Source organism: Salvelinus namaycush, unplaced genomic scaffold, assembly GCF_016432855.1.
Source record: "Salvelinus namaycush isolate Seneca unplaced genomic scaffold, SaNama_1.0 Scaffold463, whole genome shotgun sequence".
Taxonomy (NCBI): Eukaryota; Metazoa; Chordata; class Actinopteri; order Salmoniformes; family Salmonidae; genus Salvelinus; species Salvelinus namaycush.
Genome location: NW_024061157.1, coordinates 107,933 through 180,021, shown reverse-complemented (window position 1 = coordinate 180,021; position 72,089 = coordinate 107,933). Strand labels below are relative to the sequence as shown.

The 72,089-nt window shown below is 44.4% G+C and overlaps 1 protein-coding gene across 2 annotated transcripts; it reads right to left on the bottom strand.

Moving 5' to 3' along the window:
• Positions 1-36,978: 36,978 nt before the first annotated feature.
• LOC120041417 (gastrula zinc finger protein XlCGF17.1-like) lies at positions 36,979-39,777 on the bottom strand. 2 transcript variants are annotated; one of them, XR_005475888.1, is made up of 3 exons: positions 39,284-39,777; positions 38,734-38,838; positions 36,979-38,587 (listed from the first exon to the last, which is right to left on the bottom strand). XR_005475888.1 is itself a non-coding variant. In XM_038986365.1 (2 exons), exons 1-2 carry the CDS (start codon positions 39,579-39,581, stop codon positions 37,630-37,632), a joined length of 882 nt encoding a protein of 293 aa, XP_038842293.1. In that variant the 5' UTR covers positions 39,582-39,777; the 3' UTR covers positions 36,979-37,629. The 2 variants fall into 2 exon arrangements, 1 of the variants encoding a protein (XP_038842293.1); XM_038986365.1 differs by lacking the exon at positions 38,734-38,838 and having other exon boundaries at positions 36,979-38,213.
• Positions 39,778-72,089: the final 32,312 nt, after the last annotated feature.

Here is a 72,089-nt window from a genome sequence, read left to right as displayed (position 1 = left end):
CAGACATGCTGGCTTGTCAATCTCACATCAGCAAGTTTTCACGTGAGGTCTTGTCACTGCCTATCAGAATTGTTTCACCCGTGCGTGCTTTGTCATCTCATAGTATCCAGAAGGTGTTTTCACCCGTTGCTGGCGTTGGCTCTCATTAGTCGAAAGGTGTTTCATCCCCGTGCTGGCTGTCATCTCATCAGTGCAGAAGCTGTTTTCACCCGTGCTGGCTTGTCCATCTCATCTGTCAGAAGTGTGTTCACCCGTGCTGGCTTGTCATTCATTGTTTTCCACCCGCTGCATCTCGCTAGTCAGAAGTGTTTCACCGTGCTGGCTTGTCATCTCGCTGTCAGAAGGTGTTTCACCCCGGCTGGCTTGTCATCTCGCTAGTCGAAGTGTTTCACCGTGCTGCTTGTCATCTCGCTAGTCAAAGTTGTTTTCACCGTGCTGGCTTGTCATCTCGCTAGTCAGAAGGTGTTTCACCCGTGCTGGCTTGTCATCTCGCTAGTCGAAGGTGTTTCACATGCTGGCTTTGTCATCTCGCTAGTCAAAGTGTTTCACCCGTTCTGCTTGTCTCTCGCTAGTCAGAAGGTGTTTCACCAGTCTGGTTGTCATCTCGCTAGTCAGAAGGTGTTTTCACCGTGCTGGCTTGTCATCTCGCTAGTCAGAAGGTGTTTCACCTGCTGGCTTGTTATCTCGCTAGTCAGAAGAGTTTCACCCGTGCTGGCTTGTCATCTCGCTAGTCCAGAAGGTGTTTCACACCCGGGCTGGCTTGTCATCTCGCTAGTCGAAGTGTTTCACCGCCTTGTCATCTCATTAGTCAGAAGGTGTTTCACCGTGCTGGCTTGTCATCTCGACTAGTCGAAGGTGTTTCACCCATGCTGGCTTGTCATCTCACTAGTCAGAAGGGGTTTCACCGTGCTGGCTTGTATCTCGCTTAGCAGAATGAGTTTCACCCGTGCTGGCTTGTCATCTCGCTAGTCAGAAGGTGTTTCCCGTGCTGGCTTGTCATCTCACTAGTCAGAAGGTGTTTCACCGTGCTGGCTTGTCATCTCACTAGTCAGAAGTTGTTTCACCCGTGCTGGCTGTCATCTCATTAGTCAAGGTGTTTCCCCTGTGCTGCTGTCATCTCATTAGTCAGAAGGTGTTTCACCCGTGCTGGCTTGTCATCTCACTAGTCAGAAGGTGTTCACCGTGGCTGGTTGTCTCTCATTAGTCAGAAGGTGTTTTCACCCGTGCTGGCTTGTCATCTCGCTAGTCAGAAGGTGTTTCACCGTGCTGGCTTTTCATCTCGCTAGTCAGAAGGTGTTTTACCCGTGCTGGCGTTGTCATCTCGATAGTCAGAAGGTGTTTTCACCCGTGCTCTGCTTGTCACTCGCTAGTCAGAAGTGTGTTCACCCGTGCTGGCTTGTCATCTCGCTAGTCAGAAGGTGTTTCACCGTGCTGGCCTTGTCATCTCCTAGTCAAAGGTGTTTCACCCGTGCTGGCTTGTCATCTCACTGTCAGAAGGTGTTTCACCCGTGCGTCTTGTCATCTCACTAGTCCAGAAAGGTCGTTTCACCCTTGCTGGCTGTCATCTCACTAGTCAGAAGGTGTTTCACCCGTGCTGGCTTGTCATCTCACTAGTCAGAAGGTGGTTTTCACCCGTGCTGGCTTGTCATCTCACTAGTCAAAGTGTTTCACCCGTCTGCTGTCCTCATTAGTCAGAAGTGTTTTTCACCCTGCTGGCTTGTCATCTCATTAGTCAGAAGTGTTTTCACCCGTGCTGGCTTGTCATCTCATTAGTCAGAAGGTGTTTCACCCGTGCTGGCTTGTCATCTCATTAGTCAGAAGGTGTTTTTCACCCGTGCTGGGCTTGTCATCTCACTAGTCAGATGTTTTTTCACCCCGTGCTGGCTTGTCATCTCTTAGTCAGAAGGTGTTTCACCAGTGCTGGCTTGTCCTCTCGCTAGTCCGAAGTGGTTTCACCCCGTGCTGGCTTGTCATCTTCGCTAGTCAGAAGGTGTTTCACCCGTGCTGGCTTGTCTCTCCTAGTCAGAAGTGTTTCACCCATGCTGGCTTGTCATCTTACTAGTCAGAAGGTGGTTTCACCGTGCTGGCTTGTCATCTTACTAGTCAGAAGGTGTTTCACCGTGCTGGCTTGTCATCTCGCTGATCAGAAGTTGTTTCACCCGTGCTGGCTTGTCATCTCACTAGTCAGAAGTGTTTCACCGTGCTCGGCTTGTCATCCTCGCTATGTCAGCTCGGTGTTCCACTGTGCGGCTTGTCCATCTCGCTAGTCAGAAGTTGTTTCACCCTGTGGCTTGTCATCTCGCTAGTCAGAAGGTTTTTCACACCCGTGCTGGCTTGTCATCTCACTAGTCAGAAGTTTTCACCGTGCTGGCTTGTCATCTCACTAGTCAGAAGTGTTTTCACACGCCTGCTGCTTTCATCTCACTAGTCAGAAGGTGTTTCACCCTTGCTGTGCTTGTCATCTCATAGTCAGAAGGTGTTTCACCGTGCTGGCTTGTCATCTCCTAGTCCGAAGGTGTTTCCACCCGTGCTGGCTTGTCCATCTTACTAGTCAGAAGGTGTTTCACCGTGCTGGCTTGTCATCTACTTAGTCAGAAGTGTTTCACCTGTGCTGGCTGTCATCTTGCTAGTCAGAAGTTGTTTCACCCGTGCTGGCTTGTCATCTCGCTAGTCCAAGGGTTTCACCTGCTGGCTTGTCATCTCACTAGTCAGAGGTGTTCACTGTTTGCTTGTCATCTCACTAGTCAGAAGGTGTTTCACCGGCTGGCTTGTCATCTCACTAGTCAGAAGGTGTTTCACCTGTGCTGGCTTGTCATCTCGCTAGTCAGAAGTGTGTTTCACCCGTGCTGGCTTGTCATCCGCTAGCATAAGGTGTTTCACCCGTGCTGGCTTGTCATCTCACTAGTCAGAAGGTGTTTCACCTGTGTTGGCTTGTCATCTCACTAGTCCAGAAGTGTTTCACCCGTGGGCTGCTTGTCATCTCAACTAGTCAGAAGGTGTTTCACCGTGCTGCGTGTCATCTCGCTGTCAAGGTGTCACCGGCTGGCTTGTTTCCTCCGCTAGTCAGAGGGTGTTTCACCGTGCTGGCTTGTCATCTCACTAGTCAAAGGTGTTTTCACAATGCTGGCTTGTCCATCTCCTAGTCAGGTGTTTCACCCGTGCTGGCTTGTCATCTCACTAGTCAGAAGGTTGTTTCATCACCGTGCTGGCTTGTCATCGCCACAGTCAGAAGGCGTTTCACCCGTGCTGGCTTGTCCTCTCACTAGTCGAAGGTGTTTCACCACCGTGCTGGCTTGTCATCTCACTAGTCGAAGGTGTTTCACCCGTGCTGGCTTGTCATCTCACTAGTCAGAAGGTGTTTCACCCGTGCTGGCTTGTCATCTCACTAGTCAGAAGGTGTTTCACCGTGCTGGCTTGTCATCTCGCTAGTCAGAAGGTGTTTTCACCCATGCTGGCTTGTCATCTTACTAGTCCAGAAGGTGTTCACCGTGCTGCTGCATCTTACTAGTCAGAAGGTGTTTCACCTGTGCTGGCTTGTCATCTCGCTAGTCAAAAGTTGTTCATTCACCCGTGCTGGCTTGTCATCTCACTAGTCAGAAGGTGTTTCACCCGTGCTAGGCTTGTCATCTCGCTAGTCAGAAGGTGTTTCACCTGTGCTGGGCTTGTCATCTCGCTAGTCAGAAGTTGTTTCACCCCCGTGCCTGCTTGTCATCTCGCTAGTCAGAAGTGTTTTCACCCGTGCTGGCTTGTCATCTCACGAGTCGAAGGTGTTTCACCTCGTGTTGGCTGTCATCTCACTAGTCAGAAGTGTTTTCACCGTGCTGGCTTGTCATCTCACTAGTCAGAAGGTGTTTCAACCGTGCTGGCTTTGTCATCATCGCTAGTCAGAAGGTGTTTTCACCGTGCGGCTTGTCATCTCGCTATTCAGAAGTGTTTCACCGTGCACCTGGCTTGTCACTCTCACTAGTCAGAAGGTTTTCACCGTGCTGGCTTGTCATCTCACTAGTCAGGCTGTTTCACCCGTGCTGGCTTGTCATCGACTATTCAGAAGGCGTTTCACCCTTGCTGGCCTTGTCATCTCACTAAGTCAAAGGCGTTTCACCCATGCTGGTTGTCATCTCACTAGTCAGAAGAGTTCACCCATGCTGGCTTGTCATCTCACTAGTCAGAAGGTGTTTCACCCGTGCTGGCTTGTCATCTCAACTAGTCGGAGGTGTTTCCCCCGTGCTGGCTTGTCATCTCACTAGTCAGAAGGTGTTTTCACCTGTGCTGGCTTGTCATCCTCACTAGTCAGAAGGTGTTTCACCGTCTGGGCTTGTTCTCGCGCTGCAAAGGTTTTCACCGTGCTGGCTTGTCATCTCGCTAGTCAGAAGGTGTTGTCACCGTGCTGGCTTGTCATCTCGCTAGTCAGAAGTGTTTCACGCCGTGCTGGCTTGTCATCTTAACCTAGCAGAAAGGTGTTTCCACCGTGCTGGCTTGTCATCTCGCTAGTCAGAAGTGTTTCACCATGCTGGCTTGTCATCTCACTAGTCCGGTGTTTCACCCGTGCTGGCTTGTCATCTCATCTATCAGAGGTGTTTCACCGGGCTGGCTTGTCATCGCACTAGTCAGACAGTTGCGTTTTCACCCGTGCTGGCTTGTCATCTCACCTAGTCAGAAAGGCGTTTCACTCCATGCTGGCTTGTCATCTCACTAGTCAAGAAGAGTTTCACCCATGCTGGCTTGTCATCTCACTAGTCAGAAGGTTTTTCACCGTGCTGGCTTGTCATCTCGCTAGTCAAAGGTGTTCACCCTGCTGGCTTGTCATCTCGCTAGTCAGCAAGTGTTTCTTCACCGGGCTGGCTTGTCATCTCGCTATCAAAGTGTTTCACCCGTGTGGCTTGTCATCTCGCTAGTCCAGAAGGTGTTTCACCGCTGCTGGCTTGTCATCTCGCTAGTCAGAAGGTGTTGTTTCCCCGTCTGTGCTCCGTCATCTCGCTAGTCCAGAAGTTGTTCTCACGCCGTGCTGGCTGTCATCTCGCCTAGTCAGAAGGTGTTTCACCCGTGTACTGCTTGTCAATCTCGCTAAGTCAAAGTTTGTTTTACAACCCGTTGCTGGCTTGTCACTCTACATAGTCAGAAGGCGTTGCTCACCTGTGCTGGCTTGTCATCTCGCTAGTCAGAAGGCTTTCCACGCAGTGCTGGTTGCATCTCGCTAGTCAAAGGTGTTTCACCCGTGTGGCTTGTCATCTCACTAGTCGAGGTGTTTCACCGTGCTGGCTTGTCATCTCACTAGTCAGAAAGTGTTTCACACCGTGCTGGCTTGTTCATCTCGCTATGTCAGAAGTGTTTCACCCGTGCTGGCTGTTCATCCTCGCTAGTCAGAGGTGTTCACACGCCAGTCGTGCTTGTCATCTCGCTAGTCAAAGGTGTTTCACCATGCTGGCTTGTCATCTCGCTAGTCAGAAGGTGTTCACCCATGTAGCTTGTCATCTCGCTAGGTCATGAAGGCGTTTCACCCGTGCTGGCTTGTCTCTCGCTAGTTCAGAAAGGTGTTCACGCCGTGCTAACTTGTATCTCTCGCTATAGAAGGCGTTTCACCCTTGCTAAGCTTGTCATTCGTAGTCAGAACGGCGTTTCACCCGGTGCTGGCTTGTCATCTCCTAGTCAGAAGTTGTTTTCACCCGTGCCTGCTTGTCATCTCACTATCAGAAGGTGTTTCACCCGTTGCTGGCTGTCAATCTCACTAGTCAGAAGGTGTTTCACCCGTGCTGGCTTGTCATTCATTATGCAGAAGGTGTTTTCACCGTGCCTGGCTTGTCATCTCATTAGTCAAGAAGGTGTTTCACTCCGTGCTGGCTTGTCTCTCTCTAGTCAGAAGGTTGTTCAACCGTCTGGCTTGTCATCTCATTAGTCAGAAGGTTGTTTCACCCGTGCTGGCTTGTCATCTCGCTAGTCAGAAGGTGTTTCACCCGTGATGGCTTGTATCATTCGCTAGTCAAAGGTGTTCACCCGTGCTGGCTTGTTCATCCTCGCTAGTCAGAAGGTGTTTTTCACCGATGCTGGCCTTAGTCATCTCGCTAGTCAGAAGGGTGTTTCACCCGTGCGTGGCTTGTCATCTCGCTAGTCAGAAGTGTTCACGTGCTGGCTTGTCATCTCCGTAGTCAGAAGGTGTTTCACCATGCTGGCTTGTCATCTCGCTAGTCAGAAGGTGTTTCAAACCCGTTGCTGGATCTTGTCATCTCGCTAGGTCAGGAGTGTTCACCCATGCTGGCTTGTCATCTCGCTAGTCAGAAGGTGTTTCACGTGCTGGCTTGTCATCTCGCTAGTTCAGTAAGGAGTTCACCCGTGCTGGCTTGTCATCTCACTAGTCAGAAAGGTGTTTCACCGTGCTGGCTTGTCATCTCGCTAAGTCAAGGTGTTTCACCCCTGTGGTTGTCCATCGCGCTAGTCGAAGTTGTTTCACCCGTGCTGGTCTTGTCCATCTCACTAGTCAGAAGGGTTTCCCCTGTGCTGGCTTGTCATTCCTCGCTATTCAGAAGCGTTTCAACCCGTGCTGGCTTGTCATCCTCGCTAGTCAGAAGGTGTTCACCCGTGCTTGGTTGTCATCTCACTATCGAAGGTGTTTCACCCGTGGCTGGCTGTCATGCACTAAGTCAGAGGGTGTTTCACCCGTGGCTGCGTGTCATCTCGCTAGTCAGAAGGTGTTCAACCCGTGCTGGCTTGCATCTCGCTAGTCAGAAGGTGTTTCACCCATGCTGGCTTTCTGTTCATCTCGCTAGTCAGAAGGTGTTTCAACCATGCTGGCTTGTCATCTCGCTAGTCCCAGAGGTGTTTCACCCATGCTGGCTTGTCATCTCGCTAGTCAGAAGGGTTTCACCCGTGCTGGCTGTCATCTCGTATGTCAGAAGGTGTTTCCTCGGAGCTCCTCGCTGCAAGCGTTTAGGCTAGTGTTCCATCTCGCTAGTCAGAAGGCCGTTTCACCCTGCTGCTTGTCATCTCGCTAGTCAAAGGCGTTTCCAACGCTGCTGAGCTTTGTCATCATCGCTAGTCAAGAAGGTTTGTCTCACCGTGCTGGCTTGTCATCCCAGTCCAAAGGTGTTCACCCGGTGCTGGCTTGTCACCTCTCAGCAGTCGAAGGTGTTTCACCCTGCTGGCTTGTCATCCATTAGTCAGAAGGTGTTCACACCGTGCTGGCTTGTCATCTCATCTAGCTCAAAGGTGTTTCACCGTGCTGGCTTGTCATCTCATAGTCGAGGTGTTTCACTCCGTGCTGGCTTGTCATCTATCATAGTCAGAGAGGTGTTTTCTACCGTGCTTGGCTTGTCAATCTCGCTAGTCAAGAAGTGTTTTCACCAACCGTGCTGTTGTCATCTCGCTAGTCAGAAGGTGTTTCACCCGTGTCTGGCTTGTCATCTCGCTAGTCTCGATAAGGTGTTTTCACCCGTGCTGGCTTGTATCTCGCTAGTTCAGAAGGTGTTTCACCCGTGCTGGCTTGTCATCTCGCTAGTCAGAAGGTGTTTCATCCGTGCTTGGCTTGTCATCTCGCTAGTCAGAAGGTGTTTCACCCGATGCTGGTTGGTCATCTCGTAGTCAGGAAGGTTCCTGCTGGTTGTCCATCTCTAGGTTTTACGCGGCTTGTATCCTCGCTAGTCAGAAAGGTGTTTCACCCGTGCTGGCTTGTCATCTCGCTAGTCAGAAGGTGTTTCACCCAGCTGGCTTGTCATCTCGCTAGCAAGAAAGGTGTTTCCCCGTGCGGCTTGTCATCTCGCTAGTCAGAAGGAGTTTCACCCGTGCTGGCTGTATCTCACTAGTCAGAAGGTGTTTCACCGTGCTGGCTTGTCATCTCGCTAGTCAGAAGGTGTTTCACCCATGCTGGCTTGTCATCTCGCTAGTCAGTAAGGTGTTTCACCATGCTCGCTTCATCCTCGCTAGTCAGGAAGGCGTTTCACGTAGCTGGCTTGTCATCTCGCAGTCAGAGGATGTTCACCCATCTGGTGTATCTCGCTAGTCCGAGAAGGCGTTTCATCACCGTGCTAGTTGTCATCTCGCTAGTCAGAAGGCGTTTCACCCGTGCTGGCTTGTCATCTCGCTAGTCAGAAGGTGTTTCACCCGTGGCTTGTCATCTCGCTAGTCAGAAGGTGTTTCACCGTGCTGGCTTGTCATCTCACTAGTCAGAAGACGTTTCACCTGTGCTGCCCCAGGTGATACTTAAGACCTGCTGGTCCAGGTGATACATAAGACCTGCTGGCCTGTGCTGGGCCAGGTGATACGTAAGACCTGCTGGCCTGTTCATCAGTTGGCATGAGAGATGTTGAGAGAGTAATGACTTTTGTTGGCTCTCCCTGTTTAAGTTGTGAAACCAGGCCTTTTATCCGGTGTCTTCCCTGTTTAAGTTGTGAAACCAGGCCTTTTATCCGGTGTCTTCCCTGTTTAAGTTGTGAAACCAGGCCTTTTATCTGGTGTCTTCCCTGTTTAAGTTGTGAAACCAGGCCTTTTATCCGGTGTCTTCCCTGTTTAAGTTGTGAAACCAGGCCTTTTATCCGGTGTCTTCCCTGTTTAAGTTGTGAAACCAGGCCTTTTATCCGGTGTCTTCCCTGTTTAAGTTGTGAAACCAGGCCTTTTATCCGGTGTCTTCCCTGTTTAAGTTGTGAAACCAGGCCTTTTATCCGGTGTCTTCCCTGTTTAAGTTGTGAAACCAGGCCTTTTATCCGGTGTCTTCCCTGTTTAAGTTGTGAAACCAGGCCTTTTATCCGGTGTCTTCCCTGTTTAAGTTGTGAAACCAGGCCTTTTATCCGGTGTCTTCCCTGTTTAAGTTGTGAAACCAGGCCTTTTATCCGGTGTCTTCCCTGTTTAAGTTGTGAAACCAGGCCTTTTATCCGGTGTCTTCCCTGTTTAAGTTGTGAAACCAGGCCTTTTATCCGGTGTCTTCCCTGTTTAAGTTGTGAAACCAGGCCTTTTATCCGGTGTCTTCCCTGTTTAAGTTGTGAAACCAGGCCTTTTATCCGGTGTCTTCCCTGTTTCGTAGAGCTCTGCTTTCTGTTTACTCCCTATCTTCAGTTGGTGTGGGCTTGTCTTTTCGTTTGGCTCTCCTTAGTGGGCATCCATGGTGGGAATCGTTTAGGGCACATTTCCTAGTTGCATGTCAACTTTAAAGGATGTCTTTCAGAACCCCTTCCTGCCCCACCTGTTTGGTTTTGGTTGTCCCAGTTTCTTTGTTAGTTCCGTTGTTTGTGAGAGACATTTTCAGTTTGTCTTGTGGGAAGGTAACAATGTCTATACCACATGTGGATAAGAATCAATTAAAAAATTATAATTATAACCAGAAATACTTATTTCAAATCAGGGAACTTTAAAATGGGAATTAGGATAATTAACGTGGCAGGTTAGTAGAATTAGGTTAAGGTTAGGATAATTAACGTGGCAGGTTAGGATAATTAACATGGCAGGTTAGGATAATTAACGTGGCAGGTTAGGATAATTAACGTGGCAGGTTAGGATAATTAACGTGGCAGGTTAGGGTAAATAACGTGGCAGGTTAGGATAATTACCGTGGCAGGTTAGGATAATTAACGTGGCAGGTTAGGGTAATTAACGTGGCAGGTTAGGATAAATTCCGTGGCAGGTTAGGATGATTAACGTGGCAGGTTAGGATAATTAACGTGGCAGGTTAGGATAATTAACGTGGCAGGTTAGGATAATTACCGTGGCAAGGTTAGGATAATTAACGTGGCAGGTTAGGATAATTACCGTGGCAGGTTAGGATAATTACCGTGGCAAGGTTAGGATAATTAACGTGGCAGGTTAGGATAATTACCGTGGCAGGTTAGGATAATTAACGTGGCAAGGTTAGGATAATTACCGTGGCAGGTTAGGATAATTAACGTGGCAGGTTAGGATAATTACCGTGGCAGGTTAGGATAATTAACGTGGCAAGGTTAGGATAATTACCGTGGCAGGTTAGGATAATTACCGTGGCAAGGTTAGGATAATTACCGTGGCAAGGTTAGGATAATTAACGTGGCAAGGTTAGGATAATTAACGTGGCAAGGTTAGGATAATTACCGTGGCAAGGTTAGGATAATTACCGTGGCAAGGTTAGGATAATTACCGTGGCAAGGTTAGGATAATTACCGTGGCAGGTTAGGATAATTAACGTGGCAGGTTAGGATAATTAACGTGGCAGGTTAGTAGAATTAGGTTACAGTTAGCTAAAATGCTAAAGCTGTCCCGATGAGACTCGGACAAATCTAGCTAAAAGTTTTAAAAAACAAAGTCTATTTACCACCACAGACCGATGCTGGAACTAAGACTGCACTCAACAAACTGTATAGGGTCATAAGAAAACAGGAAAAAGCTCATTCAGAGGCGGCGCTCCTAGTGGCCGGTGACTTTAATGCAGGCAAACTTAAATCTTTTTTACCTCATTTCTACCAGCATGTTAAATGTGCAACCAGAGGGGAAAAAACTCTAGACCACCTTTACTCCACACAGAACGCATGGTGACTGGTGGTGCAGTTGAGTGAGATGCCTACCTCTCCCAACAGACAGGGAATGTCCCTGCTGTCGACAATGGGACCAGTTTATTCTGATAATGGAGGAGGTAGAACATCAGACTGACGATGCAGCAGAACATCTAGATCAAGGCCAACGACGGGTCCGAACCCTGGAGTGGATGCTGAGGGGAGAACATCTAGGTCAAGGCCAACGACGGGTCCTCACCCTGGAGTGGATGCTGAGGGGAGAACATCTAGGTCAAGGCCAACAACGGGTCCTCAGCCTGGAGTGGATGCTGAGGGGAGAACATCTAGATCAAGGCCATGACGGGTCCTCACCCTGGAGTGGATGCTGAGAGGAGAACATCTAGGTCAAGGCCAACGACGGGTCATCACCCTGGAGTGGATGCTGAGGGGAGAACATCTAGATCAAGGCCAACGACGGGTCCTCACCCTGGAGTGGATGCTGAGGGGAGAACATCTAGGTCAAGGCCAACGACGGGTCCTCACCCTGGAGTGGATGCTGAGGGGAGAACATCTAGGTCAAGGCCAACGACGGGTCCTCACCCTGGAGTGGATGCTGAGGGAGAACATCTAGGTCAAGGCCAACGACGGGTCCTCACCCTGGAGTGGATGCTGAGGGGAGAACATCTAGGTCAAGGCCAACGACGGGTCTCACCCTGGAGTGGATGCTGAGGGAGAACATCTAGGTCAAGGCCAACGACGGGTCTCACCCTGGAGTGGATGCTGAGGGGAGAACATCTAGGTCAAGGCCAACGACGGGTCCTCACCCTGGAGTGGATGCTGAGGGAGAACATCTAGGTCAAGGCCAACGACGGGTCCTCACCCTGGAGTGGATGCTGAGGGGAGAACATCTAGGTCAAGGCCAACGACAGGTCCTCACCCTGGAGTGGATGCTGAGAGCAGAACATCTAGATCAAGGCCAACGACGGGTCCTCACCCTGGAGTGGATGCTGATGGGAGAACATCTAGGTCAAGGCCAACGACAGGTCCTCACCCTGGAGTGGATGCTGAGAGCAGAACATCTAGGTCAAGGCCAACGACAGGTCCTCACCCTGGAGTGGATGCTGAGAGCAGAACATCTAGATCAAGGCCAACGACGGGTCCTCACCCTGGAGTGGATGTTGAGGGAGAACATCTAGGTCAAGGCCAACGACGGGTCCTCACCCTGGAGTGGATGCTGAGAGCAGAACATCTAGGTCAAGGCCAACGACAGGTCCTCACCCTGGAGTGGATGCTGAGAGCAGAACATCTAGATCAAGGCCAACGACGGGTCTCACCCTGGAGTGGATGCTGAGAGGAGAACATCTAGGTCAAGGCCAACGACGGGTCCTCACCCTGGAGTGGATGCTGAGAGCAGAACATCTAGGTCAAGGCCAACGACAGGTCCTCACCCTGGAGTGGATGCTGAGAGGAGAACATCTAGGTCAAGGCCAACGACGGGTCCTCACCCTGGAGTGGATGCTGAGAGCAGAACATCTAGGTCAAGGCCAACGATGGGTCTCACCCTGGAGTGGATGCTGAGGGGAGAACATCTAGGTCAAGGCCAACGACAGGTCCTCACCCTGGAGTGGATGCTGAGAGCAGAACATCTAGATCAAGGCCAACGACGGGTCCTCACCCTGGAGTGGATGTTGAGGGAGAACATCTAGGTCAAGGCCAACGACAGGTCCTCACCCTGGAGTGGATGCTGAGAGCAGAACATCTAGGTCAAGGCCAACGACAGGTCCTCACCCTGGAGTGGATGCTGAGAGCAGAACATCTAGGTCAAGGCCAACGACAGGTCCTCACCCTGGAGTGGATGCTGAGAGCAGAACATCTAGATCAAGGCCAACGACGGGTCCTCAGCCTGGAGTGGATGCTGAGGGGAGAACATCTAGATCAAGGCCAACGACGGGTCCTCACCCTGGAGTGGATGCTGATGGGAGAACATCTAGGTCAAGGCCAACGACGGGTCCTCACCCTGGAGTGGATGCTGATGGGAGAACATCTAGATCAAGGCCAACGACGGGTCCTCACCCTGGAGTGGATGCTGATGGGAGAACATCTAGATCAAGGCCAACGACGGGTCCTCACCCTGGAGTGGATGCTGATGGGAGAACATCTAGATCAAGGCCAACGACGGGTCCTCACCCTGGAGTGGATGCTGATGGGAGAACATCTAGATCAAGGCCAACGACGGGTCCTCACCCTGGAGTGGATGCTGATGGGAGAACATCTAGATCAAGGCCAACGACGGGTCCTCACCCTGGAGTGGATGCTGATGGGAGAACATCTAGGTCAAGGCCAACGACGGGTCCTCACCCTGGAGTGGATGCTGATGGGAGAACATCTAGGTCAAGGCCAACGACGGGTCCTCACCCTGGAGTGGATGCTGATGGGAGAACATCTAGATCAAGGCCAACGACGGGTCCTCACCCTGGAGTGGATGCTGATGGGAGAACATCTAGATCAAGGCCAACGACGGGTCCTCACCCTGGAGTGGATGCTGATGGGAGAACATCTAGGTCAAGGCCAACGACGGGTCCTCACCCTGGAGTGGATGCTGATGGGAGAACATCTAGGTCAAGGCCAACGACAGGTCCTCACCCTGGAGTGGATGCTGAGAGCAAAACACCATTGCGAGTGTACCCATTGGAGCAAAGCAGTAACTAAAAGCAGGAAGTGTTCCCATCAGTCTGTGCTGTGATTTGTTGCATCAACTCAACTGACATTACAAAAAATACATTCCATTGCAAGAGCCACATCCGTTAGAATCATTTGAATGAACATTCTACATTACCATGGAAATGATTGTATCACGTACGGCAAGAGGTACCGATGTGCGAAGTCTGGAACCAATAGGACCCTGAACAGCTTCTACCCCACCAAGCCATAAGACCGCTAAATAGTTCACCGAATGGCTACCTGGATTATCTGCAGTAACTTTGACTCACATCACATACGCTGCTGCTATTGTTTATTACCTGTCACTTTTTTCCTAGTTACAGTTGAGGTCGGAAGTTTACATACACCTTCGCCAAATACATTTAAACTCAGTTTTACACAATTCCTGACATTTAATCCTAGTAAGAATTCCCTGTCTTAGGTCAGTTAGGATAACCACTTTATTTTAAGAATGTGAAATGTCAGAAAAGTAGTAGAGAATGATTTATTTCAGCTTTTATTTATTTCATCACATTCCCAGTGGGTCAGGAGTTTATATACACTCAATTAGTATTTGGTAGCATTGCCTTTAAATTGTTTAACTTGGGTCAAACGTTTCGGGTAGCCTTTTACAAGCTTCCTACAATAAGTTGGGTGAATTTTTGGCCCATTCCTCCTGACAGAGCTGGTGTAACTGAGTCAGGTTTGGTGTAACTGGTGTAACTGAGTCAGGCCTCCTTGCTCGCACAAGTTTTTTTTAGTTTTGCCCACATTTTCTATAGGCTTGAGGTCAGGGCTTTATGATGGCCACCCCAATACCTTGACTCTGTTGTCCTTAAGCCATTTTGCCCCAACTTTGGAAGTATGCTTGGGGACATTGTCCATTTGGAAGACCCATTTGCGACCAAGCTTTAACTTCCTGACTGATGTCTAGAGATGTTGCTTCAATATATCCACATAATTTTCCTGCCTCATGATGCCATCTATTTTGTGAAGTGCACCAGTCCTGCAGCAAAGCATCCCCACAACATGATGCTGCCACCTCTGTGCTTCACGGTTGGGATGGTGTTCTTCGGCCTGCAAGCCTCCCCCTTTTTCCTCCAAACATAATAATGGTCATTATGGCCAAACAGTTCTATTTTTGTTTCATCAGACCAGAGGACATTTCTCCAAGAAGTATGATCTTCGTCCCCATGTGCAGATGCAAACCGTAGTCTGGCTTTTTTATGGCGGTTTTGGAGCAGTGGCTTCTTCCTTGATGAGCGGCCTTTCAGGTTATGTCGATATAGGACTCGTTTTACTGTGGATGTAGATATTTTTGTACCTGTTTCCTCCAGCATCTTCACAAGGTCCTTTGCTGCTGTTCTGGGATTGATTTGCACTTTTCGCACCAAAGTACGTTCATCTCTAGGAGACAGAACACGTCTCCTTCCTGAGCAGTATGACGGCTGCATGGTCCCATGGTGTTTATACTTGCGTACTATTGTTTGTACGGATGAACGCGGCACCTTCAGGCGTTTGGAAATCGCTCCCAAGGATGAACCAGACTTGTGGTGGTTTATTTCTTCTTCTTATTATTATTTTTTATTTCGCTATAAATTATCGTTCAGTTTGGTCCCTAAGACGAGGTTCTAATTTCGCACCTGTTACTTCATAGCACAAAAACACCAACTCATCCAATGGCATAAATCAATTGTCTACTCTAGACACTACCACACACATCCCCCAAGGCCAAAGGAGGGAGTGACTGGCGCACAGACATTGTGGAAACCAGTAATTGGTTCCCCATTTAATCACACCATCACACCTTCACATGGTTTAACAGATACATTCACATATGAAGACAATGTTCCCTCCTGTCCTCTTCCCTTCCTGATATTCTGCATAGCACCAGGGACATGTGAAAGACAAGCCTGACCTCTCCCCTCTCTGGGCCCCAGGTGACTGAGCCCCAGCTGAGGGAAGAAGTACAACTGCCAACACCAGAGTCCAAAGGGATACATTCTAATAACAAGTATATCACATCAGCATATTATGCAGATAAGACATCTTAATTATCTATGTTACCCAACTAATTCTGATTCATCCGCCACAAGGTCTACCATTTTTCTTTCTGAGGTCTTGGCTGATTTCTTTTGATTTTCCCATGATGTCAAGCAAAGAGGCACTGAGTTTGAAGGTAGGCCATGAAATGCATCCACGGGTACACCTCCAATTGACTCCAATGATGTCAATTAGCCTATCAGAAGCTTCTAAAGCCATGACCATAATTTTCTGGAATTTTCCAAGCTGTTTAAAGGCACAGTCAACTTAGTGTATGTAAACTTCTGACCCACTGGAATTGTGATACAGTGAATGATAAGTGAAATAATTTTGTCTATAAACAATTGTTGGAACAATGACATGTGTCATGCACAAAGTCGATGTCCTAACCGACTTGACAAAACTATAGTTTTTTAACAAGAAATTTGTGGAGTGGTTGAAAAACTAGTTTTAATGACTCCAACCTAAGTGTATGTAAAGTTGTATGTACATATCTACCTCCATTACCTCGTACCACTACGCATCAACTCGGTACTGTGTGTGTATACAGCCATGTTATTACCTAGTACCCCTACACATCAACTCAGTACTGGTACTCTGTGTATACAGACATGTTATTACCTAGTACCCCTACACATCAACTCAGTACTGGTACTCTGTGTATACAGACATGTTATTACCTAGTACCCCTACACATCAACTCAGTACTGGTACTCTGTACCACAAATATTTGAGTGTGTGGGTTAACTGCCTTGTTCAGGGGCAGAACGACAGATTTTTACCTTGTCAGCTTGGGAATTCGATCTTGCAACCTTTCAGTTACTGTCCCAACGCTCTAACCACTAGGCTACCTGCCGCCCCAAAATGTTCTGTTCATGTGGTGAACTTGATAAGGAAGCTCAAGCTGAAAATAGGTTTTTATTACCGGCATAAGGCTGGTTTTTCTCTGGAGGCCAGGAAGGAGCTGGTACCATGTACATTACTGGCGGTTTTAGATTTTAGTGATGTTATATATATGCAGGCCTCAGCCACTACCCTGAGAGCACTTGATTCAGAGTATCATGCAGGCCTCAGCCACTACCCTGAGAGCACTTGATTCAGCGTATCATGCAGGCCTCAGGATCATTACAAATCAGAAACGTCTAACACATCATTGTGATCTCTACAGCGCTGTTGGCTGGTCGTCATTGACCTTGCGTAGGCTTAAACACTGGTATACACTGATTTATAAGGCCATACGGGGTAAAAGGCCATTTTAACACTGTTCTTTTTTTAATCAGGCTAGTAATTAAATATCAATTACGGCCCCATTCTCATTCTCAGTACCAATAATTAGAACAGGTCATGGGAGAACTAGTTTGTTGCTCAGCTCCGTGGTCCTGGAATTCTCTCCTGAACATTTTAAAATGTAATGATCTAGTCACGTTGGTGGAGTTTAAACACTTGATTGATGTAAATATCATAGAAAAGTGTAAACGTTTACTGTATGTGTGTCTATAGTTTTGTTTAATGTTGTGTTAGTGTATGTAAGTTGTTTTGTCTGAAACTTAGTTCCCCTTGCAGCTATTGGACCTGGTCTCTCTTGAAAAAGAGGTTATGTCAATGAGAAAAACCTGTATAAATAAAGGTTAAATAAAAAATATATCAAACAATTCAAAACAATACACACATCTAAAGTACAAAAATGGAATTAAGAGATCTACATACTCAAACAATGTACATAAAAACTGTCTGGCATCCTGACAAACAGCCAGCCACGTGTTGTAAAGGACCCAGAAGTGTTTGTGGGTCAACTTCCCCTTTAAGCAGGATTAATCAGAAATATTTGCAGAATCCATGCAAAAAACAAATGCAGTATTTATAATCTATCTTAGTTTTTTTTTTTAATCAAAAACAACAAACCGAGTAGCCAAGTGTTTCCAGCATTCAGAAAATATACACTGGAGTTGCTTACCAAGACGACATTGAATCTTCCTGAGTGGCGTAGTTACAGTTTTGACTTAAATCGGATTGAAAATCTGTTGTAAGACTTTAAAATGGCTGTCTAGCAATGATCACCAACCAACTTGACAGACTTACCCAGAAAGACTCACAGCTGTAATCGCTGCCAAAGGTGATTCTAATATGTATTGACTCAGGGGTGGGAAAACATATAAAATTAGATATTTCTGTATTTCATTATCAATCAATGTGCAAAAATGTCTAAAAACATGTTTTCACTTTGTCATTATGGGGTATTGTGATGTTATTATGGGGTATTGTGATGTCGTTATTGGATATTGTGATGTCGTTATGGGGTATTGTGATGTCATTATGGGGTATTGTGTGTAGATGAATTAGAATGTTTTATTTAATCAATTTTGTATTCAGGCTGTAACACAATTTTTTTTGGAATAAGTCAAGGGGTATGAATACTTTCTTTAGGCACTGTACATACATATCCAGCGTCAGATGAACTCGTGGATACAATTTGTATGTCTCTGTCGTGCCGTATGAAGGAAGTTAGAGATAGTTTCACTAGCCAATGCTAACTAGCATCCGCTAGCATACCTGTAGACTTCCAGTCATTGTGCTAACACGAGTTGCCAGAATCTCACAGTGTCCCTTTAAAGCTACAATGTAAGATGTGTTTACCATCAAAGAGTGGGTCACCAACAAAACAGTATTACCAATGGATCAAATGCAGCTTATGACATTGATTTTAAATACTGTAGTCCTCAATATCTACGATTATAGTGCTCTGCTATAAGACTTTTTATTAATGGATGTGATTAGGATTCAACCTTATAGGAAGACAGTATCATGTGGAGGTTTCATTCAGGTCTCTCTTTTAAATACACATTCTATTTTCCTTTGGCAGGTGAAAGACGAGACTCAGAGGAACCAGAGCCAGAGACATCCAAACCAGGAAGACAACACCACTGCTCCCAGTGTGGAAAGAGTTTTACCCGGTTAGGGTCCTTGAAAAGGCATGAAGGAATACATGCAGGAGAGGAGACTTACCACTGCTCCCAGTGTGGAAAGAGTTTTACCAGGTTATTTAGCCTGAAAAGACATGAGATGATACACACAGGAGAAAAGCCTTTCCACTGCTCCCAGTGTGGAAAGAGTTTTACCCGGTTATGGCACCTGCAAATGGATGAGAGAAGGCACAGAGGAGAGAAACCTTTCTGCTGCTTCGATTGTGGAAAGAGTTTTACACAATTAGGGAGCCTGAAAGAACATGAGAGAATGCACACAGGAGAAAAGCCCTTCAACTGTTCACTTTGTGGAAAGCGTTTTACCCATTTAGGGAGCCTGAAAGGACATGAGAGCATGCACAGAGGAGAAAAGCCCTTCCACTGCTCCCATTGTGGAAAGAGTTTTACCCGTTTGGGGCACCTGAAAACACATGAGAGAATTCACACAGGAGAAAAGCCCTTCCACTGCTCCCTGTGTGGAAAGAGTTTTACTCAGTTAGGGGGCCTGACAAAACATAAGATATTACACAAAGGAGAGAAGCATTTCCACTGCTCCCTGTGTGGAAAGAGTTTTATCCAGTTATGGGGCCTGAAAACACATGAGTGGACGCACATAAAAGAGAAGCCTCACCCCTGTTCCCAGTGTGGAAAGAGTTTCACACAGTCAAGATACCTGAAAAAACATGAGCTGACACACTCCGCGGAGAAGCCTTGAAAGAATTCACATTGCAGAGAAATATATCTTGGAAAGATATTTACCTAGTTAGGGAACCTGAAAGACCATGAGGTAACAGACACAGGGGAAATGCCTTACCACTGCTCTCAGTGTGGAAAGAGAGATTTAACATAACTCATTAATTAACTGATGTATTTAACACAGAGTGCTCACACACTTGTCTCATATTTTTGACTGACTGTTTATTTGTGTATGCCACATGAAATCAAATTGTACAAAGTGAACTCAATGTTTTTTAACATGAATTGAGTATATCTGTTTCAATATAGAGTAGGTCAGTTGTAATGCTTTTTAATTAAATTATAACGTTTTAGAACTCTGGCTTTGTGTATTTTCTCTGTGTATTAATCAAGTGCTATTTACATGTGATATATTTCCTCTTGTGTTTGCATTGTGTATGAATGTGAAAAAATAAACAAATGTACAGACTGAGAAAAACGTACAATTCTTATTCCAACAGTATTTATCCATAATGTACATCTTCATATTGAGAGGGGTGTACTGCAAGGCAGGATCAATAAGGTAGACATCTACATTTTTATAAAGAACCAGAAATAACTATGGATTTTCTGGTTCATTCAAAAATCTCAACTTAGATATGCGTTTTTGAGACCATGCCCATTTCAAAGGTAGCTGGCTAACTCATCGATCCTGCTGTTGTTGTATATCCCTCTGGTGTAAGTCTGCTTAGAGGAAAACAGGCCAGGTCCTGGCGTTCCACCACCCTAGGAGAGACAATAAATACTACCCCCCCACCCCGTTACACAAATTACTTATTTGTCTCAATATTTTTGGTATTTCTAATGAACTAGTTTTTAGAGCACAGCATGTGCTTCAGAAGTAGCTAGACTTCATATAAGCTATATCTCAATCGATATATATATTTTTTTAATCTGTAAAACATGCAGTTAGATTGGCGTTATTAGTTCTGAACCCTGTACTATGAATTAGGTTTGAGGAGTTAGAGAGGTAACTTAGTGGTTAACTCTGAGTTCAACTCGGGATGACCAGTCACACGAATACCTGGTCTAGGGCAGGCTAACTCAGGACTAATCTGGTCTGGGGCAGGCTAACTCAGGATTAACCTGGTCTGGGGCAGGCTAACTCAGGACTAACCTGGTCTGGGGCAGGCTAACTCAGGACTAACCTGGTCTGGGGCAGGCTAACTCAGAACTAACCTGGTCTGGGGCAGGCTAACTCAGGACTAACCTGGTCTAGGGCAGGCTAACTCAGGACTAACCTGGTCTGGGGCAGGCTACTTCAGGATTAACCTGGTCTGGGGCAGGCTAACTCAGGACTAACCTGGTCTGGGGCACGCTAACTCAGGATTAACCTGGTCTGGGGCAGGCTAACTCAGGACTAACCTGGTCTGGGGCAGGCTAACTCAGGACTAACTCCACTTATCCTGAATCAAGTGTCTGAGCTGCGAGTTGAGGACCAATGAAAATCAGATTTCCTCCCTCTCGCAAAGATTGCGTCATTGTCCCATTTATTTTGAGGAAGACTGATTTAAATATTTGATGAATCCAATGTGTTAATTTTTAAAATATTAAAATACTGATCACATTACATGTTTTCACACACAGTAAAACTTTAGTATGAATGGTATGGTGAAAAATGTGCTTGTGCATTGATAAGCAAACCAAAGATCACATTAATGACAAGTAATAATGTAATAAAATAGAGATGCCTACTTCACACCAGCCTGCTGGGTTTGCAAGATAACTATTCCTTCATTTGGATTTCGGCACAAATTAATATGTGGTACTGCCCTGACAAAGGTTGCAGTTTGGAAACTGCAGTAATTCCAGTGTGTTAGTTTGGATGCATTATTTGCTGCATACTGCAGTTATTCTGCACTCATACTGCAATAGTGTTTCGTAAGGGTGACTCCATCTTGGATTGATGGTTCGGCATTGTCTGTCGGTGTTCCACTGACCATGTGCGACATAAACACTTACAAGCCTAGCTAGAACAGGCTTGAATAAGCAGTGGGTGCACTATCACTTAAAAGATACAACAGGCTTCATCAGGAATCAAGGTGAGACCCCGATGCAGACTGTCAATGTAACAATGTTTACTATCACTTACAAGATACAACAGGCTTTATCAGGAATCAAGGTGAGACCCCGATGCAGACTGTCAATGTAACAATGTTTATTGTAGCAACAGGGGCAGGCAAAGACAGGTCAAGGCAGGCAGGGGTCGATAATCCAGGGTAAGGCAAATGTACAGGATGGCAGGCAGACTCAGGTTCAGGGACAGGCAGAGTTCAGTAATCCAGAGGTGGAGCAAAGGTACAGGACGGCAGGCAGACTCAGGGTCTGGCAGAGAGGTCAGGCGGGCGGGTACAGGGTCAGGACAGGCAAAGGTCAAAAACCAGGAGGACGAGGAAAGAGAGGCTGGGAAACGATAGGAGATGACAGGAAAAATGCTGGTAAACTTGAACGAACAAGACAAACTGGCAACAAACAGACAGAACACAGGGAATACCCAGGGAATAATTGGGAAGATGGGTGACACCTGGAGGGGGGGGGGTGGAGACAAGCACAAGGACAGGTGAAACAGAGCAGGGAATGACCCCCCCCCCTCTTAGGGACGCCACCTGGCGTTCCACCTGGGCGGATACCTGGTTGACTGGGGTGACGGCGGTGAAAGTTGGCGATGAGGGCCGGGTCCAAGATGTCTTTAGCGGGAACCCAGCACCTCTCCTCCTCTAACCCTCCCAGTAAACCAGGTACTGGAAACCCCTGCCCCATGGTCGAACCCTCAGGAGGCGCCTCACGGTGTATGCTGGCTGGCCACCGATGACACAGGCTTCCGGGGGTGTAGCTGCGGCCCTATAGCAACGTGCCAATGCCTCAGGCTTGACCTTCTTGGATACCGGTCGGTGCTGCAGAAGCGAAGTGGCCCGGGCCTTACTGAACCCCTCCCGGAGGTCCTGGTAGTCTGCAGAGCTGGCGGAGAGGTCCCGGGGCAATTTCCAAGCCCCCAGGAAGACGTCCCGGCAATGAGTGTGGCATGACGGGCTCCAGCCCACAATGGCACCAGTAGCCCAGTCAATGGAGGGATTGTGTCGCTGGAGCCAAGAGAATCCCAATACCACGGGAACCTGCGGAGACTCAACCAGCAGGAATTGGATAGCCTTGCTGTGGATCCCCGACACTCGTAGGTTGACCCGGCCTATAGAGCGCCCGTCCAGCGTTCTACCACCCATGGGAATGGAGAGGGGTTGAGTGGGGATGCCCAGCTTGGACGCCAGGGTAAAGTCCATGAGACTCACATCGGCCCCCGAGTCGATGAGTACCTAGAGAGACTTGGACTGGTCGCCCCACAGCAGGGTGGCATAGAGAGGGGGGTGAGTAAGGGGAGAAGAACAATTATCTTTAAGACCCACCAGTGTAATCACTCCTACAGATGAGCTAGGTCACTTGAAGGGACAGGTAGACACAAAATGACCGGCAGTGTCGCAATACAGACAACTCTGGGTTTCAAATCTGCGTACGCTTTTGGCTGGAGACAGCCTAGCCCTGCTGAGCTGCATCGGCTCGGGAAGAGGTGAATCGGTAGAATCCGGAGGCTCTTGGAGGGACTCGGGTAAGCTCGTATCCTCTCGTGGACGTAGACGCCGGGGACCTCCGGAGTTTATCAGCTGCAAGGTGGGATCCTTGAGTGAGCGATTGGGACCGCAATCAGACCTCTTCTCCCTCCTACGTTCCCGTAGCCGACCATCGATCCGGAGGGTTAAAGCGATGAGTGAGTCGAGATCCGTCTGTAGTTCTCGGGCTGCCAGCTCATCCTTTACCTCCTCCGTTAATCCATGCAGGAATGTGTCGAACATCGCTTCCGGGTTCCAGGTACCCTCCGCTGCTAGCGTGCAGAACTCCACCGCATAGTCTGCCACACTGAGGTTGTCCTGCCAAAGCTGGAGTAACATCCGGGCAGCCTCTCTCCCGGACACCGGAGCCTTAAACACCTTTCTCACCTCCGCCACGAATACCTCCAGCCTGAGGCAGACGGCGTATTGTTGCTCCCACATCGCCGTGGCCCAGGCGAGTGTCCTCCCGGACATCCGCATAATAATATACGCTATCGTCGAGCAGTCTGAGGGGAACGAAGAAGGCTGCAGCTCAAAAACGAGGGAGCACTGAGAGAGAAAGGCCCAGCAGGTTCTGAAATCTCCATCATAGCACTCCGGGGGAGGTAAGCGGGGTTCCCGGGAAACCGGGGTGACGGCGCTGCTACCAGCCAGGTTACAGAGAGGCTGGGAGGTTACCGTTGTGGTTGGCTGCCTAGTAGGCAACCCACGGACTTGCTCCCGCAAAATATCCAATGCTTGGTCGTGACGTTGGGCCGTGGCCTGGAACCCCTCTATCACAACGCAAAGCAACTCCTCATGCCTACCAATGGTGGCTCCTTAGGAGGAGATGGCGTAGCGGAGCTGGTCCAAGTCTGCTGGGTCAGTCATGGACAGTTCGTACTATCAGGAATCAAGGTAAGACCCAGATGCAGACTGTCAAATTAACAGTGTTTACTGTAGCAACAGGGGCAGGCAAAGACAGGTCAAGGCAGGCAGGGGTCAATAATCCAAGGTAAGGCAAAGGTACAGAACGGCAGGCACGCTCAGGGTCAGGCAGAGAGGTCAGGCGGGTGGGTACAGGGTCAAGACAGGCAAATGTCAAAAACCAGGAGGACGAGGAAAGAGAGGCTGGGAAACGATAGGAGCTGACAGGAAAAATGCTGGTAAGCTTGAACGAACAAGAAGAACTGGCAACAAACAGACAGAGAACACAGGTATAAATACCCATGGGATAATTGGGAAGATGGGTGACACCTGGAGGGGGGGGGGGGGTGGAGACAAGCACACGGACAGGTGAAACAGATCAGGACGTGACAGGCTTGAGTAAGCAGTGGATGCACTATCAATATCCACCTTCATAATACGGATATAGCCTGAGCTAGAACGTGAAGCTAACTGAAAGCAGGCTAGCTTTATACAGTAAGCCTAAGTAGATCTAGCTTGCTTCATAGTATACCCCTTAGATCCTGACAAATGCTTAAGACGGTTTTTGGGGGGGTATTTAAGCTCTGAAGATCAATTCCCCAAGTTCATCAGTAGTTATCTTGAACCTGTTCGCAAAAAAAAGAAAAAACATAGTGGGAAATACAGAAATACTTCCTTCTACTTCGCTGGGATCAGCTCATCCAAAATGTAGGAATACAAACTTGAAAACACTGATTATCATGACAATTTAGTTCACGGAGTGAAACTACCGAACAGGATGTAGCCTTCATTCCATATTGTCCATTTTACTTTGACCTGTCCTGTTTTTGGTATATAGTGTCATACATCAAAGCACATATTTATTTGATTGGGTGCTATTTAGGCCAATGGATCGGAGACATGTTATATACATACATATACTAGCCGGCAACCACCTGGTTACTCAATCCTGCACCTTAGAGGTTGCTGCCCTAACTATATACATAGACATGGAATCACCGGTCACATTAATAATGTTAAATACAGTGCCTTCGAAAAGTATTCAGACCCTTTGACTTTTTCCAGATTTTGTTAGGTTTATTCAGCCTTATTCAAAAATGTATTCAATTGTTTTTTTTACCCCTCATCAATCTACACTCCATACCATAATGACAAAGCAAAAACAGGTTTTTTGAAATGTTTTCTAATTTATTAAAAATAAAAAACATATTACATTTACATAAGTATTCAGACCTTTTACTCAGTACTTTCAAATCAAATCCAATTTAATTGGTCACATACACGTGTTTAGCAGATGTTATTGCGGGTGTAGCGAAGTCTGAGGTCCTGATAGCTCTGGAGCAGGTTTTCATCAAGGATCTCTCTGTACTTTGCTCCGTTCATCTTTACCTCGATCCTGACTAGTCTCCCATTATCTGCTGCTGAAAAACACTGGACCAAACGTTTATAAAGGTAGACCAAGGTAATATGATGCTGCTACCACCATGCTTCCCCGTAGGGATGGTGCCAGGGTTTCCTCCAGATGTGACGCTTGACCTAGGTAATGTTATCTGACATGTTGCAGGTACAGTAGACCAAAAGTTTATAAAGGTAGACCTAGGTAATATGATATGACATACTGTATGTTATAGATATACTGGACCAAACGTAAGGTAGACCAAGGTAATATGATATGACATACTGTATGTTATAGATACACTGGACCAAACGTTTATAAAGGTAGACCAAGGTAATATGATATGACATACTGTATGTTATAGAAACACTGGACCAAACATTTATAAAGGTAGACCAAGGTAATATGATATGACATACTGTATGTTATAGATACACTGGACCAAACATTTATAAAGGTAGACCAAGGTAATATGATATGACATACTGTATGTTATAGATACACTGGACCAAACGTTTATAAAGGTAGACCAAGGTAATATGATATGACATACTGTATGTTATAGATACACTGGACCAAACGTTTATAAAGGTAGACCAAGGTAATATGATATGACATACTGTATGTTATAGATACACTGGACCAAACGTTTATAAAGGTAGACCAAGGTAATATGATATGACATACTGTATGTTATAGATACACTGGACCAAACGTTTATAAAGGTAGACCAAGGTAATATGATATGACATACTGTATGTTATAGAAACACTGGACCAAACGTTTATAAAGGTAGACCAAGGTAATATGATATGACATACTGTATGTTATAGATACACTGGACCAAACGTTTATAAAGGTAGACCAAGGTAATATGATACGACATACTGTATGTTATAGAAACACTGGACCAAACGTTTATAAAGGTAGACCAAGGTAATATGATATGACATACTGTATGTTATAGATACACTGGACCAAACGTTTATAAAGGTAGACCAAGGTAATATGATATGACATACTGTATGTTATAGAAACACTGGACCAAACGTTTATAAAGGTAGACCAAGGTAATATGATATGACATACTGTATGTTATAGATACACTGGACCAAACGTTTATAAAGGTAGACCAAGGTAATATGATACGACATACTGTATGTTATAGAAACACTGGACCAAACGTGTATATCTCACCATCACTCAGCTTTGAATTGAATTGAATTAATTTGGGTTAATTAATACAACAATATACAACAATATGTAATATATTCCCAGAGGATGGCAAAGTATTAATTAAAGTGTGTAAAGGACACTGCTTGTGATTTTAAGAGAAGAGAGAACCAGTACATCACAGACAGTAGTTGATAGCACCCAACCAGAGCTTCTAACTACATCGTTTTAGACTGCCTTCTGGCATGTTTGGAAAGCATATTTGCTTATTTTAAATGGGTCGAATCTACGTATTATTTGGTTTGGTTGAATAGTGAATATTTTTTACCTCAGCTGCATTACCCACTCCAGTCAGCAGATGGCAACGTGTGTATTTTTTAGTCGGGGGATGCTGTGTGACGTATAAACCAGTGGACGGACGGTACGCTTCTTTGTTCAAAACAAGCCTGGTAAGGGAGAACTTGGGCAACTTGCTAAACATAGTCGAATTCGAGACACGTTCTGTGTATATTAGACACTGTTTTTTTTTAAACACACGCACATGTCTACGTGTTAACCCGTTTTATTCCATATAGTTAGCTAGCTATTTTAGCTAATGCTAAACAGCTAATGCTATCTAGCTAGTTAACATCCCCGACCATGAGCTCACTAAGCTAACGTTACTCCCTCACCTTCTAAAGAAGAGGAGGTCTGCTGGACGGATAAAGAAGCTTCAGTGAAAGAGGAGAAGGAAGAGGAAGCTGTTACGTTGTTTTGTCGGGTAGGTGGCTTGCTAAGTTAGCATTAGCAACTAACCTAAGGTTAATTCTATCTACCTAGTTAACGTCCCCGACTATGAACTCACTAAGCTACTCCCCCACTTCTAAAGAAGAGGTGGTCTGCTGGTCGGAGAAAGAAGCTCTGGGACTGAACATCATTGTAAAAGAAGAAGAGGAGGATATTAGAGTGAAAGGAGAGGAAGGTGAAGAAGAAGATGCAGAGTTTGGAGTGAAGAAGGAGGCTGTCACAGTGAAAGAAGAGGAAGATTTCAAAATAATAAAGGAGGAAGAGGAGGCTATTACATTGAAAGAAGAAGATGTTATAGTGAAAGAAGAGCTAGAACCTTTTAGAGTGGAAGAGGAGGATATCTCAATAAAAGAGGAAGATGTCTTGGGAGTGGAGGAGGAGGAGGAGATTGAGACTGAAGATCTGATTGACACAAGTAAGTACAATCTTAAAAACAGGGGCACAAACTCTGTCTGCAGTTATTGAACCAAAGTGTAGTTTTAAAGGGGCAGGCATTCTACTGAGGTTCTACACATACCATGATGTCAAACTCAACCTTTTATATTTTTCAGTGATGAAGACATGGATGTCTCACGGGTGGGGTTGTGTATGCAAAATGGGTCAACTTTGAGCACCTCGATCTCCTGAATATTTTGGCATTCAGGTCAACAAAAAATAACTTCCTGACCTCTTCTACCAGGGGGACAAACGGTTGGAAGGTTCCATTCAAATCTAAAGGGGTACAGTTAAAAAAATCACTTCATTAATATGGAACGACCCTGTTGTTTCTTCTATTAAACTGTTTCCTGTATTCACTTGGCTATTCATTTGGGGGCTCCCAAGTGGCGCAGCGGGTCTAAGGCACTGCATCTCAGTGGTAGATGTGTCACTACAGACTGTAGTACGATTCCAGGCTGTATCACAATTCGATTCCAGGCTGCGCACAATTGGCCCAGCATCGTTGAGCGTCTTTTACCAGAATGCTAACAAATTTAGCACAAGTAATACGGAATTTCCATGGAGGCTGCTAGCTAAATATGCTAACGAGCGTAAACGAAAATAAAAACAAATTGCAAAGACAGGCAATCCAGCTCATAAGGTTATACTTTATATAGGTAGGAGCTACAGAATAGTTTTTTTTTCTGGTGAGTTTGGACATTTTGCAAGTGAACGTGAACGAGAGGCATTGTCCAAATGAACAGTGTTTTGATCCATGCTTGTCTGAAGGAAGAACATTACTGGCTCTAAAGCAGCATGTGTACACACAGTGTCTGTGTGGAGTCTGGAGTCACTAGGGCAACGGGCCCGCCTGCTCTGAGAAGATGGGGGAGGAGCAGAAGGGCTTAGAACAGAGAGGAGGGGAAAAAAACAAAATCAAAAGATACTAGTGGCAGCTGTACAGATGACTCATCCAAATGGCTTTGACTTCTCAAACACGACAGAAAGCTTACACAATATGATGCCCAGTCACCTTATTAATTAAATAAAGTACTTAGATAACTAGCAAGTTAAACGTAGGGGTTTTGCGTTAACGCAGAATTCTTCATTTTCCACACAGGAAAAGAGAAAGCGTAAGAATGATTATCTTGCTGCGTTTTGTGAACACAGATCTACAATGATTGTTGTTGTCATTTCGGCGTCAGACACATTTGGTGCTTCAGTTGCACTGCTCCACTCAGATGAGAATTCAGGAACTGGCGTTCTGTCGGCAGACGTTCTGTCGGCAGGCGTTCTATCGGCAGGCGTTCTATCGGCAGACGTTCTATCGGCAGGCGTTCTGTCGGCAGACGTTCCATCAGCAGACGTTCTATCAGCAGACGGCTGACTGATGTGGAGCGACTTTTATCCGGTACTTTTCTCGGTGTAGCCTACTTTTCTCAGGTAAAATGCCAGATTAACTTCAAGCAAAACATTAGAAAATGTAGCTGGCTACATTCTCTCTATGCTAAACATTAGACATATGATGGCCATGTATCGTTTTTGCAAAAAAAAAATACCTTGCTTTTTCATTGTAAGCTCATTTACTTGTGTGGCTGCCAGCCAAATAGCATTGAACTTCTGTTGTCATCTAATGAAAATGAAGCTATTAGTTACACGTCCCTGGTCATTCTATATATATAAAACGGGACCCCTGTCAATACACAGTTGGACACACCAACCCCCCCCCCCCTCTTTCTCCCTTGGTATTTACAAACAAACACCTGACTGGCTCAACTGTTCTGGAGAACTATGCTAAGCTTCAGAATGTAAAATAATGTGACTGGTTCAACTGTTCTGGGGAACTATGCTAAGCTTCAGAATGTAAAAAAACATGACAGGTGACATGAGGTACGCGATCTGCTCTATCTCCTCTAACACATTGTGCAAGTTGACTGCAGGTATTTACTTAAAAAGTAGCTACAAATATTAACATGTATAGAAAAACTTCAAATAAATAGTTTAAAGTATTGATGGTACTGTAGAGATTGTTAAAGATGCAAAGAGTGGGGGCCACCAACAAAATGGCTTTGATACATGTGTCTTTTGACTTTTAAATTAATTATATGTGGCCTATATATAGAGTCCTGGACAGAGTCCTGTCTATTAGTAGCTGTGGATGGTGGGGAACATTAAATATAGAGTCCTGGACAGAGTCTTCTCCATCAGTAGCTGTGGATGGAGTGGAACATTAAATATAGAGTCCTGGACAGAGTCTTGTCCATCGTTCGCTGTGGATGGAGGGGAACATTAAATATAGAGTCCTGGACAGAGTCTTGTCCATCAGTCGCTGTGGATGGAGTGGGACATTAAATATAGAGTCCTGGACAGAGTCTTGTCCATCAGTCGCTGTGGATGGAGTGGAACATTAAATATAGAGTCCTGGACAGAGTCTTGTCCATCAGTCGCTGTGGATGGAGGGGAACATTAAATATAGAGTCCTGGACAGAGTCTTCTCCATCAGTCTCTGTGGATGGAGTGGAACATTAAATATAGAGTCCTGGACAGAGTCATCTCCATCAGTCTCTGTGGATGGAGTGGAACATTAAATATAGAGTCCTGGACAGAGTCTTGTCCATCAGTCGCTGTGGATGGAGGGGAACATTAAATATAGAGTCCTGGACAGAGTCTTGTCCATCATTCGTTTCAGGTTAAGAGCGTTGGGCTAGTAACCGAAAGGTTGCTGGTTCGAATCCCCGAGCCAACTAGGTGAAAAATATGTCAATGTACCCTTGAGCAAGGTACTTAACCCTAATTGATCTGGATAAGAGTGTCTGCTAAATGACAAATCATGTAACAATTTCAATATAATAATGTATTCGGTTTCACAATAGTTTAATTTCTAAGTACTAAAACATGGGTAGTGGTCCTAGAACAGAGGTCACAAGGTCAAAGGTCAGTCAGCTAAAAACCTGCCTCTATGAAAGCAAGGTTCTGGAGTGTTATTATTATTTGTATTATATTGGCCACCAAGTAAATAATAAATAAATGAAAACTGCCCTCAGGTTATTACCAGTCTGGATTAAACCTCATAGGAAGACAGTTTTATCATGTGGAGGTTTCATTCAGGTCTCTGTTTAACTAAATACTCAGTGTTTCATTGAGGGATCTAGTCTAGATTAAACCTCATAGGAAGACCGTTTTACCATGTGGAGGTTTCATTCAGGTCTCTGTCTTAGTATTTAGCTAAATACTCTGTTTGTCTTTGGCAGGAGAGAGACCAGATTCTCACTCTGACAGCGGGAAGAGTTCTTCAGTGGCACTAGACTCAGAGACGCCCAAACCAGCAAGACAACATCACTGCTCCCACTGTGGAAAGAGTTTTTGGTGGTTAGGGCACCTTAGACACCATAAGAGAACGCACACAGGGGAGAAGCCCTACCAATGCTCCCAGTGTGGAAAGAGGTTTACCATGTTAGGGAACCTGAAACAGCATGAGAGGACACACACTGCAGAAAGGCCTTTCAAATGTTCAAAGTGTGGAAAGAGTTTTACATGGTTACGGTACCTGAATAAGCATGAAGAAATACACCTAGTAGGGAGGAAGACCTGCCAATGCTCTCAGTGTGGAAAGAGATTTACTACGTTAGGGTACCTGAAAACACACAAGAGAATACACTCCGGAGAGAAGCCTTACCAATGCTCCCAATGTGGAATGACTTATAACCAGTTAGGGAACCTGAAATCACATGAGAGAATACACACTGGAGAAAAGCCCTTCCAGTGCTCCCAGTGTGGAAAGAGATTTACTGGTTCAAAGAACCTGAAATTGCACGTGAGAATACATAGAGATAAACATACAAATACACAGGAGGGGAAGGAGGAGGAGGAGAAGACATACCACTGCTCTCTTTGCGGAAAGACATTTTCCCGGTCAGAGGACCTGAAGTCACATGAGAGAATAGAGAGACTGTGTTCCGACTTGTGTTTTTGACTTAGAATGTGTTTTTCTTCAAGCCACATGAAATCAATATTGTACACTGAATACACCAAACATTGGGATCACCTTCCTAATATTGAGTTGCACCCCCCTCCCCCCATTTTGCCCTCAGAACAGCCTCCATTCATCGGGGCATGGACAACAAGATGTTGAAAGCGTTCCACAGGGATGCTGGCCCATGTTGACTCCAATGCTTCCCATAGTTGTGTCAAGTTGGCTGGATGTCCTTTGGGTAGTGGACCATTATTAGATACACATGGGAAACTGTTGAGCTTGAAAAACCCAGCCTGGCACCTACTACTATACCCAGTTCAAAGGCAATTAAATCTTTTGTCTTTCCCATTCACCCTCTGAATGGCGCGCACACACACACACACAAACCAGGTTTAAAATGTTTTCGTTAACCTGTCTCCTCCATTTCATCTAAACTGATTGAAGTGGATTTAACAAGTGAGCTCAATAAGGGATCAAAGCTTTCATCTGGACTCACCTGGTCAGTCTATGTGATGGAAAGAGCAGTGTTCTTAATGTTTTGTATACTCAGTGTATATATGCTTGCCCAAAAAATTGGCCTATTTTTATTTTACCTCAAATCAGAATGTATTTTGTTTTAATTATTATCTTTGATCTGATACATGTATAATCCCTCATATTAATTATTATCTTTGATCTGATACATGTATAAACCCTCAGAAATGAATTATTATCTTTGATCTGATACATGTATAAACCCTCAGATATTAATTATTATCTTTGATCTGACACATGTATAAACCCTCAGATATTAAGAGGTTAATTATTATCTTTGATCTGATACATGTATAAACCTCAGATATTAAGAGGTGAATTATCTTTGATCTGATACATGTATAAACCCTCAGATTTTGCTCGTTATATGATTTGGACATGTAATGTAAAGTATTCAATAGATTAGTATAACTTGCATTTTGTGATTCTATAGTTGAATTTAGTCGTTTTCTTTCATTCAGTTAATTTGTGGATGTGTAAGTGAAATGTGTAAATGTCATGGTCGCTACGCTGCTTGCTTAGCGAGTAGCGCACCACTTCGTCCTGATTTGACACCGAGGATCAAACCCAGGACTTCTCTGCCTTGATAGCACACGTGACCACCCTCCTGAATCGTCTTACCAGTCGACGCCACCGCAACGCTAGCGATTCCTTGGCGCAAGAGGGTACAGTCCAGGCTGAGGAGTGAGTTTTTACACATTTGCTCCATGTAAGAGTGTGCAAAGCTGTCATCAAGGTGAAGGGTGACTACTTTGAAGAATCTCAAATATAAAATGTATTTTGATTTGTTTAGCACGTTTTTGGTTACTACATGATTCCATATGTGTGATTTCATAGATTTGAAAACCCTGTAAATAAAAACCCTGGAATGATTAGGTGTGTCCAAACTTTTGACTGGTAGTGTACATCTACATGATGTATTGTTACACCACGTAGGAGCAGTATAGACCTAGTCTGTTCATTATATACATCTACATGATGTATTGTTACACCATGTAGGAGCAGTATAGACCTAGTCTGTTCATTATATACATCTATATGATGTATTGTTACACCACGTAGGAGCAGTATAGACCTAGTCTGTTCATTATATACATCTACATGATGTATTGTTACACCATGTAGGAGCAGTATAGACCTAGTCTGTTCATTATATACATCTACATGATGTATTGTTACACCATGTAGGAGCAGTATGGACCTAGTCTGTTCATTAATACATCTACATGATGTATTGTTACACCATGTAGGAGCAGTATAGACCTAGTCTGTTCATTATGTACATCTACATGATGTATTGTTATACCATGTAGGAGCAGTATAGACCTAGTCTGTTCATTATATACATCTACATGATGTATTGTTACACCATGTAGGAGCAGTATAGACCTAGTCTGTTCATTATATACATCTACATTATGTATTGTTAAACCATGTAGGAGCAGTATAGACCTAGTCTGTTCATTATATACATCTACATGATGTATTGTTACACCATGTAGGAGCAGTATAGACCTAGTCTGTTCATTATATACAATAATTAGGAGCAGTATAGACCTAGTCTGTTCATTATATACATCTACATGATGTATTGTTACACCATGTAGGAGCAGTATAGACCTAGTCTGTTCATTATATACATCTAAACTCAGCAAAAAAAGAAACGGCCCTTTTTCAGGACCCAGTCTTTCAAAGATAATTTGTAAAAATCCAAATAACTTCACAGATCTTCATTGTAAAGGGTTTAAACACTGTTTCCCATGTTTGTTCAATAAACCATAAACAAACAATTAATGAACATGCACCTGTGGAACGGTCATTAAGACACTTACAGCTTACAGACGGTAGGCAATTAAGGTAACAGTTATGAAAACTTAGGACACTAAAGAGGCCTTTCTACTGACTCTACTTTCTACTGACACCAAAAGAAAGATGCCCAGGGTCCCTGCTCATCTGCGTGAACGTGCCTTAGGCATGCTGCAAGGAGGAATGAGGACTACAGATGTGTCCAGGGAAATAAATTGCAATGTCCGTACTGTGAGACGCCTAAGACTGAGCTACAGGGAGACAGGATGGACAGCTGATCGTCCTCGCAGTGGCAGACCATGTGTAACAACACCTGCACAGGATCGGTATATCCGAACATCACACGTGCGGGACAGGTACAGGATGGCAACAACAACAGCCTGAGTTACACCAGGAACATACAATCCCTCCATCAGTGCTCAGACTGTCCGCAATAGGCTGAGAGAGGTTGGACTGAGGGCTTGTAGGCCTGTTGTAAGGCAGGTCCTTACCAGATATCACCGCCAACAACGTTGCCTATGGGCACAAACCCACTGTCTCTGGACCAGACAGGACTGGCAAAAAGTGCTCTTCACTGACGAGTCGCGGTTTTGTCTCACCAGGGGTGATGGTTGGATTCACGTTTATCGTCAAAGGAATGAGAGTTATGCCTGTACTCTGGAGCGGAATCGATTTGGAGGTGGAGGGTCACAGCATCATCAGACTGAGCTTGTTGTCATTGCAGGCCATCTCAACGCTGTGCGTTACAGGGAAGACATCCTCCTCCCTCATGTGGTACCCTTTCTGCAGGCTCATCCTGACATGACCCTCCAGCATGACAATGCCACCAGCCATACTGCTCGTTCTGTGCGTGATTTCCTGCAAGACAGGAATGTCAGTGTTCTGCCATGGCCAGCGAAGAGCCCGCATCTCAATCACATTGAGCACGTCTGGGACCTGTTGGATCGGAGGGTGAGGGCTAGGGCCATTCCCACCAGAAATGTCCAGGAACTTGCAGGTTCCTTGGTGGAAATGTGGGGTAACATCTCACAGCAAGAACTGGCAAATCTGGTGCAGTCCATGAGGAGGAGATGCACTGCAGTACTTAATGCAGCTGGTGGCCACACCAGATACTGACTGCCACTTTTGATTTTGACCCCCCCTTTGTTCAGGGACACATTATTCCATTTCTGTTAGTCACATGTCTGTGGAACTTGTTCATTTTATGTCTCAGTTGTTGAATCTTGTTATGTTCATACAAATATTTACACATGTTAAGTTTGCTGAAAATAAACACAGTTGACAGTGAGAGGACTTTTTTGTTGTTGTTGCTGAGTTTATATGGACAGTGCCCTGCTCTCCTAACACTGCAATGATATTAAACTATTTGGACAGTGGTGTGAAAAAGTATTTGCCTTATGATAATAAATCCTCACATAATGCTGCCCCAAATACAATGAAAACTTCTCCCACCCAGTGGCATATGGGTTATTTATGTGAGTGTTGGTGTTGCCACATGAAGCAGTACCCACTTTGCAAAAGGCAACATGGACAGATAGGACTCTACCTGTGTAGAGCACATGCCCCTTTACCCTTCCAGGCTCTAAAGTGCCCTTTTGGGTGGTGGTATAATTTGTATAAATGTTTTGTTGATCTTAGACCATGCCTCCATACAGACACCTACCAGATGTTTGATGAGTTCTAGAACACACCGGGAGGGATCTTAGACCATTCCTCCATACAGAATCCTACCAGATGTTTGATGAGTTCTAGAACACACCGGGAGGGATCTTAGACCATTCCTCCATACAGAATCCTACCAGATGTTTGATGAGTTCTAGAACACACTGGGAGGGATCGTAGACCATGCCTCCATACAGACTCCTACCAGATGTTTGATGAGTTCTAGAACACACCGGGAGGGATCTTAGACCATGCCTCCATACAGACTCCACCCAGATCCTTGATATCCGTCGGTCTGCGCTTTTGGACAGCTCTCGTTCAATTCAAACCACAGGTTCTTAACGGGGTTTGTTCCGGAGACTGAGATGGCCTTTGCAAAATGTTGGTTTGTAGTCAATTAACCATTTCTATGTGGATTTTGATGTGTGCTTGGGGTGGCAGGCAGCCTAGTGGTTAGAGTGTTGCTAGATCGAATCCCCGAGCTGACAAGATAAAAATCTGTCGTTCTGCCCCTGAACAAGGCAGTTAACCCACTGTTCCTAAGCCGTCATTGTAAATAAGAATTTGTTCTTAACTGACTTGCCTAGTTAAATAAAATAAAAATGGTCTATCTGGATGATCCATTTGAAGCCAAGTTTCAGCCTCTTGTCAGAGGAAACCAGATTTTGGCCAAACATTTCCTGGTACCAGGTAGAATTCATGATGCTGTTGACCGTAACCAAGGCCTTAGGACCAGTGGAAGCGGAACAGCCCCATAACATCAAATATCCCCGACCATATTTTACAGTAGATATGAGGTTCTTTACTGCGCATTCATCTATCCTTCGATGCCAAACCCACCGCTAGTGTGACTAGCCAAAGACCTCCATCTTTGTTTCATATCCCCATATTACCTTTTTTCCAATCCAAGTGCCAAACCCACCACTGGCTCCAACGCTGTTTAGCTCCAGGTGTTTACATGTGTTGGTTACTCTCACTAAAGGCTGTTTTTTTTCTGGCAACCCCTCAAGAGCCTACTGGCACGGAGGTGGCGTCTAATTGGAGATTCAGTGACCCCAAGATGACCAAGTTCTGGAATTCTAATGGGAGATTCAGACTTGGTGACCCCAAGATGACCAAGTTCTGGAATTCTAATTCCATATGGGAGATTCAGAGACCTTGTGACCCCAAGATGACCAAGTTCTGGAATTATACTGGGAGATTCAGAGACCCCAAGATGACCAAGTTCTGAAATTCTAATTCTAATGGGAGACTCAGAGACCCCAAGATGACCAAGTTCTGGAATTCTCCAACTGTGGCCCTTCCTGCACCATCCTCCTCAGTGTGTGTGGAGACAAGATACACTTGTGTCCTTTACCAGGCAAGTTTACCACTGTTCCAGTGGTTTTAACTTATTCCTTATTGCCCTCGCTATTGTTTTTTGCCCATTGCCTGATTTATGAAGGTCAACAACCATTTGTCTCTTTTCGTTTGTGAGTTATTTGCCCTTCCCAATGCACTCACTACTGTAAGTGGCTCTGGATAAGAGCGTCTGCTAAATGACTCACTACTGTAGAGGCTCTGGTTAAGAGAGTCTGCTAAATGACTCACTACTACTGTAAGTCTGTCTGGATAAGAGAGTCTGCTAAACGACACCATCTACTGTAAGTGGCTCTGGATAAGAGAGTCTGCTAAATTACTCACATGTCAATGTGATGGCAGATGGATTTTTACATGCGTTACCTAACTTTTATACCCCAGTGGCACAGGAAGACATGAACTGTAAAAAAAAAAAAAAGTTTAAAAAAGTTTAATGTTGTGGAAATTCAACACCAGGGACGCCTGCAGTCAATTTTAAACGAGTCACTTTATTATCACGGCCCGGGAAGGTTCACAAACTCAATCCAAGCTTGATGAAAAGGGTGTTCCCTTTCAGCCCTTATATACTGCTACACAAACAAGTCATATAAGCATGATTTACATTATTAACGTTGGTTCCTGCATGTGACTGACTGATACCTCACGAGGCTGAGATACTTCTTTTGTCCCACAGAGCAATGTTCTGGGCCGTACTGCTAAATTGCATATGGTTTACTCCCATCTACAATCAGTGTGTATAATGAGTCAGTCACTCTCATGAACCGAACCAAGACATGTAATTACAGAGCAACATTATTCTAAACATACAATTTGATACACAGAGAGAAAATGTCCCATCAGAATGTTAACATTGTGATAAAAAATGAAATCTACATTCATGTAGATTTCATTTTTTATTTTATTTAATTAACAAGAATCTTTACGGGTGCCAATAAATGAAAGCTAACATTTTTTTAACTTTTGTTATTTTTTTTACTTGTTAAATGAATTTTTTTTCTCCGAGCAAATGTATTTGTATACACCACAATTCCCCCCCAAAAATTCAGCATACAATATTCAGCTCAGTACTTGTATTATTGATCTTAAACACATCTTTATCAAGGGTGCCAATAATTTTGGAGGTGGTTATTCCGGGGCCTTAACTGGTCTTAACAACGTTAGGTCTTCTCCCCTCCTGTGTGTGTTCGGTCAAACTCTTTCCACATTGGGAGCATTGGAAAGGTTTCTCTCGTGTGTGTGTCATTTCATGCTTTTTCAGTATCCCTAAATAGGTAAAACTCTTTTCACACAGGGAGCAGTGGAAAGGCTTCTCTCCTGTGTGTATTCTCGCATGCATTTTCAGGTTCCCTAACTTGGTATAACTCTTTTTACACTGAGAACATTGGAAAGGCTTATCTCCTGTGTGTGTTCTCTCATGCTCTTTCAGGTGCGACGACTGGATAAATCTCTGGCCACACTGAGAGCATTGAAAAGGCCTCTCTACAGAGTGTGTTCTTTCATGCACTTTTAGATACCCTAAGTGTCCAAAACCCATTCCACACTGGGAGCAATGATAAGGCTTCTCCCCTGTGTGCGTTCTCTTGTGTTCTTTCAGGTGCTTTAACCTGATAAATATCTTTCCACACTGTGAGCAGTGGTGTCGCCTCACTGGTTTGGACGTCTCTGGATCGGGTTCTCCTGAAGGACTCTTTCCTCTGTCAGAGTGACAGTCTGATATCGCTCCTGTCAAAGAAAAAACAGAATATTTGGTTAAACAGCGAGACCTGACTAAAATCTCAACATGATTAAACTGTCTTCCTATGAGGTTTAATCCAGACTAGATCCTTCAATATAGTTTGGATCCTGGGTGCTGATTGGTTGACAAGTGCTAGTTATTTACGATAATAAATAACGGTTCCATTTGAATTATCCATGTACATCCACTGTCCCACAGCCCAGCCAGGTAATTCATCAACTGTATCTCCATTGTCCCACAGCCCAGCCAGGTAATTCATCAACTGTATCTCCATACTGTCCCACAGCCCAGCCAGGTAATTCATCAACTGTATCTCCATTGTCCCACAGCCCAGCCAGGTAATTCATCAACTGTATCTCCACTGGAAGAAGAAAATAGACATTCTTATCCCATGCAAGATAATAACCATTTGACTCAAACCTGTAAATGAATAACACAGTGTTAAGGGCTGTTTCCCGGCACTCCGGCTTCGCAACACGCCGAAGAACAGCCCTTAGTGTTACTCACCATAATCCACAGGTTGTCGAGTTGCTTCAATGAAATAACTGGTGGCCAGTTCCTTTTACAACATTTAATCCAGATCAAAATAATCCTCGTCTTGATTCGGGTTTTCTTCATCATTTGTAAATCAGACATGAGTTGGTGGTAATAACAGGTTAGATGATGTGGTGTCATAGATATTTTAAATCAGATCAGTCTGTCTTATCTTATATCACAACAATAAAGGACCTAATGATCTCATGACACCATTGAGATTATAAAAACACTAATGATTGTAGCGCTTCAAAACATGTTTTAAAAAATATATATATAATTTGCTCATGGGTTGTCGAGTATAGAGTAGAGACTGAGCAGAGCACTACAGAATGAGATTTGGAAAAATATAATGTAAAGCATTTAATCCATTAACGTTTTGTTGGCTGACCCCACTATTTGTAGCTTTAACAATTCCTAAAAGTACAGAACAACATATTCAAGTGTAGAATGCCCTTTTTAAAAACACACATTAGTAAAACAACTGCAGAGTTTGTGGCCCTGTTTTTTAGATGGTACTTACTGGTGTTAATCAGATTTCCAGTCTTCTCTTCCTCCACTCCAAAAACGTCTTCCTCATCCAATGTGACAGTGATCTCCCCCTCCACTCCAACATCCTGCTCTTTCGCTTCCTCCTGTTTCACTCTGAAAGCGTCTTCCTCTTCTTTCACTGTTACAGCCTCACCCGCTACTTCTTGTTTGACGGTGACAGCCTCCTCTTCCTCCTCCTCTTTCACCGTCCAGCAGACCTCCTCTTCTTCAGCAGGGGGAGAGTAGCTTAGTGAGCTCATGGTCAGGGATGTTAGCTGGCTAGGTAGCATTAATGACACGTCAAGTGCTACTGCTAATTTAACCAGCTAGCTAACTACTAGCAACGTAAAATGCAATTATATGCGACAATTAGCTAGCTATATGACATACGTGTGTTTAAAACAGTGGCTAATACACACCGAAAGTGTCTAATGAGCTTTAACGTTTTAGCTATATTGGCTAGCAAGCTACCGTGGCTGATAACTAGATCAGCGTCCCGTTAGCAACACAAAAAAAGTACTTCCGGGTCACGGAATTTTGGAAGATTTTCTAAATAAATGTCCCACACGTAATTACGTGTGGAAAGGTGTCAATGACCTGTATTTATTCATTATATGTGATAAGTAATTGTCTAAACATGAACAATTATTTATATTTGTAACATGTGCATTAAATATGGGTTTTAAACCATGTTCCAAGGTCAAATAAATGGCCACAAATAAATGGCCATATTTCGTATTGTCTTTATAAAGCAAAACATATTGCGGATGCCGCAGCAAAAGTATTGTAGGGAATACTCAGTAGGGTTTGTAGAATATATATACTGTATATTCCTCAATGTTAATGGATGAGTCTTGGGTGGATGAGTCTTTGAACATATTCCAATCAGTAGTCGCAAAGCAATCCTGAGGCATTGAGTACGCCTCCTCTGTCCAGCGCCTCACAATTCTCTGTTTTGGTTGTTCCCTGGAACAGAGAGAAGTGAACTAATTGATTCGAAAATGTGGGGGTGAGTGATGGCTTTATACTTGTCAAGGATGTTTGTATACCCGTGGGTCCAGCACACTATTTCCTCATTGGACAGGAGACATGATAATGGTACTTTGGGAGCAGGGTCAACTTTATAATAAGCTAATGCTCCTCTAGCCAAATTTGAACATATTCTTTAGCATAGGGCTTTTATTTTCTGCAAAATCCCACTAATCCCATTGTAAGCAAGCTTCTAGCCTTCAGCTCAAAGAGAGGGCAAAGAGGAGTGACTGTCAGCTGATCACAAAGGTCAGATGACATAACAATAGAGCTCCTTGGCCACACCAGTGGTAGGTTTGGCGTTGAAAAATAGAAGCATATGCAGAAAAGTACCGCATATCTACGGTAAAAATATGGTAAGCTAAGGACCCTGGGACTGAACACCTCCCTCTGCAACTGGATCCTGGACTTCCTGACGGACTGGCCCCAGGTGGTGAATGTAGGCAACAATACATCCACCATGCGTACCCTCAACACAGGGGCCCCTCAGGGGTGCGTGCTTAGTCCCCTCCTCTACTCCCTGTTATCCCACGACCGCATGGCCGAGTACAACTCCAACACCATCATTAAGTTTGCCGACGACATGTCGGTGGTAGGCCTGATCACCGATGACGATGAGACAGCCTATTGGTACCAGCACAACAATCTCTCCCTCAACGTCAGCAAGACAAAGGAGCTGATCGTGGACACACCAACACAGTCGTGAAGAGGGCACACAGCCTGGGTTCGATCCTCGAGAGACCCATGAAGGCGGTGCAAAATTGGCCCAACGTCGTCTGGGTTAGGGGAGGGTTTGGCCGGCCGGGATGTCCTTCTTCCCATCGGGCTCTAGCTACTCCCATGGGCGCCAGTTGTAATGTGTTTCCTCCGACACATTGGTGCTGCTGGCTTCCAGGTTAAGCGAGCAGTGTGTCAAGAAGCAGTGCCGTGTTTCGGAGGACGCGTGGCTCTCGACCTTCGCCTCTACCGAGGCAGTACGGGAGTTGCAGCGATGGGACAAGACTAACTACCAACTGGATACCACGAAATTGGGAAGAAAAAGGGGTAAAGAATTAACAAAAAAAAAAAAAACGTTATACAGGTGCACCATTGAGAGCATCTTGACTGACTGCATCACCGCCTGGTATGGCAACTGCTCAGCATCCAACTGCAAGGCGCTAGATGTTTTCCCTTCACAATAACAGCCCTTATAGTTGACCGGGGCAGCTCCAGCAAAGTAGAGATTTGACGAACTGACTTGTTGGAAAGGTGGCATCCTATGACGGTGCCACATTGAAAGTCACTGAGCTCTTCAGTACGGGCTATTCTACTGCACAATGTTTGTCTATGGAGATTGCATGGCTGTGTGCTCGATTTTATACACCTGTCAGCAACGGATGTGGCTGAAATAGCCAAACCCACTAATTTGAAGGGGTGTCCACATACTTTTGTATGTAGTGTACTTTTGCCATGTAGTGTACATCTACAGTTTAAAACACAAATGTGTTTAAAGTGCTCCAATGTTTAGGCTGTTTGCTATCAAGCTACCCAGGTTGCTGAAAAAGGGTCCTGTGCTGTTCACTAGATTTTACGTCACGCAAGAAGCATCATCTGAAAGAAGCACTTCGTCATCTTTTGACTTCTTCTTTGAGATTTGGTTGGCAGATCACATCCATACACCGCCCCCTACTGTACTGGAGTGTGAGGCCAGTCACGGCCTACCTACATTAAATTCTCTTAATTTGTCCTGTTCCTCTAAGAAAGTGAAAGAGCCCTAGACACCACTTCCCTCCCTCCACTAAACCACCCTAACCCCAACTAGCCTCTAACCCTCTATAGCCCTAGACACCACTTCCCTCCCTCCACTACACCACCCTAACCCCAACTAGCCTCTAACCCTCTATAGCCCTAGACACCACTTCCCTCCCTCCACTACACCACCCAAACCCCAACTAGCCTCTAACCCTCTATAGCCCTAGACACCACTTCCCTCCCTCCACTACACCACCCAAACCCCAACTAGCCTCTAACCCTCTATAGCCCTAGACACCACTTCCCTACCTCCACTACACCACCCAAACCCCAACTAGCCTCTAACCCTCTATAGCCCTAGACACCACTTCCCTCCCTCCACTAAACCACCCAAACCCCAACTAGCCTCTAACCCTCTATAGCCCTAGACACCACTTCCCTCCCTCCACTACACCACCCAAACCCCAACTAGCCTCTAACCCTCTATAGCCCTAGACACCACTTCCCTCCCTCCACTACACCACCCTAACCCCAACTAGCCTCTAACCCTCTATAGCCCTAGACACCACTTCCCTCCCTCCACTATGCCACCCAAACCCCGTCGTCTCTCTAACCCTCTATAGCCCTAGACACCACTTCCCTCCCTCCACTACACCACCCTAACCCCAACTAGCCTCTAACCCTCTAAAGCCCTAGACACCACTTCCCTCCCTCCACTACACCACCCAAACCCCGTCGTCTCTCTAACCCTCTATAGCCCTAGACACCACTTCCCTCCCTCCACTACACCACCCTAACCCCAACTAGCCTCTAACCCTCTATAGCCCTAGACACCACTTCCCTCCCTCCACTACACCACCCTAACCCCAACTAGCCTCTAACCCTCTAAAGCCCTAGACACCACTTCCCTCCCTCCACTACACCACCCAAACCCCGTCGTCTCTCTAACCCTCTATAGCCCTAGACACCACTTCCCTCCCTCCACTACACCACCCAAACCCCAACTAGCCTCTAACCCTCTATAGCCCTAGACACCACCTCCCTCCCTCCCTCCACTACACCACCCTAACCCCAACTAGCCTCTAACCCTCTATAGCCCTAGACACCACTTCACTCCCTCCACTACACCACCCTAACCCATACGAGCCTCTAACCCTCTATAGCCCTAGACACCACTTCCCTCCCTCCACTACACCACCCAAACCCCAACTAGCCTCTAACCCTCTATAGCCCTAGACACCACTTCCCTCCCTCCACTACACCACCCTAACCCCAACTAGCCTCTAACCCTCTATAGCCCTAGACACCACTTCCCTCCCTCCACTACACCACCCTAACCCCAACTAGCCTCTAACCCTCTATAGCCCTAGACACCACTTCCCTTCCTCCACTACACCACCCTAACCCCAACTAGCCTCTAACCCTCTATAGCCCTAGACACCACTTCCCTCCCTCCACTACACCACCCTAACCCCAACTAGCCTCTAACCCTCTATAGCCCTAGACACCACCTCCCTCCCTCCACTACACCACCCAAACCCCAACTAGCCTCTAACCCTCTAAAGCCCTAGACACCACCTCCCTCCCTCCACTACACCACCCTAACCCCAACTAGCCTCCAACCCTCTATAGCCCTAGACACCACTTCCCTCCCTCCCTCCACTACACCACCCTAACCCCAACTAGCCTCTAACCCTCTATAGCCCTAGACACCACTTCCCTCCCTCCACTACACCACCCTAACCCCAACTAGCCTCTCTAACCCTCTAAAGCCCTAGACACCACTTCCCTCCCTCCACTACACCACCCTAACCCCAACTAGCCTCTAACCCTCTAAAGCCCTAGACACCACTTCCCTCCCTCCACTACACCACCCTAACCCCAACTAGCCTCTAACCCTCTAAAGCCCTAGACACCACTTCCCTCCCCTCCACTACACCACCCTAACCCCAACTAGCCTCTAATCCTCTATAGCCCTAGACACCACTTCCCTCCCTCCACTACACCACCCTAACTCCAACTAGCCTCTAACCCTCTAAAGCCCTAGACACCACTTCCCTCCCTCCACTACACCACCCTAACCCCAACTAGCCTCTAACCCTCTAAAGCCCTAGACACCACTTCCCTCCCTTCCACTACACCACCCTAACCCCAACTAGCCTCTAACCCTCTAAAGCCCTAGACACCACTTCCCTCCCTCCCTCCACTACACCACCCTAACCCCAACTAGCCTCTAACCCTCTAAAGCCCTAGACACCACCTCCCTCCCTCCACTACACCACCCTAACCCCAACTAGCCTCTAACCCTCTATAGCCCTAGACACCACTTCCCTCCCTCCACTACACCACCCTAACCCCAACTAGCCTCTAACCCTCTATAGCCCTAGACACCACTTCCCTCCCTCCACTACACCACCCTAACCCCAACTAGCCTCTAACCCTCTATAGCCCTGACACCACTTCCCTCCCTCCACTACACCACCCTAACCCCAACTAGCCTCTAACCCTCTAAAGCCCTAGACACCACTTCCCTCCCTCCACTACACCACCCTAACCCCAACTAGCCTCTAACCCTCTAAAGCCCTAGACACCACTTCCCTCCCTCCACTACACCACCCTAACCCCAACTAGCCTCTAACCCTCTAAAGCCCTAGACACCACTTCCCTCCCTCCACTACACCACCCTAACCCCAACTAGCCTCTAACCCTCTATAGCCCTAGACACCACTTCCCTCCCTCCACTACACCACCCTAACCCCAACTAGCCTCTAACCCTCTATAGCCCTAGACACCACTTCCCTCCCTCCACTACACCACCCTAACCCCAACTAGCCTCTAACCCTCTATAGCCCTAGACACCACTTCCCTCCCTCCCTCCACTACACCACCCAAACCCCAACCCCATCCAATCTCTCTAACCTTTTCACACAATCTCTCCCTATCTACACCACCCAAACCCCAACCCCATCCAATCTCTCCCTATCTACACCACAGTTCACAAAATATCAACACACACGCCACCGTTTTCCTCCACTAAACACTCATCCCCACAGACCTGTTTCCTGTCTCCCTAACATCCACAACATGGCGTTCAGACCTGTTTAACCAAACCATATCTACTCTGTTCAGACCTGTATAACCAAACCGTATCTACTGAGTTCAGACCTGTTTATCCAAACCATATCTACTGTGTTCAGACCTGTTTAACCAAACCATATCTACTGAGTCCAGACCTGTTTAACCAAACCATATCTACTGTGTTCAGACCTGTATAACCAAACCATATCTACTGTGTTCAGACCTGTTTAACCAAAGCATATCTACTGTGTTCAGACCTGTTTAACCAAAGCATATCTACTGTGTTCAGACCTGTTTAACCAAACCATATCTACTGTGTTCAGACTAATCAAACCATATCTACTGTGTTCAGACCTGTTTAACCAAACCATATCTACTGTGTTCAGACCTGTTTAACCAAACCATATCTACTGTGTTCAGACCTGTTTAACCAAAGCATATCTACTGTGTTCAGACCTGTTTAACCAAACCATATCTACTGTGTTCAGACCTGTTTAACCAAACCATATCTACTGTGTTCAGACCTGTTTAACCAAACCATATCTACTGTGTTCAGACCTGTTTAACCAAACCGTATCTACTGTGTTCAGACCTGTTTAACCAAACCATATCTACTGAGTTCAGACCTGTTTAACCAAACCATATCTACTGTGTTCAGACTAACCAAACCATATCTACTGTGTTCAGACCTGTATAACCAAACCATATCTACTGTGTTCAGACCTGTATAACCAAACCATATCTACTGTGTTCAGACCTGTTTAACCAAACCATATCTACTGTGTTCAGACCTGTTTAACCAAACCATATCTACTGTGTTCAGACCTGTTTAACCAAACCATATCTACTGAGTTCAGACTAACCAAACCATATCTACTGTGTTCAGACTAACCAAACCATATCTACTGTGTTCAGACCTGTTTAACCAAACCATATCTACTGTGTTCAGACTAACCAAACCATATCTACTGTGTTCAGACCTGTATAACCAAACCATATCTACTGAGTTCAGACCTGTTTATTAACCAAACCATATCTACTGTGTTCAGACCTGTTTAACCAAACCATATCTACTGAGTCCAGACCTGTTTAACCAAACCATATCTACTGTGTTCAGACCTGTTTAACCAAAGCATATCTACTGTGTTCAGACCTGTTTAACCAAAGCATATCTACTGTGTTCAGACCTGTTTAACCAAACCATATCTACTGTGTTCAGACTAATCAAACCATATCTACTGTGTTCAGACCTGTTTAACCAAACCATATCTACTGTGTTCAGACCTGTTTAACCAAACCATATCTACTGTGTTCAGACCTGTTTAACCAAACCATATCTACTGTGTTCAGACCTGTTTAACCAAACCATATCTACTGTGTTCAGACCTGTTTAACCAAACCATATCTACTGTGTTCAGACCTGTTTAACCAAACCATATCTACTGTGTTCAGACCTGTTTAACCAAACCATATCTACTGTGTTCAGACCTGTTTAACCAAACCATATCTACTGATTTCAGACCTGTTTAACCAAACCATATCTACTGTGTTCAGACTAACCAAACCATATCTACTGTGTTCAGACCCGTATAACCAAACCATATCTATTGTGTTCAGACCTGTATAACCAAACCATATCTACTGTGTTCAGACCTGTTTAACCAAACCATATCTACTGTGTTCAGACCTGTTTAACCAAACCATATCTACTGAGTTCAGACTAACCAAACCATATCTACTGTGTTCAGACCTGTTTAACCAAACCATATCTACTGTGTTCAGACCTGTTTAACCAAACCATATCTACTGTGTTCAGACCTGTTTAACCAAACCATATCTACTGTGTTCAGACCCGTATAACCAAACCATATCTACTGTGTTCAGACCTGTATAACCAAACCATATCTACTGTGTTCAGACCTGTTTATTAACCAAACCGTATCTACTGAGTTCAGACCTGTTTATTAACCAAACCATATCTACTGAGTTCAGACCTGTTTAACCAAATCTTATCTACTCTAAACAACTTCCTCTCTCCTATATCCCATACTCCCCACCTCTTGCTTAACTGACCAGTGCACGCGATAGTTTAAAGTTGAGCCACCTTTGTGTCAATGGTTACCGCGACTTCAACTCAGAGTTGACCAGTGAGCTTCCAAACTCCTCTATGTGTTCCATCACCCCTCTGTAGTGCTCCATCACCCCTCTGTAGTGTCCCATCACCCCTCTGTAGTGTTCCAGGAGCTTCCAAACTCCTCTATGTGTTCCATCACCCCTCTGTAGTGCTCCATCACCCCTCTGTAGTGTCCCATCACCCCTCTGTAGTGTTCCAGGAGCTTCCAAACTCCTCTATGTGTTCCATCACCCCTCTGTAGTGCTCCATCACCCCTCTGTAGTGTCCCATCACCCCTCTGTAGTGTTCCATCACCCCTCTGTAGTGCTCCACCACCCCTCTGTAGTGTTCCATCACCCCTCTGTAGTGTTCCAGGAGCTTCTAAACTCCTCTATGTGTTCCATCACCCCTCTGTAGTGTTTCATCACCCCTCTGTAGTGCTCCACCACCCTTCTGTAGTGTTCCAGGAGCTTCCAAACTCCTCTATGTGTTCCATCACCCCTCTGTAGTGCTCCATCACCCCTCTGTAGTGTCCCATCACCCCTCTGTAGTGTTCCATCACCCCTCTGTAGTGTTTCATCACCCCTCTGTAGTGCTCCACCACCCTTCTGTAGTGTTCCATCACCCCGCTGTAGTGTTCCAGGAGCTTCCAAACTCCTCTATGTGCTCCATCACCCCTCTGTAGTGCTCCATCACCCCTCTGTAGTGTTCCAGGAGCTTCCAAACTCCTCTATGTGCTCCATCGCCCCACTGTAGTGCTCCATCACCCCTCTGTAGTGTTCCAGGAGGTTCCAAACTCCATCACCCCTCTGTAGTGTTCCATCACCCTTCTGTAGTGTTCCAGGAGCTTCTAAACTCCTCTGTGTTCCATCAAATTTTATTTGTCACATACACATGGTTAGCAGATGTTAATGCGAGTGTAGCGAAATGCTTGTGCTTCTAGTTCCGACAATGCAGTAATAACCAACGAGTAATCTAACCCAACAATTCCACAACTACTACCTTATACACACAAGTGTAAAGGGATGAAGAATATGTACATAAAGATATATGAATGAGTGATGGTACAGAACGGCAGAGGCAAGATGCAGCAGATGGTATAGAGTACAGTATATACATATGAGATGAGTAATGTAGGCTATGTAAACATTATATTAAGTGGCTAGTGATACATTTTTTACATCAATTTTTCCATTATTAAAGTGGCTGGCTCACCCCTCTGTAGTGTTCCAGGAGATTCCAAACTCCTCTATGTGTTCCACCACCCCTCTGTAGTGTTTCATCACCCCTCTGAAGTGTTCCAGGAGCTTCTAAACTCCTCTATGTGTAACATCACCCCTCTGTAGTGCTCCATAACCCCTCTGTAGTGCTCCATCACCCCTCTGTAGTGTTCCATCACCCATCTGTAGTGTTCCAGGAGCTTCTAAACTCCTCTATGTGTTCCATCACCCCTCTGTAGTGCTCCATCACCCCTCTGTAGTGTTCCAGGAGGTTCCAAACTCCCCTATGTGCTCCATCACCCCTCTGTAGTGCTCCAGGAATAACACACAAAGCACAGCAGGCTGCTGATGGGAGGACGGCTCATAATAATGTCTGGAATGGAGCAAATGGAATGGCACCAAACACCTGGAAACCCTGTGTTTGATGTATTTGATACCATTCCACCGATTCCACTCCAGTCATTACTATAAGCCCATCCTCCTCAATTAAGGTGCCACCAACCTCCTATGACATACAGATACACACTGATACACATGTACAGACACAGCCAGAGTTTAAAGAGGACAATTTAATCACAGAGCTTATACATTAAAACTGTCATACTCCATATTCAGTCCATGTGTTGAAAAAAAACAAAAAAAAACATGCACATTGAATTTTGAGTCTGGGAGTTTAATCAAATGACTATTGGCATTGACCCTCCTATTTTAGTCATATTACTCTACACTGACTCTCTTCCACAGGCTGGATGTACTCTACCCACACACTGGACTATAACCACACTCACACATACTGCACTGACACTCCCAACACACATGGACACAAACAAAACACATGCATATTGACGCCACACACACACATTCCTTCACACTCTTCACATATGCTGCTGCTACTCTGTCTATCTATCTATCCATAGTCACTTTACCTCTACCTATATGTACATATTACCACAATTACCTCGACTACCTTGTACCCCTGCATATTGACTCAGTACTGGTACTCTTGTGTATATAGCCTTGTTATTTTGTGTTATTATTTTTCCTTTAGTTTATTTAGCAACATTTTCTTACTTTTTAAAAACGGTGCATTGTTGGTTATTAAGGGCTGGTAAGTCAGTATTTCATGGTAAGATCTACTACACCTGTAGAACGTGACAAATAAAATGTGATTTTATAACGTTTCTCTCAGGTGTGGATTCTTTCATGCTCTTTTAGTTGCCTTAACCAGGTAAATTTAAATCCACAGTGGGAGCAATGATAAAGCTTCTCTCCAGAGTGTATTCTCTTATGAATTTTCAGGGTCCCTAAACGAGTAAAACTCTTGCAACACTGGAAGCATTGGAAAGGTTTTTCTCCAGTGTGCGACATCTCATGCCTTTTCAGGTTCCCTAACTGGCTAAAACTCTTTTCACACTGCGAGCATTGGAAAGGCTTCTTTCCTGTGTGTGTCCTCTCATGTGTTTTCAGGTGACCTAAGTGGGTAAAGCTTTTCCCACACTGACAGCATTGGAAAGGTTTTTCTCCAGTGTGTGTCCGCTCATGAATGTTCAGGTTCCCTACCTGGCTAAAACTCTTTACACACTGGAAGCATTGGTATGGTTTTTCTCCTGTGTGTATTCTCTTATGATCTTTCAGATGTGATGACTTGATAAACCTCTTTCCACACTGAGAGCATTGGTAAGCCCTCTCTAAAGAATGTGCTCTCTCGTGTGATTTCAGTTTCCCTAGCTGAGTAAATCTTTTTCCACACTGGGAACATTGGTTGGGCCTCTTTTCTGAGTGTGTTCTTTCATGCTTTATCAGGTCTCCTGATGAGAAAAATACATTTTCACACTGGGAACAGTTGTAAGGCTTCTCTCTATTGTGTGTTCGCTCATGTGACTTCAGGTTACCTAAGCGGTTAAACGTCTTTCCACATTGAGTATATTTGTGAGGCTCCTCTCCAGAGTGTATTCTCTCATGTATTTTCTGACTCCTTAACTGGGTAGATTTCTTTCCACGCTGGGAAGATTGGAACGGCTTTTTTCCTGTGTTTATTCTTTCATGTTCTTTCAGGTAATATACCCACTTAAAACTCTTTCCACAGTGGGAACACTGGTGTGGTCTCACTGGTTTTGGGGTCTCCTGGTCTGGTTCCCCTGAAGGACTCTTCCCGCTCTCAGAGGGAGAGTCTGGTCTCTCTCCTGCCAAAGACAAACAGAGGATCTAGTTAAACAGAGAACAGGATTGTATGTATAAAGATGCATTTTTTAAGTTGCGAAATGTTTGGAGAAATACGACCTTGATGATCTTGATGATCTTGATTGATGATCTTGATGGGATCTTGATGGACAATAGCTTGACTCACATTGAACGTCACTTCCTGTTGAATTTGCAGACGTGTTGCTGTGCGTTTTGTTGCTGTGCGTTTTGCTGCCAACTTTACTTTGCTAGCTGACAACTTTACGTTTTGTTTTTTTCTTTTTAATTACCGTTTATATTTTTAGTTTTTCCATCGCAACTTTTTTTTTTCCTCATTCAACTTTTTCACTCCGGACGCTTTATCTGGACATGGTTCGTCAGCACCTTCAACAGCCGAAGCTAAGTAGTAACATTAACATGATGTCTTCTAATTGCAGTCGCTGTACTCATAATATACAGGAGAACGATCGCCTTACGGCGAGGATAGCTGTGCTACAAGCCCAGCTTCAGACGCAATCGTTAGGCAAGGGTAATTTCAGTGTAGGAAAGGAAGAAACAGCGTCTGTGCCACCAGTAAGTACAGATACTAACGTTAGTATAAATCCCCCCGCACAGTCCCCGCAGCCGGACAACTTTCTCATGGCTTCTGGAGGGAAATGCTGTAGGAATGCTCAACTGGTGTCGCTCATTCAGCCGACAGAAACTTTCAACCGGTTTTCCCCATTATGTAGCGAGTCGGAGTCTGAGGCTGAGTCTTCTCTTGTCTCTACTCCTCCCGCTACGGGGTCTGAGACGCCGAAGGCTCCAACCATTAGCTCTGACAAATTGAAAACCCTAGTCATTGGCGACTCCATTACCCGCAGTATTAGACTTAAAACGAATCACCCAGCGATCATACACTGTTTACCAGGGGGCAGGGCTACCGACGTTAAGGCTAATCTAAAGATGGTGCTGGCTAAAGCTAAATCCGGCGAGTGTAGAGAGTATAGAGATATTGTTATCCACGTCGGCACCAACGATGTTAGGATGAAACAGTCAGAGGTCACCAAGTGCAACATAGCTTCAGCGTGTAAATCAGCTAGAAAGATGTGTCGGCATCGAGTAATTGTCTCTGGCCCCCTCCCAGTTAGGGGGAGTGACGAGCTCTACAGCAGAGTCTCAGCACTCAATCGCTGGTTGAAAACTGTTTTCTGCCCCTCCCAAAAGATAGAATTTGTAGATAATTGGCCCTCTTTCTGGGACTCACCCACAAACAGGACCAAGCCTGACCTGCTGAGGAGTGACGGACTCCATCCTAGCTGGAGGGGTGCTCTCATCTTATCTACCAACATAGATAGGGCTCTAACTCCTCTAGCCCCACAATGAAATAGGGTGCAGGCCAGGCAGCAGGCTGTTAGCCAACCTGCCAGCTTAGTGGAGTCTGCCAATAGCACAGTCAGTGTAGTCAGCTCAGCCATACCCATTGAGACTGTGTCTGTGCCTCGACCTAGGTTGGGCAAAACTAAACATGGCGGTGTTCGCCTTAGCAATCTTATTAGGATAAAGACCTCCTCCATTCCTGCCATTATTGAAAGAGATCATGATACCTCACATCTCAAAATAGGGTTACTTAATGTTAGATCCCTCACTTCAAAGGCAGTCATAGTCAATGAACTAATCACTGATCATAATCTTGATGTGATTGGCCTGACTGAAACATGGCTTAAGCCTGATGAATTTACTGTGTTAAATGAGGCCTCACCTCCTGGTTACACTAGTGACCATATCCCCCGTGCATCCCGCAAAGGCGGAGGTGTTGCTAACATTTACGATAGCAAATTTCAATTTACAAAAAAAAAAATGACGTTTTCGTCTTTTGAGCTTCTAGTCATGAAATCTATGCAGCCTACTCAATCACTTTTTATAGCTACTGTTTACAGGCCTCCTGGGCCATATACAGCGTTCCTCTCTGAGTTCCCTGAATTCCTATCAGACCTTGTAGTCATAGCAGATCATATTCTAATTTTTGGTGATTTTAATATTCATATGGAGAAGTCCACAGACCCACTCCAAAAGTCTTTCGGAGCCATCATCGACTCAGTGGGTTTTGTCCAACATGTCTCTGGACCTACTCACTGCCACAGTCATACTCTGGACCTAGTTTTGTCCCATGGAATAAATGTTGTAGATCTTAATGTTTTTCCACATAATCCTGGACTATCGGACCACCATTTTATTACGTTTAAAATCGCAACAAATAATCTGCTCAGACCCCAACCAAGGAGCATCAAAAGTCGTGCTATAAATTCTCAGACAACACAAAAATTCCTTGATGCCCTTCCAGACTCCTTCTGCCTACCCAAGGACGTCAGAGGACAAAAATCAGTTAACCACTTAACTGAGGAACTCAATTTAACCTTGCGCAATACCCTAGATGCAGTTGCACCCCTAAAAACGAAAAACATTTGTCATAAGAAACTAGCTCCCTGGTATACAGAAAATACCTGAGCTTTGAAGCAAGCTTCCAGGAAATTGGAACGGAAATGGCGCCACACCAAACTGGAAGTCTTCCGACTAGCTTGGAAAGACAGTACCGTGCAGTACCGAAGAGCCCTCACTGCTGCTCGATCATCCTACTTTTCCAACTTAATCGAGGAAAATAAGAACAATCCAAAATTTCTTTTTGATACTGTTGCAAAGCTAACTAAAAAGCAGCATTCCCCAAGAGAGGATGGCTTTCACTTCAGCAGTAATAAATTCATGAACTTCTTTGAGGAAAAGATCATGACCATTAGAAAGCAAATTACGGACTCCTCTTTGAATCTGCGTATTCCTCCAGGGCTTAGCTGTCCTGGATCTGCACAGCTCTGCCAGGGCCTGGGATCGGGAGAGACACTTAAGTGTTTTAGTACTATATCTCTTGACACAATGATGAAAATGATCAAGGCCTCTAAACCTTCAAGCTGCATACTGGATCCTATTCCTACTAAACTGCTGAAAGAGCTGCTTCCTGTGCTTGGCCCTCCTATGTTGAACATAATAAACAGCTCTCTATCCACCGGATGTGTACCAAACTCACTAAAAGTGGCAGTGATAAAGCCTCTCTTGAAAAAGCCAAACCTTGACCCGGAAAATATAAAAAACTATCGGCCTATATCGAATCTTCCATTCCTCTCAAAAATTTTAGAAAAAGCTGTTGCGCAGCAACTCACTGCCTTTCTGAAGACAAACAATGTATACGAAATGCTTCAGTCTGGTTTTAGACCCCATCATAGCACTGAGACTGCACTTGTGAAGGTGGTAAATGACCTTTTAATGGCGTCAGACCGAGGCTCTGCATCTGTCCTCGTGCTACTAGACCTTAGTGCTGCCTTTGACACCATCGATCACCAGATTCTTTTGGAGAGACTGGAAACCCAAATTGGTCTACACGGACCAGTTCTGGCCTGGTTTAGATCTTACCTGTCGGAAAGATATCAGTTTGTCTCTGTGAATGGTTTGTCCTCTGACAAATCAACTGTGCATTTCGGTGTTCCTCAAGGTTCCGTTTTAGGACCACTATTGTTTTCACTATATATTTTACCTCTTGGGGATGTTATTCGAAAACATAATGTTAACTTTCACTGCTATGCGGATGACACACAGCTGTACATTTCAATGAAACATGGTGAAGCCCCAAAATTGCCCTCGCTAGAAGCCTGTGTTTCAGACATAAGGAAGTGGATGGCTGAAAACGTTCTACTTTTAAACTCGGACAAAACAGAGATGCTTGTTCTAGGTCCCAAGAAACAAAGAGATCTTCTGTTAAATCTGACAATTCATCTTGATGGTTGTAAAGTCGTCTCAAATAAAACTGTGAAGGACCTCGGCGTTACTCTTGACCCTGATCTCTCTTTTGACGAACATATCAAGACTGTTTCAAGGACAGCTTTTTTCCATCTACGTAACATTGCAAAAATCAGAAATTTTCTGTCCAAAAATGATGCAGAAAAATTAATCCATGCATTTGTTACTTCTAGGTTAGACTACTGCAATGCTCTACTTTCCGGCTACCCGGATAAAGCACAAAATAAACTTCAGTTAGTGCTAAATACGGCTGCAAGAATCCTGACTAGAACCAAGAAATTTGATCATATTACTCCAGTGCTAGCTTCCCTACACTGGCTTCCTGTTAAGGCAAGGGCTGATTTCAAGGTTTTACTGTTAACCTATAAAGCGTTACATGGGCTTGCTCCTACCTATCTTTCCGAGTTGGTCCTGCCGTACATACCAATACGTACGCTACGGTCACAAGACGCAGGCCTCCTAATTGTCCCTAGAATTTCTAAGCAAACAGCGGGAGGCAGGGCTTTCTCCTATAGATCTCCATTTTTATGGAACAGTCTGCCTACCCATGTGAGAGACGCAGACTCGGTCTCAACCTTTAAGTCTTTACTGAAGACTTATCTCTTCAGTAGGTCATATGATTGAGTGTAGTCTGGCCCAGGAGTGTGAAGGTGAACGGAAAGGCTCTGGAGCAACGAACCGCCCTTGCTGTCTCTGCCTGGCCGGTTCCCCTCTCTCCACTGGGATTCTCTGCCTCTAACCCTATTACAGGGGCTGAGTCACTGGCTTACTGGTGCTCTTTCATGCCGTCCCTAGGAGGGGTGCGTCACTTGAGTGGGTTGAGTTACTGACGTGATCTTCCTGTCTGGGTTGGCGCCCCCCCTTGGTTTGTGCTGTGGTGGAGATCTTTGTTGGCTATACTCGGCCTTGTCTCAGGATTGTAAGTTGGTGGTTGAAGATATCCCTCTAGTGGTGCGGGGGCTGTGCTTTGGCAAAGTGGGTGGGGTTATATCCTTCCTATTTGGCCCTGTCCGGGGGTATCTTCGGACGGGGCCACAGTGTCTCCTGACCGCTCCTGTCTCAGCCTCCAGTATTTAAGCTGCAGTAGTTTATGTGTCGGGGGGCTAGGGTCAGTTGGTTATACCTGGAGTACTTCTCCTGTCTTATCCAGTGTCCTGTGTGAATTTAAGTATGCTCTCTCTAATTCTCTCGTTCTCTCTTTCTTTCTCTCTCTCTGAGAACCTGAGCCCTAGGACCATATGTCAGGACTACCGGGCATGATGACTCCTTGCTGTCCCCAGTCCGCCTGGCCTTGCTGCTATTCCAGTTTCAACTGTTCTGCCTGCGTTTACGGAACCCCTACCTGTCCCAGACCTGCTGTTTTCAACTCTTAATGATCGGCTATGAAAAGCCAACTGAAAATTATTCCTGATTATTATTTGACCATGCTTGTCACTTATGAACATTTTGAAAATCTTGGCTCTCTCTAATTTTCTCCTTCTCTCTTTCTTTCTCTCGGAGGACCTGAGCCCTAGGACCATACGTCGGGACTACCGGGCGTGGTGACTCCTTGCTGTCCCCAGTCCGCCTGGCCTTGCTGCTATTCCAGTTTCAACTGTTCTGCCTGCGGTTATGGAACCGCCACCTGTCCCAGACCTGTTGTTTTTCAACTCTTAATGATCGGCTATGAAAAGCCAACTGAAAATTATTCCTGATTATTATTTGACCATGCTTGTCACTTATGAACATTTTTGAACATCTTGGCATAGTTCTGTTATAATCTCCACCCGGCACAGCCAGAAGAGGACTGGCCACCCCTCATAGCCTGGTTCCTCTCTAGGTTTCTTCCTAGGTTTTGGCCTTTCTAGGGAGTTTTTCCTAGCCACCGTGCTTCTACACCTGCATTACTAGCTGTTTGGGGTTTTAGGCTGGGTTTCTGTACAGCACTTCGAGATATTAGCTGATGTACGAAGGGCTATATAAAATAAACTTGATTGATTGATTGATTGATTGATTGACCCTAAATGAAACCTCCACATGATAAAACCGGCCTTCTCTCTGGTTTAATCCAGACCAGATCACTCAATAACCTGATGTTAGTGTTTTAGATTGTTTAAAGGTCCAATGCAGCTGTTTTATCTCAATATCAAATCCTTTCTGGGTAACAGTGAAGTACCTTACTGTGATTGTTTTAAATTAAAATGTAAAAAAAGAAACAAAAATTAGCTTCTTAGCAAAAGAGCAATTTCTCATGCAAGAATTTTGCTATGACTGTGTGGGAGTGGTCTGAGCGGGGAGGGGAAAACGGAACTCTTTCTTATTGGTCTATTAACTCATATTTGTTTTTATTTAACTTTTATTCATAAAAGGGTGGGTCACCATTAAGACCAGGGGTCATCTCATTTACAAGGGAGCGCTGTTGAACATGAACACAATTTAATACAACATAATGTAAGATAATAACATTAATACAAAACACACAACACGATGAATCAAAGCTAACACAACACGATGAATCAAAGCCAACTCAACAAGGTGAGTCAAAGCAAATACAACAAGGTGAGTCAAAGCCAACACAACAAGGTGAGTCAAAGCCAACACAACAAGGTGAGTCAAAGCCAACACAACAAGGTGAGTCAAAGCCAACACAACAAGGTGAGTCAAAGCTAACACAACAAGGTGAATCAAAGCTAACACAACAAGGTGAGTCAAAGCCAACACAACAAGATGAATCAAAGCCAACACAACAAGGTGAGTCAAAGCCAACACAACAAGGTGAGTCAAAGCCAACACAACAAGGTGAGTCAAAGCCAACACAACAAGATGAATCAAAGCCAACACAACAATGTGAGTCAAAGCCAACACAACAAGGTGAGTCAAAGCTAACACAACAAGGTGAGTCAAAGCCAACACAACAAGGCGAGTCAAAGCCAACACAACAAGATGAATGAAAGCTAACAACAAGGTGAATCAAAGCCAACACAACAAGATGAATCAAAGCCAACACAACAAGATGAATCAAAGCCAACACAACAAGATGAGTCAAAGCTAACACAACAAGGGGAATCAAAGCCAACACAACAAGGTGAGTCAAAGCCAACACAACAAGGTGAGTCAAAGCTAACACAACAAGGTGAGTCAAAGCTAACACAACAAGGTGAGTCAAAGCTAACACAACAAGATGAGTCAAAGCTAACACAACAAGGTGAATCAAAGCTAACACAACAAGATGAATCAAAGCCAACACAACAAGATGAGTCAAAGCTAACACAACAAGATGAGTCAAAGCTAACACAACAAGGTGAATCAAAGCTAACACAACAAGGTGAATCAAAGCTAACACAACAAGGTGAGTCAAAGCCAACACAACAAGATGAATCAAAGCCAACACAACAAGGTGAGTCAAAGCTAACACAACAAGGTGAGTCAAAGCTAACACAACAAGGTGAGTCAAAGCCAACACAACAAGGTGAATCAAAGCCAACACAACAAGGTGAATCAAAGCCAACACAACAAGGTGAATCAAAGCTAACACAACAAGATGAATCAAAGCCAACACAACAAGGTGAGTCAAAGCCAACTCAACAAGGTGAATCAAAGCTAACAACAAGGTGAGTCAAAGCCAACACAACAAGATGAATCAAAGCTAACACAACAAGGTGAGTCAAAGCTAACACAACAAGGTGAGTCAAAGCTAACACAACAAGATGAATCAAAGCAAATACAACAAGATGAATCAAAGCTAACAACAAGGTGAGTCAAAGCTAACACAACAAGGTGAGTCAAAGCCAACACAACAAGGTGAGTCAAAGCCAACACAACAAGGTGAGTCAAAGCTAACACAACTAGATGAGTCAAAGCTAACACAACTAGATGAATCAAAGCAAATACAACAAGATGAATCAAAGCTAACACAACAAGGTGAATCAAAGCTAACACAACAAGGTGAGTCAAAGCTAACACAACAAGGTGAGTCAAAGCTAACACAACAAGATGAATCAAAGCAAATACAACAAGATGAATCAAAGCTAACAACAAGATGAATCAAAGCCAACACAACAAGATGAATGAAAGCTAACAACAAGGTGAATCAAAGCTAACACAACAAGGTGAGTCAAAGCCAACACAACAAGATGAATCAAAGCTAACACAACAAGGTGAGTCAAAGCCAACACAACAAGATGAATCAAAGCTAACACAACAAGGTGAGTCAAAGCCAACACAACAAGGTGAATCAAAGCCAACACAACAAGGTGAATCAAAGCTAACACAACAAGGTGAGTCAAAGCCAACACAACAAGATGAATCAAAGCTAACACAACAAGGTGAATCAAAGCCAACACAACAAGATGAATCAAAGCTAACACAACAAGGTGAATCAAAGCCAACACAACAAGGTGAATCAAAGCTAACACAACAAGGTGAATCAAAGCCAACACAACAAGGTGAGTCAAAGCTAACACAACAAGGTGAATCAAAGCCAACACAACAAGATGAATCAAAGCTAACACAACAAGGTGAGTCAAAGCTAACACAACAAGGTGAATCAAAGCCAACACAACAAGGTGAGTCAAAGCCAACACAACAAAGTGAATCAAAGCTAACACAACAAGGTGAGTCAAAGCCAACACAACAAGGTGAGTCAAAGCCAACACAACAAGGTGAGTCAAAGCCAACACAACAAGATGAATCAAAGCCAACACAACAATGTGAGTCAAAGCCAACACAACAAGGTGAGTCAAAGCCAACACAACAAGGCGAGTCAAAGCCAACACAACAAGATGAATGAAAGCTAACAACAAGGTGAATCAAAGCCAACACAACAAGGTGAATCAAAGCCAACACAACAAGGTGAATCAAAGCTAACACAACAAGGTGAATCAAAGCTAACACAACAAGGTGAGTCAAAGCTAACACAACAAGGTGAATCAAAGCCAACACAACAAGGTGAGTCAAAGCCAACACAACAAAGTGAATCAAAGCTAACACAACAAGGTGAGTCAAAGCCAACACAACAAGGTGAGTCAAAGCCAACACAACAAGGTGAGTCAAAGCCAACACAACAAGATGAATCAAAGCCAACACAACAATGTGAGTCAAAGCCAACACAACAAGGTGAGTCAAAGCCAACACAACAAGATGAATGAAAGCTAACAACAAGGTGAATCAAAGCCAACACAACAAGGTGAATCAAAGCCAACACAACAAGGGGAATCAAAGCCAACACAACAAGGTGAGTCAAAGCCAACACAACAAGGTGAGTCAAAGCCAACACAACAAGATGAGTCAAAGCTAACACAACAAGGTGAGTCAAAGCTAACACAACAAGGTGAGTCAAAGCTAACACAACAAGATGAGTCAAAGCTAACACAACAAGGTGAATCAAAGCTAACACAACAAGATGAATCAAAGCCAACACAACAAGATGAATCAAAGCTAACACAACAAGATGAGTCAAAGCTAACACAACAAGGTGAATCAAAGCTAACACAACAAGGTGAATCAAAGCTAACACAACAAGGTGAGTCAAAGCCAACACAACAAGATGAATCAAAGCCAACACAACAAGGGGAATCAAAGCTAACACAACAAGGGGAATCAAAGCTAACACAACAAGGTGAGTCAAAGCTAACACAACAAGGTGAGTCAAAGCTAACACAACAAGGTGAATCAAAGCTAACACAACAAGGTGAATCAAAGCCAACACAACAAGGTGAATCAAAGCCAACACAACAAGGTGAGTCAAAGCCAACACAACAAGGTGAATCAAAGCTAACACAACAAGGTGAGTCAAAGCCAACACAACAAGATGAATCAAAGCCAACACAACAAGATGAATCAAAGCCAACACAACAATGTGAGTCAAAGCCAACACAACAAGGTGAGTCAAAGCTAACACAACACGGTGAGTCAAAGCTAACACAACAAAGTGAATCAAAGCTAACACAACAAGGTGAGTCAAAGCCAACACAACAAGGTGAGTCAAAGCCAACACAACAAGGTGAGTCAAAGCCAACACAACAAGATGAATCAAAGCCAACACAACAATGTGAGTCAAAGCCAACACAACAAGGTGAGTCAAAGCTAACACAACAAGGTGAGTCAAAGCCAACACAACAAGGTGAATCAAAGCTAACACAACAAGGTGAATCAAAGCTAACACAACAAGGTGAGTCAAAGCCAACACAACAAGATGAATCAAAGCCAACACAACAAGATGAATCAAAGCCAACACAACAAGGTGAGTCAAAGCCAACACAACAAGGTGAGTCAAAGCTAACACAACAAGGTGAGTCAAAGCTAACACAACAAAGTGAATCAAAGCTAACACAACAAGGTGAGTCAAAGCCAACACAACAAGGTGAGTCAAAGCCAACACAACAAGGTGAGTCAAAGCCAACACAACAAGATGAATCAAAGCCAACACAACAATGTGAGTCAAAGCCAACACAACAAGGTGAGTCAAAGCTAACACAACAAGGTGAGTCAAAGCCAACACAACAAGGCGAGTCAAAGCCAACACAACAAGATGAATGAAAGCTAACAACAAGGTGAATCAAAGCCAACACAACAAGGTGAATCAAAGCCAACACAACAAGGGGAATCAAAGCCAACACAACAAGGTGAGTCAAAGCCAACACAACAAGATGAATCAAAGCCAACACAACAAGGTGAATCAAAGCCAACACAACAAGGGGAATCAAAGCCAACACAACAAGGTGAGTCAAAGCCAACACAACAAGATGAATCAAAGCCAACACAACAAGATGAGTCAAAGCCAACACAACAAGATGAGTCAAAGCTAACACAACAAGGGGAATCAAAGCCAACACAACAAGATGAATCAAAGCCAACACAACAAGATGAATCAAAGCCAACACAACAAGATGAGTCAAAGCCAACACAACAAGATGAATCAAAGCTAACACAACAAGGTGAGTCAAAGCCAACACAACAAGGTGAATCAAAGCCAACACAACAAGGTGAGTCAAAGCTAACACAACAAGGTGAGTCAAAGCTAACACAACAAGGTGAATCAAAGCTAACACAACAAGGTGAATCAAAGCTAACACAACAAGGTGAATCAAAGCTAACACAACAAGGTGAATCAAAGCCAACACAACAAGGTGAGTCAAAGCTAACACAACAAGGTGAATCAAAGCCAACACAACAAGATGAATCAAAGCTAACACAACAAGGTGAGTCAAAGCTAACACAACAAGGTGAATCAAAGCCAACACAACAAGGTGAGTCAAAGCCAACACAACAAAGTGAATCAAAGCTAACACAACAAGGTGAGTCAAAGCCAACACAACAAGGTGAGTCAAAGCCAACACAACAAGGTGAGTCAAAGCCAACACAACAAGATGAGTCAAAGCTAACACAACAAGGTGAGTCAAAGCTAACACAACAAGGTGAGTCAAAGCTAACACAACAAGATGAGTCAAAGCTAACACAACAAGGTGAATCAAAGCTAACACAACAAGATGAATCAAAGCCAACACAACAAGATGAATCAAAGCTAACACAACAAGATGAGTCAAAGCTAACACAACAAGATGAATCAAAGCTAACACAACAAGGTGAATCAAAGCTAACACAACAAGGTGAGTCAAAGCCAACACAACAAGATGAATCAAAGCCAACACAACAAGGGGAATCAAAGCTAACACAACAAGGGGAATCAAAGCTAACACAACAAGGTGAGTCAAAGCTAACACAACAAGGTGAGTCAAAGCTAACACAACAAGGTGAGTCAAAGCTAACACAACAAGGTGAATCAAAGCCAACACAACAAGGTGAATCAAAGCCAACACAACAAGGTGAATCAAAGCCAACACAACAAGGTGAATCAAAGCCAACACAACAAGGTGAGTCAAAGCCAACACAACAAGGTGAATAAAAGCTAACACAACAAGATGAATCAAAGCCAACACAACAAGGTGAGTCAAAGCCAACTCAACAAGGTGAGTCAAAGCCAACTCAACAAGGTGAATCAAAGCTAACAACAAGGTGAGTCAAAGCCAACACAACAAGGTGAATCAAAGCTAACACAACAAGGTGAGTCAAAGCCAACACAACAAGATGAATCAAAGCCAACACAACAAGATGAATCAAAGCCAACACAACAATGTGAGTCAAAGCCAATACAACAAGGTGAGTCAAAGCTAACACAACAAGGTGAGTCAAAGCTAACACAACAAAGTGAATCAAAGCTAACACAACAAGGTGAGTCAAAGCCAACACAACAAGGTGAGTCAAAGCCAACACAACAAGGTGAGTCAAAGCCAACACAACAAGATGAATCAAAGCCAACACAACAATGTGAGTCAAAGCCAACACAACAAGGTGAGTCAAAGCTAACACAACAAGGTGAGTCAAAGCCAACACAACAAGGCGAGTCAAAGCCAACACAACAAGATGAATGAAAGCTAACAACAAGGTGAATCAAAGCTAACACAACAAGGGGAATCAAAGCCAACACAACAAGGTGAGTCAAAGCCAACACAACAAGATGAGTCAAAGCTAACACAACAAGGTGAGTCAAAGCTAACACAACAAGGTGAGTCAAAGCTAACACAACAAGATGAGTCAAAGCTAACACAACAAGGTGAATCAAAGCTAACACAACAAGATGAATCAAAGCCAACACAACAAGATGAATCAAAGCTAACACAACAAGATGAGTCAAAGCTAACACAACAAGATGAATCAAAGCTAACACAACAAGGTGAATCAAAGCTAACACAACAAGGTGAGTCAAAGCCAACACAACAAGATGAATCAAAGCCAACACAACAAGGTGAATCAAAGCCAACACAACAAGGTGAGTCAAAGCCAACACAACAAGGTGAGTCAAAGCCAACACAACAAGGTGAATCAAAGCCAACACAACAAGGTGAGTCAAAGCCAACACAACAAGGTGAATCAAAGCTAACACAACAAGGTGAGTCAAAGCTAACACAACAAGATGAATCAAAGCAAATACAACAAGATGAATCAAAGCTAACAACAAGATGAATCAAAGCTAACACAACAAGGTGAGTCAAAGCTAACACAACAAGGTGAGTCAAAGCCAACACAACAAGGTGAGTCAAAGCTAACACAACATGGTGAGTCAAAGCTAACACAACAAGATGAATCAAAGCTAACACAACAAGGTGAATCAAAGCTAACACAACAAGGTGAGTCAAAGCTAACACAACAAGGTGAGTCAAAGCTAACACAACAAGATGAATCAAAGCAAATACAACAAGATGAATCAAAGCTAACAACAAGATGAATCAAAGCCAACACAACAAGATGAATGAAAGCTAACAACAAGGTGAATCAAAGCTAACACAACAAGGTGAGTCAAAGCCAACACAACAAGATGAATCAAAGCTAACACAACAAGGTGAGTCAAAGCCAACACAACAAGGTGAATCAAAGCCAACACAACAAGGTGAATCAAAGCTAACACAACAAGGTGAGTCAAAGCCAACACAACAAGGTGAGTCAAAGCTAACACAACAAGGTGAGTCAAAGCTAACACAACAAGGTGAGTCAAAGCTAACACAACAAGGTGAATCAAAGCCAACACAACAAGGTGAGTCAAAGCCAACACAACAAGATGAATCAAAGCTAACACAACAAGGTGAATCAAAGCCAACACAACAAGATGAATCAAAGCTAACACAACAAGGTGAGTCAAAGCTAACACAACAAGGTGAATCAAAGCCAACACAACAAGGTGAGTCAAAGCTAACACAACAAGGTGAATCAAAGCCAACACAACAAGATGAATCAAAGCTAACACAACAAGGTGAGTCAAAGCTAACACAACAAGGTGAATCAAAGCCAACACAACAAGGTGAGTCAAAGCTAACACAACAAGGTGAGTCAAAGCTAACACAACAAGGTGAGTCAAAGCCAACACAACAAGGTGAATCAAAGCTAACACAACAAGGTGAATCAAAGCTAACACAACAAGGTGAGTCAAAGCCAACACAACAAGATGAATCAAAGCAAATACAACAAGATGAATCAAAGCTAACAACAAGATGAATCAAAGCCAACACAACAAGATGAATGAACGCTAACAACAAGGTGAATCAAAGCTAACACAACAAGGTGAGTCAAAGCTAACTCAACAAGGTGAATCAAAGCTAACACAACAAGGTGAGTCAAAGCTAACACAACAAGATGAATCAAAGCTAACACAACAAGGTGAATCAAAGCTAACACAACAAGGTGAGTCAAAGCTAACACAACAAGGTGAATCAAAGCCAACACAACAAGGTGAGTCAAAGCCAACACAACAAGGTGAGTCAAAGCTAACACAACAAGATGAGTCAAAGCCAACACAACAAGGTGAGTCAAAGCCAACACAACAAGATGAATCAAAGCAAATACAACAAGATGAATCAAAGCTAACAACAAGATGAATCAAAGCCAACACAACAAGATGAATCAAAGCTAACAACAAGATGAGTCAAAGCCAACACAACAAGGTGAATCAAAGCTAACACAACAAGGTGAATCAAAGCCAACACAACAAGGTGAGTCAAAGCTAATACAACAAGGTGAGTCAAAGCTAACACAACAAGATGAATCAAAGCTAACACAACAAGGTGAGTCAAAGCTAACACAACAAGGTGAATCAAAGCCAACACAACAAGGTGAATCAAAGCCAACACAACAAGGTGAATCAAAGCTAACAACAAGGTGAATCAAAGCTAACACAACAAGGTGAGTCAAAGCTAACACAACAAGGTGAGTCAAAGCCAATACAACAAGATGAATCAAAGCCAACACAACAAGGTGAGTCAAAGCCAACACAACAAGGTGAGTCAAAGCTAACACAACAAGGTGAGTCAAAGCTAACACAACAAGGTGAGTCAAAGCTAACAACAAGGTGAGTCAAAGCTAACACAACAAGGTGAGTCAAAGCTAACACAACAAGGTGAGTCAAAGCCAACACAACAAGGTGAGTCAAAGCTAACAACAACACGATGAATCAAAGCCAACTCAACAAGGTGAATCAAAGCTAACACAACAAGGTGAGTCAAAGCTAACACAACAAGATGAATCAAAGCCAACACAACAAGGTGAGTCAAAGCCAACACAACAAGATGAATCAAAGCTAACACAACAAGGTGAGTCAAAGCCAACACAACAAGATGAATCAAAGCTAACACAACAAGATGAGTCAAAGCCAACACAACACGATGAATCAAAGCCAACACAACAAGATGAATCAAAGCCAACACAACAAGGTGAGTCAAAGCAGATGAATGAAAGCTAACACAACAAGATGAATGAAAGCTAACACAACAAGATGAATGAAAGCTAACACAACAAGATGAATCTCACATGTCACCTCCCTTCAACTCAATCTAAACTGTCCAATGGAGACCAACAAGATGAATCAAAACAAACACAACTCTCACATATCCCTGATGTCACCAGGCTAAAACTCAAGCCCACTAAAACAGGCAGAAATTTCAGGCAGTCTTTTCAAACAGCTCTTACACACAAATGGCATTATCATCCTTTTCACCATTTCACAATATTATTCTCACCTCCGTGTGGAAATAAAGATAAAAACACAGGAGAATCATGTTTTTGACTGCACTGGTCCTTTAATCCAAATCAAAATGATCCTTTCGTTGTCTTGATTTCCCTTTATCATTTTGAAAAGAAAATGTAAGCCAAGATTTCACCCACATGTCCTGAAATCAGACATGAGTTGGTGGTAATAACAGGTTAGATGATGTGGTGTCATAGATATTTTAAATCAGATCAGTCTGTCTTACCTTATAGCTAAAATATGAAGGACCTAATAACACCATAGAGATTTCAATCAGATCAGTCTGTATTATTTTAGGCTATATGATGTGGTATCATAGATATTTAAAATCAGATCAGTCTGTATTACCTTATAACAAAAAAACGAAGGATGTAAAGACACCATCGAGATTTGAAAAACGAATCATGTTTTATCACGTCATGTAGAGCTCAAATCATGTAATTATTTTTGTTTTTCAAGCTCTCCTCCAGTATTTAGACTGATTAAAGCACTACAGACAGAGATATTCAGAGACATCGGTTCAACAACAGCAGAGTTTGTGCCCCTGTTAAAGATAGAACTCACTGTTGTTAATCAGATCTCCTGTCTCCTCCGATTCTTCTTCTAATGTGACAGTAATCTCTCCTTCCTCCTCAACTCCAAAAACGTCTTCCTCTTCTTTCACTGTGACAGTCATCTCCTCCTCCTCTTTCACTCCAAAGACACATTGAGAGCAGTGATATGGCTTCTCCCCTCTGTACGTTTTCTTATGACTTTTCAGACTCCCTAACTGGGTAAAACTCTTCCCGCAGTGGGAGCAGTGGTGAGGCTTCTCTCCAGAGTGTATTCTCTTGTGTATCTTTAGGCTCCCTAACTGGGTAAACTCTTCCTGCGGTGGGAGCAGTGTTGTGGTCTTGCTGGTTTGGACGTCTCTGGCTCTGTTTCCTCTGAGTCTGGTCTCTCTCCTGCCAAAGACAAACAGAGTAGTTAGTTTAGGCACAGTATTTAGTTTAGGCAGAGGCTACAAATACAGAGTTTTCACCCTTGAAATGTACTTGTTAAAACTAAGGATCCACATCACGTTCTGAGCACCGTGTTATAAATAACACACATTCATGTTTCTCTCTTTACCCTCTTCTGAACTCTCAACCAATTTGATCAAAATGATGATCGGCAGCTAGCACTAGTGGTTAGCTAGCCCTAGTGGTTAATCCCCGAGCTCACAAGGTAAAAATCTGTCGTTTTGCCCCTGAACAAGGCAGTTAACCCACTGTTCCTTAGCCGTCAATGTAAATAAAAATCTGTTCTTAACTGACTTGCCTAGTTAAATAAAGGTTCAATCAAATAAAATGCAAAACTGTTTCTACCTGATACTGTACCTGATACTACCTGATAAAAACCCTCATACGATTTGAACAAACATTCCAAAAATATATATCTTTTGGAAGCTACAACCTAATCTGTCTGTTGGAACGGATATTGCCGTAGCACAAGCAAGACGCAGTGTACATAATGCATTGGGTCAAAAAACAATCTGTGTTTTGTGTGATGATGTCATCTTTATAGTTATGCTGCCATTTAGCCAGGAGTCTAGCTGCCATTTAGCCAGGAGTCTAGCTGCCATTTAGCCAGGAGTCTAGCTGCCATTTAGCCAGGAGTCTAGCTGCCATTTAGCCAGGAGTCTAGCTGCCATTTAGCCAGGAGTCTAGCTGCCATTTAGCCAGGAGTCTAGCTGCCATTTAGCCAGGAGTCTAGCTGCCATTTAGCCAGGAGTCTAGCTAGCAGTTAGCCAGGAGTCTAGCTGCCATTTAGCCAGGAGTCTAGCTGCCATTTAGCCAGGAGTCTAGCTAGCAGTTAGCCAGGAGTCTAGCTGCCATTTAGCCAGGAGTCTAGCTGCCATTTAGCCAGGAGTCTAGCTGCCATTTAGCCAGGAGTCTAGCTAGCAGTTAGCCAGGAGTCTAGCTAGCAGTTAGCCAGGAGTCTAGCTGCCATTTAGCCAGGAGTCTGCCTCCTGTTTGCAATGATGATGAAAAAAGAACATTAAAAACCTCTACAGGATCGGTGTCCCGACCTCGGGACGGTTGAGCTAACGCAGGCTAATGCGATTAGCATGAGGTTGTAAGTAACAAGAACATTTCCCAGGACATAGACATATCTGATATTAGCAGAAAGCTTAAATTCTTGTTAATCTAACTGCACTGTCCAATGTACAGTAGCTATTATAGTGAAAGAGTACCATGCTATTGTTTGAGGAGAGTGCACAGTTATGAACCTGAAAATGTATTAAATATCTATTAACTGCCTGTCTGGGACACGCTTGTTTGATAATCTGTACAGGCTACATACAGCTTGTTTGATAATCTGTACAGGCTACATACAGCTTGTTTGATAATCTGTACAGGCTACATACAGCTTGTTTGATAATCTGTACAGGCTTGCCTACATAGCTGCATGTAACTTCCCTCCTGAAAAATGAACAAGACATTTCTAGACAACTTGTTTACAACAGCCTACTGTTACAACACACCAATAACTACTCTTGTTCCAACTGTTTTGTGTACAAGAGGCAGCAGAGTCACCGAGTGACTGTTTTGTGTACAAGAGGCAGCAGAGTCACCGAGTGACTGTTTTGTGTACAAGAGGCAGCAGAGTCACCGAGTGACTGTTTTGTGTACAAGAGGCAGCAGAGTCACCGAGTGACTGTTTTGAGGCAGCAGAGTCACCGAGTGACTGTTTTGAGGCAGCGGAGTCACCGAGTGACTGTTTTGTGTACAAGAGGCAGCAGAGTCACCGAGTGACTGTTTTGAGGCAGCAGAGTCACCGAGTGACTGTTTTGAGGCAGCGGAGTCACCGAGTGACTGTTTTGTGTACAATAGGCAGTGGAGTCACCGAGTGACTGTTTTGTGTACAATAGGCAGTGGAGTCACCGAGTGACTGTTTTGTGTACAAGTGGCAGCGGAGTCACTGAGTGACTTTTGTGTACAAGCGGCAGTGGAGTCACCGAGTGACTGTTTTGTGTACAAGTGGCAGCGGAGTCACTGAGTGACTTTTGTGTACAAGCGGCAGCGGAGTCACTGAGTGACTGTTTTGTGGACAAGAGGCAGCGGAGTCCCCGAGTGACTGTTTTGAGGCAGTGGAGTCACTAAGTGACTGTTTTGTGTAGAAAAGGCAGTGGAGTCACTGAGTGACTGTTTTGTGTACAAGCGGCAGTGGGTCACTGAGTGACTGTTTTGAGGCAGCAGAGTCACTGAGTGATTGTTTTGTGTACAAGAGGCAGTGGAGTCACTGAGTGACTGTTTTGTGTACAAGCGGCAGCGGGTCACTGAGTGACTGTTTTGTGTACAAGCTGCGGAGTCACTGAGCAGCAGCTGAAAGGAGGTAGGCTAGTGAATCTGTCATTCTCTGTATTTTTAGCAACAGCAAGCCAGGTTCCATAAAATCCAGAACCACAGCCAGTCCGTTTAGTTTAACAGAGAGATCAGGATGGAATGAACTAGACACCAAGCACGAGAAAACATGCCAAAAATGAAGAGGGACGACTAGCAGGTAGCATGGAGGGTAGAAGCGTTGGGCCGGTAACTGAAATCCAGGGCTGACAAGGTTAAAATAAATCTGTCGTTCTGCCCCTGAGCAAGGCAGTTAACCCACTGTTCCCCGGGCACTGATGTCAATTAATGGCACACCCCCCCCCCTTCCGTTAAATGCGGAAGACACATTTCAGTTGAATGCATTCAGTTGTACAACTGACTAGGTATTCCCCTTCCCCTTAGTGGAACTTGTCCCATAAGAGAAGCTTGTTTTTGATTTCCGATGCCAAACCCTTTTGCTACAGTGTGCACTAATGAATATGACCCTGAACGAAACCTCCACATGATAAAATTGTCTTCCTATGAGGTTTAATCCAAATCAGTTCTCTTAATAACCTGAAGCCAAGTTTATCACCAAGACCAAGTCAAACTGTACAACAGCTGGAAACCAAGTCTAGTCTAGAAAAGTCTGAAAAGTAAATCAAATATAATAGGATACATTTGATCCATTGTGACGTTTTGTTGGTGACAATATGGCACAAAACAACATATTCAAATATATATAACTTCAGGAGAATGACCCTTTAACACCACACAGTTCAACAACTGCAGAGTTTGTGCCCGTTTTTAAAAATATTACTTACTAGTGTTAACCAGATCTCCTGTCCTCTCTTCTTCTAATGTGACAGTCTTCTCTGCCTCCTCCTTCACTACAAACACGTCTTCTTTTTCTTTCACCGTGACAGTCGTCTCCTCTTTTACTCCAAAAAAAGCATCCTCCTCTTTCTTGCACTCCTCTTCTTTCACTGTAACTTCTTCCTCTTTCACTGTAACAGCCTCAACCTCAACTTCCTTTTTAACGGTGACAGCCTCCTCTTCCTCATCCTCCTCTTTCACGAGAGTTTCTTTCTCCGTCCAGCAGACCTCCTCTTCTGTAGCAGGAGGAGAGTAGTTCAGTGAACTCATGGTCGAAGACCTTAGCTAGCTAGTTAGCATTAGCGACTAGCCTAGTGTTATTTATCCAGCTAGCTAATAACTTAAATGGAGTAACTAGTAAATGCACAGACAGTGTGTTTAAAATACAGGTTAATAAACACAAAAATGGCATAAAGAGCTTCGATGTTTCGGTTTTAATTTTGGTTACCGAATCGGCTGAATTGTTGTTGCTGAGGAAACGTCCCGTCCACTACATTATACCTAACGCACGACGCATCACCTGAAAGACTCACATCGACATCTGTTGACTGGAGTGGGTAACACAGTTGAACAAAACATTCTGGCAAAACAATGTAAACAAGTAATTGGTAAATAACCTGTTTTCTGTTACTTCTTACAGATAATTTCATCTAGGCAGAAGCTGTAGAAGCTGAATATGAATATGTACATTATGATAAACCCTGTTATAGTAAACCCTGTTATAGTAAACCCTGTTATAATAAACCCTGTTATAGTAAACCCTGTTATAATAAACCCTGTTATAGTAAACCCTGTTATAGTAAACCCTGTTATAATAAACCCTGTTATAGTAAACCCTGTTATAGTAAACCCTGTTATAGTAAACCCTGTTATAGTAAACCCTGTTATAATAAACCCTGTTATAGTAAACCCTGTTATAATAAACCCTGTTGTGATAAACCCTGTTATGGTAAACCCTGTTATAATAAACCCTGTTATGGTAAACCCTGTTATGGTAAACCCTGTTATAATAAACCCTGTTATGATAAACCCTGTTATGGTAAACCCTGTTATGGTAAACCCTGTTATGGTAAACCCTGTTGTGGTAAACCCTGTTATAATAAACCCTGTTATAATAAACCCTGTTATAGTAAACCCTGTTATAATAAACCCTGTTATAATAAACCCTGTTATAGTAAACCCTGTTATAATAAACCCTGTTATAATAAACCCTGTTATGATAAACCCTGTTATAGTAAACCCTGTTGTGATAAACCCTGTTATGGTAAACCCTGTTATAATAAACCCTGTTATGGTAAACCCTGTTATGGTAAACCCTGTTATAGTAAATCCTGTTATAGTAAACCCTGTTGTGGTAAACCCTGTTATAGTAAACCCTGTTATAGTAAACCCTGTTATAGTAAACCCTGTTATAGTAAACCCTGTTATGGTAAACCCTGTTATAGTAAACCCTGTTATGGTAAACCCTGTTATGATAAACCCTGTTATAGTAAACCCTGTTATAGTAAACCCTGTTATCAATCAATCAATCAATCAATCAAGTTTATTTTATATAGCCCTTCGTACATCAGCTAATATCTCGAAGTGCTGTACAGAAACCCAGCCTAAAACCCCAAACAGCTAGTAATGCAGGTGTAGAAGCACGGTGGCTAGGAAAAACTCCCTAGAAAGGCCAAAACCTAGGAAGAAACCTAGAGAGGAACCAGGCTATGAGGGGTGGCCAGTCCTCTTCTGGCTGTGCCGGGTGGAGATTATAACAGAACTATGCCAAGATGTTCAAAAATGTTCATATATTATTTGACAAGCATGGTCAAATAATAATCATGAATAATTTTCAGTTGGCTTTTCATAGCCGATCATTAAGAGTT

Coding starts and splice junctions, on each gene's coding strand:
- LOC120041417 (XM_038986365.1), bottom strand. CDS start 39,581: ATGCTACCTAGCCAGCTAACATCCCTGACCATGAGCTCACTAAGCTAC. Junction 38,214..39,283: donor TGGAAATCTGATTAACACCA/GTAAGTACCATC, acceptor TTTCTTTGACAG/GAGCGATATCAGACTGTCAC.